The 61161-nt window shown below is 39.8% G+C and overlaps 1 protein-coding gene across 1 annotated transcript; it reads right to left on the bottom strand.

The window, feature by feature from the left end:
* Positions 1–3020: 3020 nt before the first annotated feature.
* Positions 3021–39719, bottom strand: ICE1 (interactor of little elongation complex ELL subunit 1). The gene is made up of 20 exons (XM_085309756.1): positions 39548–39719; positions 38614–38672; positions 36983–37017; positions 36513–36531; positions 35559–35670; positions 34494–34570; positions 31557–31594; positions 29445–29527; positions 29147–29186; positions 28998–29057; positions 27140–27229; positions 26999–27052; positions 20590–20960; positions 15179–19999; positions 13255–13423; positions 10154–10314; positions 7685–7875; positions 5239–5345; positions 4910–5008; positions 3021–3945 (listed from the first exon to the last, which is right to left on the bottom strand). Exons 1-20 carry the CDS (start codon positions 39629–39631, stop codon positions 3764–3766), a joined length of 6852 nt encoding a protein of 2283 aa, XP_085165882.1. The 5' UTR covers positions 39632–39719; the 3' UTR covers positions 3021–3763.
* Between the last annotated feature and the right edge of the window lie 21442 nt (positions 39720–61161).

Genomic DNA, 61161 nt, shown 5'->3' with positions numbered 1-61161 from the left:
ACATGCAAAAAGCTATAGATGTATGTATGTGTGTATGTAGTCATATATATAAGCACAGCAATTACATGTAAAGCATTTTCTCACTTTTAAGAAAACATACGACTTTAGTGCGCATCAAAAAAAAAATCTAGAAAAGGTGAGCCATTATCAAGTACTACCAAGTCTCTTCACAGGACACACTGTTAGTCTATAATGCACGCATGTTAAAAGGCAGACAAAATTATGAGTTTTGAAGCACTCCCCTAGCAACCTACATTACATTTGTCCTCTACTTGCATAAAAATTCTTGCACACTTAACCCATTTTCTGTTTGAAATACTAGTTCCTAGTGTACCAATATTTAAATATGAAATTCAGCTTTGAAACTAACGTGAAAGAGAAACTAAATGGTCAGATAAAAAAAAGAAGGGTAGGCACACKAAGTATTCTCAATTTGTTATTTCAGTTTTCATCAAAGAAGACATTTCATCATTCTTTTAAAAAATGGATCGGAGGAGGATCAATTATATAAAAGGTATAAAAAATAGTATTAAAGAAACTAACAACAGAATCTGGAATCAACTTCTGAGGGGATGAAATAAGCTTTTTGATATATGTAGAGCAATATTCTTGATACTCTAGGCAGGTTACTGAATCACACTTCAACATAGTAATGTTTGCTTGCTAAAATAATCCGCCTGGAATGACTTATACGTAATGAACATTCTTTAACATAGGAAAAAAAAAAAAAAAAAAAGTACGATGGATGAAACACTGCATGTGTCCAGGAGAAATCCAAAAGTACCACAAGAGGCAGACTTTCCAACAGGAACACCACAGTCTTCATGAAAAGTTTGGGAAGAAGACTCATCTTCAAAAAGTTTCATTTCAGAAAAAAAAAATCTTTCAAAGGAGTAAGATGATTGCATTGGTGGAGTCAGGCTCTGAAGCAGTGCAAAAATTATGATATACATCAAGACCATTTCTTTGCATCAAAGCTGACCATCTCAGCAGCACTGGGAGCAGAAAAGGAGCCAAAGATTAATGCCCCATACCTACTCGCATGAAGCTGAAAATGGCTCAGGGCCAAGATAGCATCAGAAAAAGTTGGCATTAATGTAATCAAAGCAATTGCATTATAAAGTGGTGCTGGCAGAAATTTATCTCTGGACTTTGCCTTTGATGTGGCTGGAAGGATCAGCCACCAGCAAAGATTTTCTTTGTGCTGAAGGATGGCTTGAAGAGCTGGGCATGGCATTAGAGCAATGACAGAGGCCTCTATTGCACTGGAATCCAGAAAAAGGTATAGAGAAGGAGGACATCCTCTCCAGCACTTCTCATTTGTTCTTTCTTAAACTACAAGTTTTAAAAAGTACCCAAAACAAGGCAGGATAAAATGGCCTCAGCCTCCTGGATCAGGAGGCTGCATCTTTCTGGCAGTTTCTGCCAATTCTGAAACTCCAAAACTTGGAGATACCATGCTTCATCTGTGATCTGGAAGAGCAGCAACAAACCTCAGACACGGTTGTAAGCTGTGACAATGTAAATGTGTCTGGAATGAGAGTCATATGCTGGAACACAATCATCACAAGAGGCAAAAGAAAGATGCTCTTGTAATCAAGATACATCAAAAGGACTGGGACACAAAACACAGCAATTCATTGAGGAAATGAGAAGAACTAAAAGCACAGCAGACATGTTATGCCTTACACACAGCAGAAAGAACATGCCAGACACACATACTGCAAAGAGAAAGACTTGTTCTACTCCGTCATCAGAGTCAATATGTGAATTAAGAACTTAATTCTGTAGATAAGCAAAAGAAAGCATGAGAGTAAAACAGACTGATCAGTAACCATTTTGTAATTTAAAAAAGATCTGACTTCGTTTTAAGTTTTATACCATCAATAGAGGGCATTCTAATCCTTTGTTTTGGATAAATTAAGCTAAAGAAAGTTGCTGGGATTTCGTATTTCTCATGAATGTTTAGAAACATTAGTGGATTGATTTTACTCCCTAAGTATTGATCTTACTTACTATCAAGAGTCTAGAATAGAAGGCATTAAGAAGCAGAATCTAACAGAAACTTCTTTTGTGTAAGTCATAAATAGTTATTAGGTTTGCAGGCATTCATCTGAAGTAGATCTAAGGCAAATTTATACAGCAAAATAAGCTAAAGCTTGTATCCAAGTCTGAAATATGATACTAGGTATTAAACAGCCAATACCAAAAGCAATGTGCTTCTCCTCCCTTGGGCACAGCAGTGCCTAGTTCACTAAAACTGCAACGAGGGGAAGACTGTTCTTTTTTTTGATGAGCAACTCAGCACGCTCCAGGACAGAACCTCTCAGGGATCACAAAAATGCATCAGATGGACTGACAGTCTGCAGTTCATGCAGAACAACTCAAACTGTTCAGAGAGAGGAGCAAAAAATAGACAACTTGGGTGCCCCAAAAGCACTCTACAAAGATTAAAACAGATTGTAAAGAGCTTGCTGCAAATCAAAGACACTAAATTAACTAAAGACAAGCCTGAAAGCATGGGCCTGCCTGCAAGGACATACAGGCAAGAGAAAAAATCGAGCGTAAACTGTATGTTGTCTGATTCACTTTGAGTTAAATACTTCATTATCCAATTGACAGCTGGTTTCAGGAGACAAGATTCTTCCCCAAAAGGGGCACAGAAAGGACTGATACATCTCAAAGTTCTGGCTCAGTCTAGGTCCAATTACAATGGGAATGTGTGTTAGCACTGCTCACACCTTCATATGGTTACAGTTTTGCTTTTTTTTTTTTTTTTTTTAATGTACCTCCTAACTTAATCCCACTCCTCCCCCTACCAGCAAAAAAATCTGAAGAGCTGCAACACATCCTCTTTCCAGTAGCCAAAACTGCAATGTTATACGCAAACCTCCTGTCATTTCCTCCTGCCCCCAAAACACTATGCACTTAAGCTATAAACAACTGCCCATTCTTAGTCGTGTACAACTGATGTTCAAAGTGTATTATTTAGAGATMAACAAAGACACAAATATGTTTGTTTCTTTTATTATGAAAGGTACAAAAATGTTGAGTATAGTGAAGCTATCATTAGAAATTTGAACTTTTTTGAACCAACTTTCTATATACATGCACAAGATTCCTCAAGTGGAACAATATCAAATGTGAAACACATTTTCAGAATATACCATATATACAAATTCAGAGATTTAATACCTCTGTTATTCTATACACGATTGTTACACAAAAAAACAATTCCTACTTGCTCTGGACAAGTATTTTAAATTAAATTGATGAGACTACTCAGGTAAAACAGAGCAGAACCTGGGCAAAGTTCTGCTATCTGAGCACTTACTTTATAAATAAAAATATAAAACAATAGAGCAGGTTTCCAGCCAGTCTCAATCTTCTACTGTGGCAAACAGCCAGTGCTCTAGATTGAGGGAAGACAAACAACAGAAACTATTGACATCAAACCATAAATCTCTCAGGAGAGAAAAAGGTCTACTGGCTTTCAGATCACTAGTGATTTAATCTGAAAAAGCAAGCCACTTTGCTTTTTTAAAATCTCTCCATCCTTAAACACAAAGGGGAAATAAAAATAATCGAGTTTGCATCATCTAATCAGATATTCAGTAAAACAAAAAAACCCAAACCCAAAAAACGAACACCACGTTACACCCCATTTCTTTCCTGATCATCATCTTCGTATTGTTTTTAACTGGAAATACTGCTTAGTAAAATAAGGCACTTCTTCCTTTAGGTCGGCCTATTTCCCTAGGTTTTAGCTTAAGTCCATTCTACACATAGAAGTGATTTCAGCTATGCCACTTGTAACAGCAGAAGGGATGCTGTTTAGAGCTGTTGTTTTCCAAGCATGGATGACCTCAACAATACCTACTGGATTGCTTGAACCCAAGTCACACAGTGAATATACAGCTGCCAGCTGCACGCCCCAGGGCACATCTGCAAAGAGTTAACACAAATCAGCTTACAGGAACTTTAAACTACCTGAATCAAAAATAAAGAAAACCCCAAAAAACAAACAACCCCCCCCAAAAAGACACACACACATGCAAAACTTCACTCGCTATTTCAGACATTAGAATAAAATAAAATAAAATAATAATAAAAAAAACCCCACATACACACATTAAGAATTAGGACATCTAAAACCAGATAGTAGCAGGTAAAAACCTGCACACACTTAAATTCCATAACATCTCATTTTATACTAGTACTCTCCAGTTTTCTGTATATAATAGGTCTTCAGTATTTTAAGAGGCAGACGAGACTTGAGCATCTAGGGATTTTACTCTGATTTAAGGTGGCTAGCCTTTAAGAAAAGGGTCAAGCTTGCACAAGAGTCTAATACAGAAACCCCAAGATATACACCACTTACCTAAATTAACTAAAAACTGGAAGAGAAAGAAGCCATAGAAGTTGTTCAAGACAGTTCCTAGCATGAACCAATGCTTCACTGCAAAATGAAGCTCAGCATATACTTAATATCCAGAATAACTGAGCAATATAGATCTCTGTTGCCCTTATTGGCTTGCTTCATCCTATAGCCAGGGATTTAGACCAGTAACAACACCCTTACTAGCAGCAATCAGGTAACAACTAGCAATTACCGCTCGTGTCAAGATCACTATTTAAGTTACCTGAAGCATTTGATATGCTGTTATGTGAAGCAGTATAATTCCAAGGCTGGCTACATCTGAGTCATATTACTACATTTTGGAAAGGGAGTAAGTGCTCCATTAACCTTGGCAGAGCCAGGGACTCAAACTGAAACCTGTTCTGCACTAACATAAAACTGTACAAACAGGCTGTTTTGGTATGTGCATCCTAATTGGTGTGTTTTGTTTACACTAACAACGCTTCATATTGTAGATTTTCCACTAGATTTCTTCTAAACGGACATTACCTTCTTCTTTTGCATGCTGTATGAACAGTCCAATTACAGAGCTAATATTCCTCACAGCAGAAAGATATCCTTCCTTCAAACCTATTTGGCCCAATCGACCTAAAAGAAAAAAAAAATGCTATCTTTCAAAATTCAGATACACACATGAAAAATTTTTGAAGAAAACTGGGGTAGACAATCCCCTCCACCTCCAAAAAAGAAGGAATAAAAGAGGAAAAAAAAATAAAAACAACCCACAAATATTTCAATTCACTTCTCAGGCACCCTGACACTTCCAGAGGTCATACTTATACAATGTAGAAATTCAACCAAGAATTTAGATTACTTACCAATTAGCCTGAGTGTTGAAGCTATCATAGTATCGGGAATGGACTGAATCACTTCATGACCTTTTCTGGTTTTTATCCATTTATCCATAGAAGGCCAAAGCACTTTACTGTGGAAGACAAAAGAATTTAAAAATATGGTACTGCATGAAGGGGTTGTGCACAATTTGTGCAATAGTTCTTCTATTTATTATCTATTTCCGTAATTTCTCCTGCATTTTAATTCACCTTCTCAGGAAAAACTTAATGTTCCAAACATCCACAAGCTGAGTAATGTAAAGAAGCTTTTAAACCGAAACCATCAAAACTGACCTGCTGGAGGAACCATTCCTCTTTAGAATATTATTCCTGATAAAAATGACATCTCCATCCCTTTCCCTGCAACATTCTCAACCTTTAGACCTCTTAATATTTATGAAATCATACTACTTTAAAGGTTTCATGTCAGGATGTTAGACAAGTTTCTTGTATCAATGGAAAACAACAATTTGTATGTTACAAATGGGATCTGATGCTTGCTTTCAAGCTAAAAGAACTTGAGATCTAAGATGTTTTTTAACTTTAAAATGATTAGTTTATCATCAGTTGTACTGATGACAAACGTAGCTTTACTAGCTAAGTTTATCATCAGTACAACTCCACGCACACAGTCAAACCTGTACGAGTTTAGTTAAAATGATATACCTTTCACTGAAGCCAATTTGTATCAAATCTGAAAGTATTCCATAAAAATGTGGAATACTGGTATCATTAGAAAGCTTGATTATCATCAGTTATGCATAGCAGGTTACATAGCAGTTTCACAAATGCATTATTTTTAGAGATTCTACTAATTTAATGTAATCCCTACATACAAAGCAAGTGCTCTCAGATAAAAGTAGATATCAGAATGAAGTCTTCCAAACTGAGTCAAGTATGGTAGCAGTCTATGCTCTGGATTATAGGGTTCTAAGAAAACGTAAAATATTAATTCTAAAACTATGACAACACCTAGACTCAATTAGTTGTAAAACAGCTTCATTAAAAAGGCTTATGGAGGCTGAAAGTAGGATAGTAAGATAGTAAACTGGTAAAAGTAACAATACTTTTATTTCTCAGCACTGAAGCACTGGGGTTCACAATTTCCACTTTTATTTTTCAGTTCCTGGAAAGATCATCAACTAAGTTCAGTGGAAGACAATCAAGCACTTTGCTTCCTTGACAAGTAATGCAACTCAAAAGCCTTCACACATACCCATAAAAAAAAAAAAAAAAAGAACACACAACTTTAAGACTGCTCTCTAATGAGGTTAGTTTACTGGAATAGTACTGTAAAAGCCCACATTTCTCATTGATCATCCACGCTATCTTAACAGAGGGCAGACTGTAGCTAGACTAGCTGTCATCTGATTACAAAGAAGTAACTAAGCTTTTAACATATGGAAATGTTGCAAAGTTACTGTCTTTCAAATATGAAAAAATACAGGAAAACTTAACATTTCCTGTTCCCTAGGGCTCAGTACTGGGCCCCATCGTGTTCTTCATCAACAACCTGGATGAGGGGACAGAGTGCCTCCTCAGCAAGTTTGCTGATGACACCAAGCTGGGAGGAGTGGCTGATACACCAGAGGGCTGTGCTGGCATTCAGAGAGACTTGGAGAGYTGGGCAGAGAGGAACCTCATGAGGTTCAACAAGGGCAAGTGCAGAGTCCTGCACCTAGGGAAAAATAACCCCATGCACCAGTACAAGCTGGGGGCTCCCCTTTTGGAGAGCAGCTCTGCAGAGAAGGATCTGGGAGTGCTGGTGGATGACAAATTGACCATGAGCCAGCAATGTRCCCTTGTGGCCAGGAAGGCCAATGGTCTCCTGGGGTGCATTAGGAAGAGTGTTGCCAGCAAGTCGAGGGAGGTGATCCTGCCCCTCTACTCAGCCCTGGGGAGGCCTCATCTCGAGTACTGTGTCCAGTTCTGGGCTCCCCAGCTGGAGCTGCTGCAGAGAGTCCAGTGTAGGGCTACAAAGATAATCAGAGGGCTGGAGCATTTCTCTTAGGAGGGAAGGCAGTGAGAACTAGGCCTCTTTAGCCTGAGGAAGAGAAGACTGAGGGGGGATCTTATCACCGTCTATAAATACCTGAAGGGAGGGAGGGGTCAAGAGGTTGGGGCCAGACTCTTTTCAGTGGTGCCAAGCAACAAGACAAGAGGCAACGGGCACAAACTGAAACACAGGAAGTTCCRCCTGAATATGAAGAGGAATTTCTTCACTGTGAGAGTGACAGAGCACTGCACCAGGTTGCCCAGACAGGTTGCGGAGTCTCCTTCTGTGGAGATATTCAAAACCCACCTGGATGCAACCCTGTCTAACATGCTCTGGGTGACCCTGCTTGAGCAGGGGGGTTGAACTAGATGACCTCCAAAGGTCCCTTCCAACCTCAATCATCCTATGATTTGAAGAAATTGCTTGCCACACTACCTTATGACATTTTCATGTGTCCAATTCCACTTCAGATGGGAGCAGAGTAGATCAATAGCAAATATGTACTGCCAAGCATCTTCATTCAGATCTTCTCCATACTGCTCACTCCATTGAAATTCTACTTTTGGACATGACTGCATTTCTAAAAGCAGTCTAGAGACCATAACACCGGGATCCAAAGATGAATTCTGGAATTTTAACAGATTATTATCTTAATGCATGAAAAATTACCAACACCAAAACACACTATTTTCTTTACAAATATTTGATTTCGACTGGCTACAGTAACTGCATTTCTTATCTGCCTTAGCTTACCTGACACCATAAATTCAACTTCAGATTTGTCTAAAACAGAACAACCCACCACACACAAAAAACCTCTCGCCACATACCCTCTTTCTCTCACAATTTGAGCATTTTTGTTTGTCTCAATGAAGTTGTAGGATCAGAAGAGTCACTTTCCCATGCAAGAAGAGGAGACTAGCCCTGCTTATTTTCTTACCATCTTTAAAGACTTCTAAAGCTGAGATTTGTTACTGTTATTGTTCACTAGCAGCTAGTTCCCAAGTAAGTATTTGAAATAAGTGAAATAATAAACAAATGTCATGTAAAATAATTCTACTAATTAAACAGCTAGGACAAGCAAGTAAATTCAAACAATCATTCTTTGAAAAACTAAAATTTTAATTAAAAAGTCTCTGCCTACCATGTAAATACAGCTAGGTGTTGCGCTTATTTTCCTCAGTATATAAGCTCATGTAATCAGCAAGTTCTGCAGTGGTATGAGCCACTAAAATGGCATACTTTGCCCAAGAATTAAATCCTAATTCTATATGAATTTCACTTTCTTAAGCAAAATAATTTCTCATTAAATCAGATGCATCTGAATATAAACACACCGTCAACTAAGATGACTGAAATTTAACTCTATTTCCACCTAAAAAAAAAAAACAACAACAACAACAACAAAAAATAACAACCAAGCAGTTATGTTATCAGCTCTCATCAATAAAAACTCCTGACAGCCTTGTCCACGGCTGCAGTGGTTCTCACATTTCATAGAGCTCCAAGACACAAAGAAAGTGGGTAACATGAGTGCAGAGAATTAACATTTTCAGGAACATCTACTGAGATGTACTTAGTACATCTCTGTCAGCTTGAGATTAAAAGCTGTACCCCAGTAAAATGGAGAGTACAAGCTCTTGGCTAAACAAGGACTGCAGTATTGCCTAACTCTGACAAAATACCACAGCTTAATGCTACATCCCAACACTGATTTTATCAAAAACGAAACAAATACAAATCCATGCCTCTCAACTCACTCTGCCATAAGCCTGCACCAGATCAAAAGGCTTAAGGGCTATAATTCCATTGATACAATATTGAATTCAGAGTTGGTTTTAGAGTCAAAAAAAGTTAATGCTTTTCCAGTGGTTACAACAGTTAAGAGGCTATGGCAACAGCAGTAAGCCCAGCTGCAGTCCTCAAGGCTGATGTAGAAAAACATGCTACAGGAACAGGAGAGATGTAAACCCACATGGTTTTTGTTCACTCGGTATTTACAGAATTACAGTGCTTCCACCTCGCAAGCCTGGCATTAATATGGAGTCTTTACAAGAATTGGAGAACTAGCTTTCAAGCAAATACACACGTTTTACACAATCTCCTTATGCAGAAGCAAAGCATCTCTAGCTTTCCATCTGCACAATATAAATTTGCTCCAACTGATAACAAGCGTCTCTGAATTTTTCTGCACTTTCTTTGCAATATCTCTGTTAGGTAGGAAATATGTGCCTGCCTCAAACTGACAAAAATTAAATGGCTTGCCCAAGATCATACAGAAAGTCCTGAGCTCAGAGACTTAAACCCAAATCACAGAAGTCCTTAGGTTCATAACACTGGTCATCCTTCCTCTACCACCACTTCAAAAAGCAGTTTTGCGCTGACCATACCAAACTGCTTATGAAATTGGGTTCACTGACATCTTTTGTCATAAACAGGTATTTACAGTCTCTGAAAGAGAAAGATCAAGGGTAACAGGACAGGCTTATCTTGAAAAAAAAAAAAGAGAGAGACAATTACCGATTACATGGTAAACAGTGGAAGACAGAAAAGCCTAACGCATATTTAACAAAAATATTCAAGGAATATCAGAATCCCAGTTACATCAAGAACACACCAGCTGAAGTTTAAAAAACAATGCTTACTTCAAGTTTTTAATAGAAAGATTATATTTAACACCGATAACAAGAGTGTTGTATTGTAATAGGGTTGTATTGTAATAGGGTTCAGATATCCACAGGAAAAAGCCTGAAGCAGCATTAGGTGTGTACTTGTACTGACTCTACGGGAGATTCACTTGGCGTATTCACACCCTTCATCTGTAGCAAGTTGTTYGATTTGACTTAGCTAGCAAGGGGACCACTGCAGACCAAACCTGATAACGACAGTGAAAGTAGAAATTACCTGTTCCCAGTTAAGATAAGCATTCAAACAGGCCAACACCTCATCCTTGACACGCTGCCTGATAACTAATTGCATAGCTTTGTTAATTACACCTTGGAAGGAAAATATGTCAGGCCACACGTTTGTGATAAATAAAATCAATTTCTCTGAGTCTGGAAAGTCTAAGAGAAAAAAAAGAATAAAGTAAGTTTTTAATATTTAAAATCTAAATATGCTCACACATTAAAAGTTAGTACATTCTACAGCAAGGTAACTAGCGGAGAAGGCCCAAAAGTCAAATGCCAACTACAGCCCAGGAAAGGGAAGGCATACTAGCACATATCTCAGTCACAAAAATAAACCAGCAAACAACAACAAAAACCACCATTCCCCAAACCACCTACTCCATTTTAATTATACTCCTTTTTGAAAAGAAAGATGTTTTAGCTAGAAGGTAGGAATGGCTTCACTGGACTTCTCTGTTGAAGGACAGCACCCTTGTTTCCCCTTTGGCTTCTGAGGTTGGTCTCACTTCACCATCCTTACCCCACTTTAGTTTAGTTAGGAAATGGATTCTTTTAGGAGTAAATTAAAGTAGAAGATACCATTCAGGAGCCTATATGTTACACTCCCACAAAAAATGAATACTGAGATCACTGAACAAAACTAAAGCTAGTTCAAAAGAAAAAAAAATCCTGGAGATGTGTAATAACAATAATACAAACATCAGATTCTCCGTATAGATTCCTACTACTTGCTAGTATCTTGTAAACATATACCTGTGGAATCTACAAACGTAAAAACTCTTTTTTCCAAAGAGCTTTCAGACAATGCATACATGAAATTTGACCTTGCTCAGCAATTTTCCCAAATCCTGTCAGAGAAATCATACACAAGTTACTTTATATGCAGGATGCATGTCAGAATTCCTATTTCTACAATATGTGCTACTGATACAACTGAAGGAATTTTACTCATGAAATTAATTCATAGCAAGTATCTGAATACAATCACATTCAATTCAAGCTAGAAGTCATTTAAGTTCAGTTCTTTCCTCCTAGGCACCTGCTTCTCCTCCCACCCATCAAAATCTGTGTTTCAGAGCACATCTGCAGTTTCTATACAGTCAAACACTTGCAATAAAGAAATAAATGCATGTTTTGCTGCTCTTCAGTAAAGGGTTGAATGTGCATAATTAGCTACTAAGAAAAGCTGAAATGAAAGGTGCAAACAGTACATTGTGCTATGAAAGATTGTATACAGAACTACAAAAATAAGAAAGGATAAAATTCCAGGCCATCTAAGGGAAGCTCATACATCCTTCTGAACACTRGAACACACATCTCCTAGGAAACAGAAGGTGCGTGTAGAGACAGCAAGGAGTTAGGAAGTGTATTGGAATAAGCAACAATAAAACATTACTTTCAAGTATGAAATGCTATACATACACTCAGACAAAGCTATCGTTATAATTAAGAGCTACAAAAGCAACAAAAATTAGCACACTAAATGTATGTTCCCTCTCCAGTTCAGCACAACTGTTACATTTTCAGAAATCACTTAAGAACTGGACAGCATACAAAAATACACTAAACCAAGAGACATTACTGTATCCACTAAACATACGGAGTTTTATAAATGATGAACTATGAAGCAGCAATCTAATTTAGTGTTATTAAGGTACAACATTTGAAAGGAAAACAGAACAAAAATGGATAGAAAGAAGTCACAAGTATAGATGACACAAATCTGAAGAGGTAGTACTGACTGCTCATAGTCAGTCTGGCAACTATCTGCAGTTGTGCTGCTAAGATTCTGAGAACAGTTAATATATGAAACCATATAAAAGAAAAATCTTAAAATGAACACACAGTAACCATATCAAAACAACAAACAATATTAACATATATAACTGTGCATCATCAAAAGATTAGCAATAAATAAAAAATAAAATTAAAAAAAAAAAATCACAGAACATCCTCAGCAGACATTTAAGGCAATTCAATAATGCATGCAGCACATGCATTTAGCTATTGAAGTCTGGGTCAAAAAAAAAAAAGACAAAAGTATCAAGCTACCACAAAATAAAAGGTTAAATTGTTAAGTTAAACTAAGAAAGGTATCTGTTAAATAATAGTTTTAATACTGCACCATGTTAGAGACTGTTAACAGGAAAAGAGTGAAAGGAGAATTATGATGGACTGTATGAAGGATAGAAAAGCAGCTAAGAAAACAAGACTTCCAAGAAAAAAAAGCGATACTTAAGAAATCATAATTCTTAATTCAAATAAAAGAAGGAGAAAAAAAAAAGACAGAGATGTCATATGGAAGATAAACACTAACTTTGCTTCCCCCCAAAAAAATCAAAAGTTATTGTATTTTTTCCTCTCTCAATTTTAATGTTCTCTTAATTTGGCACACAGACGTCAATATACTGTTTTTGAGATGACTATACTATTTTTGAGATGGCCTGGTATTTTCAAATTAATTTAAGTCCTTCCAGATTCAAGACAGACTCTTAAATTCGCACAGCAATAGCATGCATGCATTATTTGTGTTACTCCACCACCCAAGAGAATGGAAACCAAGAGAAACAACGTAACTCTCAATGAAGGAAACTTTAGATAACGGAAAATATTAAAACTTTAAAGGAGTACGTGTTGTATAAACGGACTGGTTTTGATCCAGGAATTGCCTGACTTCTGGCAATGTTTCAATCCAAGATGTGTTTTATCATACTTGTTTTATGACTCAAGGCATGCTTACTTAACAATTTTAAAAGACACTAATAAGCCGAAAGTAAAGATTCACAGTACTATTTTAGGGTTAAAAGGCAAAAAATGAAACCAGAGGATTCTAAATCAGATATTAAAAGAGTGAGGACTACTAAAAGCCTAAGTCATCACCACAAATATAAATGCAGATACAGATATAGATGAACTGGGAGAAGAGAAATTGTTTCTAGCGTTTTCTGTACTTTCTGCACTATGAACCAAAGGTCCAGGAAAAATGACCCTTTCACAAAAGGAAAAAAAAAAACTCCACAAATATAATCATTCTGGAACACCACAGCAAAGACRCACAGCATGTTTGAGACACAATATTACTAAGAAATACTATACCTTCTTTAAGTAAGCTATAGCAGAATAGGCGGGCTCTTTCCAAGTCTCCCAGCTGCCGACAAATACCTACATAAACTCTACAGAGAGCCTGAATAAAATTGCGATTTGAAGTGGTCTTCTGAGTTTTGAGTTTATTGAGAACAGTGTGCAGCAGTGACTCTGCTAGGTGCTGTAAGGTACAAAAAAATTGTTATACAATACTAGAGAATACAGTAAAGAGAACTACTGTTTTATTTGCAAAAATACTGTTTGCAAACATATTAAAAATGCATCTGATTAAATCAAAAAACTAGCAAAAGAAAAAAAAAATATAATCAAAGCAAGGAATGACTTCCAAGAGCAAAAATATCTTAAGCAGATGCAGAACAGGACTACTGTTCTTTAAATAAAGATTGCTAAGGTATATGACTCACTTTCAATAAATAAAAACAAAATAAAATAAAGCAGAGGAACAATGACAGGCAGAGGAACCCCAATAACTTAATCCAAGCTAATGGAGCACTCTGACTAGGCTGCTCATGGGGCTGTCACAGGAGGACAAACACCCCATTGCCTCACCAGGCCAGTCAGCAGCAGAAGGCTCCCCAAATCACCTTACAGACTGAGTAGGGGCATTACTGTTTACAGTATGGGACATGCAGGAGAGGAACAATTTGGGATTATGCAAGACTTACTAAGGATGTTAAAGGCAAAGACTAAAGGGAGAGAGTATGGCAGGCTTGGGGAGCAAGATGTTGGAGAAGTCTAGGCCAGATATCTGCAGACACCATGGGGTCCGAGTGTTGGCTGCTGAAGAAACCAGAAGGTCCAAACCAGGTACTGGAGAGATGTGTGGGGTATGCATGTGTCCATGTATAAAACAAGTAGGGAAGATCAAAAGTCAGTTACTGTATGGACTGAATGTCTAAGGCCATCTGCTAGAGGGATCCATACTGTATAGTAATGTATACATTTTCCACTACCAGGCTTTCATCTTGATGTTAAAGAGAAGAGAACAAGATCAGGCCCTTTGTGCTGTTCATATTTGTGTGAGTTCCGCTTTCTGCCTGTGCTTAGCTGTGCATATATGTATACAGGTTTTGCATGCACATGTGCCTATAGGGAGCACATGCTCAACCTGCTACTTCCTGAACCTGGGAACACAGAGCTGTGGCAGCCTCAATTCTACCAGGCTACCAGATTTGGCAGCTCTTAACACAGATGCCCTGATCACTCAGTAAGCAGCTTTTTGGGAGTGCTCAGAATACTAGTTTCTCTCTATTTGCTTAATTACTTTCAAGAACTGCAAACAGGGCAAAACATAGTCATGTGTCAGTTGGTAAATTGCTCTGCTGMAAACTTCTACCTTTGAGAATGATAGGGCAATTGAGGTGAATTTTTTCAACTCTGATGCAAAACAAGTTCTGAGAAACAAACTAATGAAAGCCTTCTCCAATTACATTTGTTTGAATATCTTAACATAACATGCCAACCAAGGTGAACATGGAATGAAAGAGTATGCCATTGTTATATACAAAATACATATATGTATATATCTTATATCTCTTATTTAAATGAAAAAAGATATATCAAATTTGACATTTTTAAGAAAACTCTTCAGTTTTCTTCTCAAAAGAAAATTCTACAGTTAATTGACTAGCTACAAAAATGCTACAGAGTTGAAACAAAAGGTCTTATGCAAATACCAGAGAAGAAAATTTATTTACAAGTGTAGTTTTGCATCTCGGACACCACTGAACCATAATTTCTTGTGCTATTTTAAGTTTTATATTTGTTAAGCTTACACAAATTTAGAATATGCTTGATAACCTCTCAAGACCACACTTTGACACAACAGGATGCCTGATTGAGAGTTTAACCACTGTACACTTACACTCCTTTCACCTGCACAGAAGTCATTATTCAAATACAAAATGCTACATACCTTGTTTGTGATACCAAATTCATAGACAACTTCTTTCTCTTCATCTGTCATTACTGGAACCTTTGAGATATTGCCCACATATACATGACTTCGAATAACAGGTAACAAGTCAAAACAGGATTCAGCAATTTTCTTCAGTGCTACTGTAACTATCTGGCAATCAGTATCAATAATCTTCTTTACTGGTAAAGACATTTCTGAAACGGAGCTGTGTGCTGAATCACTGGTTTCACAGCTCTTGATATGCAAAGGCCCCTGCACTTCAGACATTTTATTTTCAGTAGTTCTGACAGCAGCAATGTCACTGGGCTCCAGCTTTGGTGGTTCACTGTCCAACCTCAGCCTCTTTGCACTTCTTGGCATAGATACCGGCATTAATGTCCTTTTCCCAAGGTGATCTAATGAGCTGGAAAACAACTGCTGATTTTGCATGTCTTTGTGCTCTTCTTTGCCACTATCAGATTTCAAATTGCCTCCAGTTTTAACAAAAGCAGTCGAAGTAGATGCAATTGCTTTGAATCCACCGATTTGACTCACAGGTCCTGGCAAATTTTGGCCATCTGAAGGGGCACTTCGGTTAAGCTGAATATTGCCTTTCAAAATGTTTAGTGTTCTTGCCCTTGCAGATAGCTCTGGATACATAGTGTCCAGTATTTTCACAGAGTTCTCCTGAGCAAAAACTGGAGCAGCACTATCGGCTGCAAACAGAGGAAATCTTCCTGGGACAGGAAGTGCATGCTTTGGAATGGAAGTACAAAATTTCAAAGGTGAAGAGAGAATTCTTCTACCTACTGCCATTTCTGAAGGAGATGGAGGTGAAAACAAAAGGGCAGATTTGGTCGTTGGAGTATCTGTCAATGGAGACATGAGAGGAGGAACAGGAGTTTCACGCAGTGGGGATATCAGGTCATCAAGAGGAGAAAGCAAGGAGGATTGACCAGATGAAGTCATTACTGGGGATACAGAATATGGAGCTTTTGGAGGAGTAGCAAGTAAAGGCAGTAGCAAAGGGGGCAGAGGAGGACCCATCTCCTGCCTGATTTTATTTATAGTCTCGGATGAGCATTTTGTCGGCACAGATGTATCAGCACTTTCAAGAACTGGTTGAGTCGGTTTAACTTTGAGGGATTTTTTTCTTCCTTTACCTCGAAACAGCCTCTTCGATAGCCTGCCATGTGTTACTTGGACAGCTGGCTCAGTTGAAACACTCAAGACTTCAGATGGTTCTTGCACTTTGCTCTTCAATTTATTGCTCTTTTTGAGAGCACCATCCACACAAGATCCTAACTCCAACATGCATGGCTTTTCAAACATTGCTTTTTGCAACTCAGAAGGCTGGCTGGCTGCCTGAGAATTACATACTACATCAGACAGGGTTGGATTTGGAGGAGGCTTGACTGAAAAGTTTTCTCCACCACTATTCAGAAAGTCCTTCCGAGGACAAGAGGTACAACTGCAACAATGAGAAGGCTGAAAACCACCTAGCATAACATCAGTGTTGTTATCTCTCAAGTTGCAAATAGCAAGAGTTTGATTATGACTATATTCTTCAAACACTGATACCCCTATATCAACACTACGCAATAGACTTTGCTCCACATTAGACTGAATTTTTCCAGAATCATTTACTTCTAAGAAATTGCTAAGTGCTAACATTCTTGTATTTAATTTACTGTTTTTTACAGTCAGTCTGTATGTTTCCGAGAATGTCGCTAACATCTGGCATAGTGGTAACCTATTTTTTGGGGCACTCTGCATTGCAAGGCTTTCTTTTGAAGTTCCAGCTTTTATCAGACTTTCCTTACTGCTATGAACCCACTCAGCAGTATTAGAATCTCCTCTACATTCACAGGCACCCTCAGTATTTTCAGAGGTCTCTAATAAAAGCCCTCTTTTCACAGATGAGGTGTCTTTAGGATAACCCTCCCCAAACAAACATGACAATTCATTTACAGTACTTGAAGAGGTGTTACTTTCACAGTGCACATCCATATCTGCTACAATATCTGCTTTTAAACCACTAACTATCATAGTGTTTCCTGGGTGCGCTGCTGAATGAAATTCACATACTTGGTGGTAATCAGCATCAGCAACTGTACCACTTTCCACAGCATCCACCATAGTTGTCCTGGAAGCTCTTAGTTCCTCTCTGAACAATGGAACACAGTCAGACCATTTCACATACCTGACTTTTTGTACAGTACAGTCTTTCTCTTCAGATTCATTGCTCTGCTCTGGGATTTCAAAAGCACTTTCAGGCCTTTTACTATCACTTTTCTCAGGTGTCTCAACACTCTCCAATTCTTTGCTTTTTTCCTCAGCTGTTAGTTCATCAGTTCTAGACTGATCTGTACTAGTTTCCCACATAAAAGTCTTGCATCCTAATTCTTCACAAAAAAGCTTTTGGAAACAGAAATTATCAGAGGAATTTGCATCCAGGATCTGTGTTTCTACTGATGGTTGAGGTTCTTCTTCTACTGGCTGTTCCTTCTCATTTGGAATTTCCAGYTCATTTTCATGTGTGTATTCACACCCAGGGCAGTCCAGTTCTTTGCATGTTTTCTCTTTTTCAGTAGGTAAGATCCCAGAACCCTCTTCCAAGCTTGCAAAAGAACAGTTAAACACACCACACATAACATCTTTTTTATTTCCCCTGTTTTCCCATATATGGGCAGAAGCAGCATTTTCCATGAAATTAGTTTCAAATCTGCCAGCTTTCTGAAGACCGAAATCTAGATCAGCATGCACTGTGGATTCTATGTCAATTTTCATTTGAACAGGAGGATCTGTTTCTTCTGTACTTATACAGCCTGTCTCCAAGACCTCTTGAGTAGACAAAGCCAATTCACCGTCACAATCTTTCTCTGAAGTAGCCTGGCATGTGATCTCTGAGATGTTATTTCTCTTATTCACAACATTCTCTTCACAGTTAAGTGAACTGAGACAGTTCTCAGTCACCACTTCTCTGCTTTGCTTATTTAATTCCCCTTTTATTTCACTACATTTAAAATCTTCAGTTACTGAGAACTGATTTACACATTTTGCAAACTGTGCATAAGAAGTTAGTTTTCTTTCTGCTACGACAGACTGGATGGTATCCACTTTCTCTGTTTCTAATGGTATGCTACTTTTCCCACCAAAACCTTCTGGTTTAACTTGGAATTTAGTCTCCTGAGGCTCAATCATTTTTAAGTTCTGAGTTTTGGACAATCCACATTCTAATGTGCTACACAAATTTTCATCTTGTTTCATTTCACCATTTCTTTCTGTAAAATCTAACACAGGTGAAACACACTTGGCTACACTACTTTCTGCATCAGTAATGCATGCTGCCTTTGGCAGGGCCAGTGTACTTTTGAAGTCTGACTTTTTTTGCAATAAATTATAATCATTTTCTTCCTGCTGTAGTTTAACTTTTACAGATTCCCCCTCCTTTATATCTAATAACACTCCTTTTTCTGTTCTCTGGAGTAATTCTGATGATTGAATTATTTCTGGAACATTTTCTTTCTTCAGTTTCAAGGCTTGTTCAATGGTCTCAGGTTTGGTAGTATTCACCTCTTGAATTTTGAGCTGTTCATCATCTTTTGAAATGGGTGAACAAGGAATTCTGTCCACACCTACATTTTTGTCTGCATCATCTACATAAAATGAATTTCGGATTCCTTCAGCAGCTGATAAAAATAAGTAATGTCTAGAGACATTAGAAGTCTCCAGTTTGCACTCTTCATCCACTTGATATTTTTCTATATGCACACATTGTTTCTTCAGTATCTCTTCACTGTCATGTTTTACTTCAGAGCACTGAAAGAGAGCAGAGATCTCAGTAGCTCCAGTGTCTACGTCAATCTCCATACTTCTTTTCTTCCCATCACACTGTATCATGAGGTCCTCAGCATGCTCTCCTACACAGAATTCAGAATTACTGCAATTAGACTGTATCCTTTCAGAGAGCTTCCTCTCATTATTTGCTTCTGTATAGAGTCCTTTTATCTGTATTGCAGCTGTTACTTCCTCTCCAATTAACATTTGTTCTATGTTTTCTTCTGTATCACTTGCCATATTATTTAATTTGGTTACATCTTTGAATTCATTTTCAACTACTTCATTCCCTGTCAACACATTAGATTTCTCCTCAGAATCTTCATTTTGAAGCATAAAGATGCCTTGTTCAGGTGGCAGGTGAACAACGTTTTCAGCAATAGATACTGCACTGGGAGTCTCTCTCTCTCCTGATAAACCATCCCCTGCTTTTATTAATTCACCATGGTTTTCAAGCTTACCCTCATAATCAACAGCTCCAACTAAGACTACATTATCCTCTTTTTGCTCTACCTCACTACATTTTTCCATCAAATTCTGAGGCTGGAAATAGGGTAATATGCAATCAGTTGAAGAGGTTTCATATTCAGTGGGCATGTCCTCAATATCTCCTCTCTCTTCCTGAATAGCTTCTAATTTACGTGCTATTACTTCAGTTATTTCTCTCTTCTCAGTTTCCATACTCTCAGAATTCTCCTTCAAAAGCTCTTTTTTAGCTTCCATGTTCATAATTAAAATAGCCGCCTCAGGTTGCTTTGTTACAGCATCTCTCTCCTCCTTGCTTATCGTCTTTGGACCAGTATGTTCAATCCTTCCACTGTTTCTCAGGTTACCTGAGATTCCTGCATCAAGACCATGCAGAGACTCTTCACTCAGGCTGAACAGATTATAACAACTCTGAGGCTGAACTCTGCCTTCTTCTAAAATACCCTCCACAGCAGAAACACTGTGATCAACTTCTTCATCGCTGGAATCCGTGACCTCTCCAAACAATATATCCTTCAATTAAAAATAAGAAGTTAATTTTCCTGAAGTACCATATCAATTCTAAGACCCATATTTCTCTAACCAAATACACTGGCAGCCCTGACACACAGTGATTTTGATTTACTAAGGCTGATCAGTAGAAATAGATCCCTCTCCATCACTGCTTCTCATAGCAAATGGAAAGCACCTTTGTGAAACAGAAAGGTTTGAAACTTCTTTGCCTACCAACTTATATTCTAATACATATATATATATAAAAAAAAAAAAAAACTTGAGTAGTTTTCCCCAAGTTTGGTACAAGAGCCATGCTTATGCCTTTTCCCTGTCCCCATGCAATCAGAATTTTAAGTCTATAGCACTGGGAAAAGAAGTTCAGAAAACCATGTTTTGCACCTTTCCACAAGCAGTATACTATAGATATCAGAAAAATGTATACATTTAGATCTAAACACAGAAATTCCCTTTCCGGTGCACAAGAGTAAATAACACCTATTCTCAACAACTCTCTTCCCATTAAGAGAAAAACAGGCGTCCCAAATTGTTATTTTTACAGTAGTTGTAAGATCAAGTTACTGCCAATTCAGACACATCCTGATACTCACCTGTGTAGCTAGTGGTGAAAGCTGCATTGGAGAAAGCAGAGCAGGGAGAGGTCTGGCCCAATTTAATATATCCATCACATTTCCACCTGGGCTATTTTGCTCCTGATCAGAAAAGTCAGAACTGCCGTGTGTCCCTTCAGTCTGAACTATCACATTTACAGTTCCGTCCTCACAAAAAGCACTGTCGTTAGTACAACCTTGCAGATCTTCTTCAGTAGTCCTGTTTCCAAGATGGTCATCTCCAGAAGACTCCGTACCCACTGAAAGTTTCAGGTCTGTTACAGAATTTTGCTTTTCAACATTTTCTAGCACAGAATGCCAAGGTAGCGCTTTGTCAGACTTCTTCATCTTTTGGTGGGTTTGTACAGTTTCTAGGAAACAAAAATATTGTTAAGAAATTAACGTGTTTTCCCTCATTTTCTTAATATTTCAAAGTAATAAAACTGCATTACTACTTTTCACAACTAATGGTTCCATAGGCTGTAATAAGCACCTGACATCCTCTTCAGAAATATTTTCCACTCAGAGATCACAAATATTTCTTTTTCCACACAAAAGATATATGAATCTTTTCATAGGTGACCCAAGGACCACCTTCTGACTTGGGACCACCAAGACCATTCTTCACAACTCTTCTGGCCAGGAAGAGCCATACTGGGTCACACCAGAGGTTTATACAGCTCAATGTTTAGTTTCCGGTTTTAGCCTGGTAACCGACACTTAGTAAAAGCAAAGACATGCAGAGACATTCCCCATTCACTCTAATTCCCAGCTTAAAGCAATCTGAGGCTTTGAGCCTGCAGCTGCACTTCTATCTTTAAATCATAACATGCAGGCCAAACACAATTATACTCTGCCTTAAAGACAACAATACACCTAGTTTTATGATTTAATACATACAAGCTTTTAAACTGTTCAATCTTTAAAGTTCAATCTTTAAATTTCACTCTCCATCTTATTCATAAAAKATTCTCTTATGTGTGTTAAGAAAAGCGAAATCTTAAAAAAAGCTTTTTCAGAAGTTAAAAAAAAAATAGTTGTGCACAAAAGATAGAAGTTTGAACCACTTGGAGAAAGATGGATACTGAAAGGTTTACAACTCTTCCAAAGCAATGATATCTAGATCTGTTTTATACAGTCATTAAATAGTATTAAGAAAACATGTCCAAATGTTGTGGGAAATTCTGAAATTTGAATTCTGTGATTTTGGAAAGAAAAAAAAATCCTTCTAATAAAAGAACTATCAATTACTCCCATAGAAATCAACAATCCCCAAAACACCAATGTGCCATATGAATCGAGAACCTAACCTGTAGTATTTGCAATTTTTGTAAGACTACTTCGTGCATGATCCTGTTCATAGTGCACAGAAACACCACTGGACACAGTTTCAGCAGTATCTAAGGAAGTTATCAAACTTGTTCTTTGCATGCCCATGTACCATTCTATGATCTAAACAACAGCAAATGCGCAAAACTGTTTTGAACAGACAATGTATTATTTAATTGGCAGAACTGACGTATGAGGAGTAGGAGAAACATTTTTCTTCATTGCTGCTGCTGTGGCTGTTTCTCCTCTGCTTCAACCTGCAAAGACATGCCTGAAACAGCCCTTCAGTGGGAAATTAGATTCAAAAATATTAATTTCATTTCAGATATGAAAATGCTCCCTCAGAGATCTGTCTCCCAATGGCCTTATAGGAATATTCTGTATATGTTGGCTCCCAATAAAGGTTTAGGTAGGAAAAATTCATCAAAAAATCACATTTGAAATCCATGTCAGTCACTTCATGCAGCAGCTATATCACAAATGCTACAAAGGACACTAGAAAGAGGGAGAGACTGTTCAGACAAAAGACCTTACCACTTAATTTTCCCATAGAGTAAGCTCTAACAATCTCCTTTGATTAGAGCAACATCTTAGAAGTTTTAAGATCATACTTTATTGAATTCTTTCCCTAGAGTTACACAGAGCTTCCAGGAGGTTTTACATCTCTTGTCATAAGAAACCTAGATTCCTTTTACTAGTTAGGTCCCCCATGGGACCATCTAAGGGAAAAAGAGATCCTTCACAACTAGGAGCAAAGACGAAGATTAGAAGCAGAAGTAAGAAGATAGTTTTTTTCAARATTTTAGGAGATTCCTCTTATGCCCTTTTTTGACRACCAGTTCTAAAACCCAGAACTGAAGTAAGAAGATAGTTTTTTTCAARATTTTAGGAGATTCCTCTTATGCCCTTTTTTGACGACCAGTTCTAAAACCCAGAACTGAAGTAAGAAGATAGTTTTTTTCAAGATTTTAGGAGATTCCTCTTATGCCCTTTTTTGACGACCAGTTCTAAAACCCAGAACTTCCTCCACATTGAAGAGGGCAGATACACAGTTTAACATTTTGTTTCTAGAAGGACTTCAGGTAGAGAAGTTTACTTTGAACAGTGAACAAAATAATAGCACTGAGTTATCAGGCACCATCCATCCTATCCTCTCAAGAACTTTGGTCATGTGGCTATATGGAGCCCTAGAATATGCAAGCATCACAGCTATGAGGAAGAAAAGACCGTTTTACTACTTTATTTGCATTCAGTTCTAAAGTTCAGAACTTAAATACGTATCACCCACTGAGAAGTTTCCCCAAATAAATGGATGAAAGATCCATTATSACTTCAGAACAATTGAAGAGATTCTCCACTATTCTCTATTCCCCTCCCTATCCAGGCCCTGATGAATTTACCTGAATTTTTCAGGGATTAGATGTTTTTATCATGGTCACCCCTTTATCTGTAGACAGAGCTGTAACAGAAATCTCTGAAAGTTTAAGTTTATTCAGGATATAATAAGCATCCCTACAGAAACTAGACAACTCTCTGGCTCCTTAGAGATTCCAATTACCTACACTTGAGGCCAAGGAAAAGCCCTTCTGATACTGAATCAACTTCATCTAAAGTATCCCCTCAAAGATCATATTCCAAAGATAAAATTTATTATTTCCAGAGAATCCTGCTCTTCTTCCAGTATGTCACTTATCAAAATGATTTAAGTTCCATTTTCAAATCTACAATCAGAAATCTAGTCTATATATTTTCAATCTCTTATTACCACCTTCCCCCACTTCTGCGAGATGGCTAGGATCATTCTAAATCTGAAACATCACCCTAAGCTATTCCACATAACTATGGAATAGTTATGTCCTTGATGAAGGACGAAGAACAAAGAGCAGAGATTAAGTAATCCAATTCTAAAATCAGTTGTTCTGGAACTAAGCAAACTGATTTTTACAACTCAGATCTCTGTTTCTGATCATCCCCATTGCAGGGCAACTCACCACTACAAAAAAAAATATCCTCTTCTCTTGCCACCCAACCAAAAGAAAAAAAGAAACAAAGAAAAAAAGGCAACTTTCTGCAACAAGTCTTCAAAATGAAGACACTAGCTTCAAATTGCTTTTTTTCTTCTCAAGGATAAGGACCRGTTTTCATATTAACATCTTGGATATTTTATTGCAATAGTAATTCATTCTGCCATATATAGATCTCTGGTTCATTACAATCAGCACAGTGTAAAATGCCTGGCAGTGGCAATTGTCCACTTTTCAAGGACAAACATCCAACAATATTTCTCAAGAGGAAAAACTCTTCCACAGAAAGTTTCTCATATCCTATTGATATCCCTTTTTCCAATTAGGTCACTTACACTAGTTCTTTAGAGTTACAGGTAATATTCTAGATTCTAACACACCAAAGCTGCACACCCCATCACACAATACAAATAATCAGGGATTATTACCTATAAATCCTCCACCTGAAGCCAATTGTACAAGGCTATACTATCTAAAAAGACGTTTCTTGAAAGATCTTTGCATTGTCTTCATGAAAGAAATTAGGTCCACTTAGTAAATCACTAACATCATACTGACTTTCACCCCACGTTCATCCAACATACAGATTAAGTCCTTATGGATTCAGTCTTAGCTTTCTATTTTACAGGTAACACCACTGCATAGAAGCCTTATGCCTCCTTTTTGATTAGCACAGACACTAAGGTACCTCCACCATGTGCTCTTCTCCAACCCTGCTCTGAACATCTATACATGGTTTCTCCCTCTAGATCCCCAAATCAGTAGGAAGATCAGATGAGTATAGTTCTGTACTAGGCCAGTTTGGCTCAGAGGTTTCTTGCATATACCACATGGAGAGGCCCAGCTTCTCCCAGATTGCCAGATCTGGTCTTCCCATTTTCCATCACCTTCTCTCCCCCCATAAGCATGCATACAGGCAATGCATCTTGAAGAATTCCAATTACCAAAAACTCTCCAGTGCCGTCTTATATAAGATTCTTCAAACGTTTCTCTGTAAGTCTATTGACACTGTAGATGAATATGCCCAAATTACATGGGAAACAGGTTTCCAAATTCTAAGGAAACAGCCATGTATTATTAATTTTAGAGTAGTGATGATCAATGACAAGTCCACTCAACTTTATTACTGGTAGATTTGGAATAACACTACCAAAAACAAGTCAAAATATTTTTAAAATATATTTGGCAAAGTCTCATTGCCCTAGGAGGCTTTCACAATGACACACTGCTTGGTAAAAGCATGAATGTAAAGCTTGCTGAATCTTAGATTTCATATCTGAAAATATTCTTCAAGAAAGCCATTCAAAGTGGTCTCAATCCTGGTGGAACAGAGAAAGCACTAAGTATTATGTAAGTTCTGTAAGACTTAATATCTTGCAGCACACTTGAGTGCACTTAAAGAAAAAAAATCCAAAGAGATCTATTTCTGAAAGACTAGATATAGGTAGGCAGAAGAACTGAGATCATTCTCAAAAAACGATGCTTCAACAATACCACCAGTAAGTTGATTTGCTCCTGAGGATGAAACTGTCACCATCTTGTACAAGAACTTAAGACAAACTGCTAACTCTAATTAAATATTTTTTTCTCCTAGAAGACTCCATCTATAACCATTAGCATTTCGTTCTTATGAACCCTGCTCACCAACGYAATAGTCGCTTTCAAGAGCCAGAGCAACCAGGTGGCTGTCCTGGGCTTAAAGAAGGGGGGGGGGGAGGCAATTAAAAGTATGATGTACTTCTCCAATATCCAGCCATCCCAACAGAGGTAAGGGAGGGACTGACTAGAATGGATTGATGAACTGTTATGGACAATTGCTTCCTTCTGTGAAAGCACTATAGTCTCCACCTGAGGCAAGTAGGGAAAACAGGACAGATTAGTTCTGAAATCTAAAGCTCCCTTTGTGGCAGAAAGGGATGACACTGGAACCAGACACTCCTAAAGTCATCCATATGACAAGAACAAGCACAGAAATCTCTGAAGAGTTTGACCTTTGGTCAAGGAATCGAATTCTGAATCTAAGGGGACAACTGCCTAGCTCAGCTCTGGAGCTGCAGACATGAGGCTGCAGATCTGCTGATCGGAGGCTAACAGAGGTAAATAAAAGTGATAAACAGGCTTACAGATCTGTTCTTATATTTTGGCACCTATAAAGTGGATTCTACTATAATACAACCTAGCACTAGATTCACTAGTATCTATACTGGCAGCAAATTTTTGGACTTAACAAGGCAAAGGAATGGCATAGCTCATCTTCAAAGCTCTCAAAATATGGTACTTCTCCCAGGCAGTATCTGTACAGCCTAAACCACAGAAAACCAAAATAATATAGAAAATAAAAGAAGAACAAAAGATTAATTAGCACACACTGGGAGAGACAGCTACAGAAATGCTACTGTAGTTTCACAGCACTTGCTGCTTTTGAAGGCAGATCTGTCCTGTGAAGCTGAAGCAGTTTGTTTGGTGTCAGTATGTGCATGGATAACTACTGACAGATCTTTTGGAATTAGACAGATTATCACATTATAAAATTAAAGCAACGATCAAACTACACATTATGTTTCTCTGTCACACACACATGAAGTTTAACCCACCACTACATTTTAATATTCATGCAGGTATTCATGAAGAAAATAGTGGTAACATGTTCTTACACTTTACAAAGCAACTATTTTACCACATGTTCATTTCAGACTAAAAGAGAACTCCTACCCCATAGTTCACATTATATACACTGTGAAGTTTAAAATTATGCCTTAATTATTAAAAGAGAGGTAGAAGGGCACTTTCATTTTTTTTTATCATCATTCCTAAGAATTTGATATCACTGCAAAAGTATATTATAACCAGCTAATGTTTGAAGATCGTTCCAAATTACAATTTCAACAACCAAGTAGGTGGCAGTTATTTTCAGATAGTCTAGTATCTAATATACTTGATCAAGCATTCACCAAGGAAGGCATTTAAGACTGTCCAAAAAAGTGTTATGCTAACCATATTCAATCTAATGATTTATCCACTTGCATATTAGTATGTTTACATCCACTGGAACCCACCTCGTGTAACAAAGTGTTTTCTTTTTTCAGGCCGTGCCTTATCCTGACCAGAGGCTGAAGAAAAAAGTTGGCAGTATTTATTTTTGATCAGAAAAACTGGACAATATCAAGAGAATTTCAAAATTTTGCACGTCATCTCACCCAAGATGTAATCATTTTCCCAATTCTCTCTTTTTCCTGTTGTACCGTCAATGCACATCCAGAGCTCTTTCAATAAGAGTTTTATTTTTTCTGTTAAAAGAAATATTTTTATAAATTGAAGAAATCCTCAACTACACAGACAGCTAAAAATTTATGATTTTGTTCTCAGTCACACAGGACTGCAAACTAGAAATCACTAATTACAAACATTAAGACAAGTTGCCATTTTAGCCTGACAGGAAGAGATATTAGATGACATAAATGGAATGGATCCTGTACTGGACATACCTACACAGCAAACTGAAGGAACTGCTGCAGAATGCTTTAGTTTTTCCTTATAGCGAGAGTGGCAAAAAAGTTGCAGCAGCTATGAGAGTAACAGCCATGCAAAAGTAGATTTCAAGATAACATTAATGTAATTAAACAGCATCCGTAAGAATTCAGCTGATGTCAAGGCAAATGGAATCTTTTATGAAGACAGCATTTATATCACTTTACTTCTCTATGCCCACAGAGTAGTAACTTGTCTTAGTCTTATCAATGATTAACAGGACATATAAGTGTATCTGAATTGAGTATCAGGCTACAGCATTAGTAGATATTGTCTGGACTTCTAACAGTGTCATTGCTGAAGGATACCAAACACTCTCGTTCCTGAAGCAGAATGGGAGAGGTGGGCATCAAAAACCCAACAGCATCACAAGGACCTCACTTACTTATGCCAAGATTCAAGTTCAACAATCAGCAGCTCAAACAGTTCGAAACCAAGAATACTGGTTTGTGGTAATTCTGCAAGCCAAAGAGCACAAAAAATGGATGCTATCTATGAGCAGATATATTTTTTTTWAAAAAAAGCTTGCACTTAAGAAGAAAATATATCAATTTCTGCATGATGGCTATCAATAATGCTCAGATTAGAGCTCAGATCTTAATTTTCTTCTTTCAGCAAAACCAAATTAAAGGATGAAAGTAGGTTCCATTTTAGTACAATCTAAAGGTGGCAAAAATGCACCAAGACACAGGACCAGTGAGTGACAAGGTTTCTTTTTCAGAAGAGATCAGTTTTGGGTGACAAAATTCATACATACATATTGTAAAGTGCAAAGTAGAAAAGAGGTTTTTCTTTTGTCAAAAAATTGCTTTCAAATTTTCTAGCTAGTTGAAAAAGTAATATTCAAAAGCATTTCCAGTATTTTAAAAGAGAATACAAAAATGCAAAAAAATATGGACAGTTGCTTAAGTTTTGGCATCTACATGTCCTCAGCAGTTTAGATGAAGTTAAAGAATTTGTTCAGTTATGTAGTTGGGCTCAGATAATTTGTAGCAGACATTTCAAGTTGGTAAAAGAAAATTCAGTAGGATAAAAACAACTCTTTCTACTGGATTTCCATACTATTCAGACAAAAAGACTTTGTAACAGTAAACATTCCTATGTGAGGCTATCTTGTGTCCTTCACTTTACATGTTTCCTTATGATCTCAGTGCACTTCAAAGATGAAGACAATGGTATGGTTTATATTTTTCTCAGTGGTTGCATTCTGTTTTATAATTGTAAATCAATCTGCCTTTCACACGCATAAGGCAGACCATAGTCATTGCAATGACTCGAGCATCTTCCTTACTGCAAAACTGAGTACAGTCATTTAATACATCAGTGACTACGTTCCTTAACCCATGCAACATATTTGCATCAACTACATCTGCTCTTACAGTAATTTTGTCATCATCCTCCGTTTCCACAAACGTAACTCTAAGCACTCCAAAAATGCAATCTCAAGTAACAAAAACTAATTTCCAGAAAAGTGACAAACTCATAATGGTTTACATTGCAGAGAAAAAGGTCTTCTAGAAATCATACCTTTGTCTATATCTGTTGTAAGATCTTCACCAGAGCTCTGAGTCTCTGCATGTCTAACTACTGAAAAAAAAAGGAGGAGAGGAGAAAAAGTGTTCAAACTGAACATCACCATGCATAAATCTGAAGGTAAATCAAAGTCGAACACTTACTCTTTCTGCCCTTGTCCTTACAAACACCATCCAGCTTCCCCTGTTAAAATTAAATAATGTTAAGCTTTCATAAAAAAAACATTTTGTAGAGCATCTACGTTTAATTATCATGAGACTAAATCAACATTTCAAATGGCAAGCTCCATTTTAAGCAACAGAATATTTTCCAAATTTATTACGATATTTGTTCACTCAACATCCCCCAAAACAAAATTTCACTATTTCAGTACCTACTTTATTAATTTCCTTTTTTCCAGAAATTCTGAAAAAACCTCATCTGCAAACAGAAAAGTCTTACTTGTGCCTTCTTTAGCTCCTTTTCAAGCCCCTTCTTTTCAGTTTTCAGCTGTCTGAAATCTTGCGTATGCTTTGTTGCAGCCTCTTCAAGAGAGAGAACCAAAGTTCAAGTTAGAAACTACAGAGGAGACTAATAATTTAAATAATATGGGTCATTGGTTTGTAAATTAAATTACCAGAAAAAAAAAAGTAAATAACATGAAAAACAAATCCATTTATATTTTTGACTTATTAAGACTTCAAGCTTTATGCACAACTCATCCACGTAAGTATGTTTTCTTTCACTGCATATCTGGTGTTCTAAGCTACTACAGTACATGCATTACTTTTCTCTCTCACTCACACATGAGAATGAAGAGTGGGTCACACTGTAGCATACATAGTTCAGTAGCATACACTGTAGCACATAGTACAGCAGCGCTAGATTAAAAGGGGCTAAAAAGTAAGAGGGAAGTGGAATGTTTTCCATATGCCCCAGAGGGCCTATGAACCAAAGGTGAAATTGTTTTACATAGCTCTGCAGATAAAAAAAAAGAAACACCACAACCAACTGCATTAGCTGAATAAAGATAGCATTCAAAACTTAAAAGAGAACAGTACCATCTCTCTCAAAGCCTAACAGGCCACAGAAGGGGGCAACTGGGTGGAATTAAAAGAACATATGCAAGACATGGCAGGTAACTGGGAACTGAATGCAAGGCTCCTGGGGAAATTCACAATACAGAAGCTCAAGACAGCTTCTGAGAGGTCAGTTTGCTGACTTATGTGCAAAGGGCAAAGAAAAGACAGAGGAAACTTGTCTGCTGCATCAGGTCAGAGAAGAGAGGAAACAGTATCAACAGAAAGGGTAATGGAAAGGAAGCTCAGATGGTAGGCTAAAAAGTAATCAYAGAAAAATTTTAGGACTGACATGCTAAAACATAGGTTATAGGATATTTACTGAATACAGAGATAGGTTAGTCTCTCAAACTTGACTCAAGGGAAACTAACTTGCAGTATTTTCTCCTAGTTCTGCCAGAATTTATAAATTTGGATGTAAGAGGCTATAAAAATATTGCTGCTATGTACTGGAACTACAAAATTCTCATCAAAATAAACACTCTGTATTTTACAGTATAGTTTTAGGGGGTTCTAAAATTAAAATACAAGTCACTAAGTTCATTGTGGCCAGTCAACAGCAATTCATTGTTCTAATGTCTGTGGAAATACTTTAAATTGTGGTAAGCACAGCTGTACCCAAGTGTGCCATGCAGGAAAATGCTCACCTTGCCAACTAGCAGTACAGCAAGGTAAGTATCAGAACACTTTATGCACATCTATCTTCTGCTAGCAAGAAAGGAGGAAAAAAAAAACAGTGCCATGAGGCAAGTGCTTTATCTTTACTTAACAGGGAAAAAAAAATCCCTAGAATCTTTAAATAAATCAGGAAACATATGTCAGCATACTACATATTTAGAGATGAATATAAACATGATTAGAATAATCCTGTCAGGATGGTTAGGATGTTGGAGCACTTGCCCTGTGAGGTGAGGCTGGAAGAACTGGACTGGAGTAGCTTGAGAAGAGCTCTCCTCCCTTAAAAGAGACCTGATAGCTGCCTTTCAACACCTGACAGGAGGCAGTCAAGAAGACAGMGCCAGGCTCTGTGGTGGGAGGGTGAGAGACAATGAGTATAAACTGAAATGACAGGTTCTACCTGGCTATAAGGAAAATCTTTTTCCACCATAAGGACAGGCAAGCAGTAGACCAAGCTGGGAAGAGAGCTGGGAAGCCTCCATCTTTGGATGTTTTCAAGACCCAACTGGATAAAGCCTTGAGTCACCTTGCCTGATCTCATAATTGACCCTGCTTCTAGGGGAAAGTCAGACTAGATGACCTCCTGAGGACCCTTCCAATTTGATTTACACTAGACGCCCCAAACACGATATTTTGAAGAAGGGCTGATATAATTCAGACACTGCACAACGTATGGTAGTGGCTTGCCTTGCTCCCAGGAGACTCAGAGTTCCCAACTAAAATTAGACAAATTTTTTCACAACTACTTCCTTGGATAACAAAAGAACCAAGAGATGGACTAAGACAACAGTACTTTTAATATAGTGCAGAGAGTTACCTTCCAGTTTCTTCACTTTTGCTTCCAGTCTCTTTCTCCTGTTCAAAAAGACAACATTAATGCATCATTGTTCATATAAAGTTATGACATACAAAAAAACACCAGTAAACCAGTCCAACAATTTCAGAGTAAATAAATAGGTCCTGATTCTGTGAAGCATTACGTAATGCCAATGCAGCCCTTAAGTTGAAAACTTAACTCAGAAGCATGCTGCTGRCATTCTCACATCATCATCAGTATCCGCTACAGATGCGGAGTTTGCTCTTCAATTAAGAAATTCAGACCATAATCCGCGTACGTGAATATACCTTCAGTCACCTTACTTGCTGTGACAAGTACATCCTGTGAAAATTGTCTTCTGTTTTTTATGTGTCTATAAAGAAATGCAGAAAGGCTAGCCTCACTCCTTAAAAATAATTAAGTCTTGTTTATAGTCTTTAAGATTAAAGCAATAAGATAATCAGGAATAGCATTCAGGATCACTTATTCCCACTAGCCTCTAGTTTGGAATATACAAGTGTTTACTATGGATTAAAAAAAATTATGCAAACTAAACAAAAAATTTGACTTTGACATTTCCCATACCTCCTTCCATTCACAACATGTACACTGAAGAAAAAACAGACACTTCTGGTATTTTTCTCTACTAAACCCCAATATCCCAGAAAGCAGTCTTTAAACTTTTGTGCTAGGTAGAGGACTCTAGCCAGACAAATAAAAGCAAGCAGAAGCTAGAGATGCTCACTGATCACTTTCATTAAGAGGAACACATTTCATCCATTTCCCACATTACAGCTTGTACATTGAACAGAGATTTACATCCTAAGCCCTTTTGGATTTGGAAATTTTTATTGTCCCTTCAGACATGCACCAGAGTGTGTCTGAAGGAATTTTGTTTGTTTCTTAAAAAAAAAAAACAGGTAGTCAATCTGTTATGTTTCCCCCTACAAATATCTTCTGACCAAAGCACAAAAGCGCTACACTTATAAATAGCAAAGAACTTGAATAACTATGGGTAACAACTAAAATGCCTCCATTTATCATTGCAATATTTGCAAAACAGAGTTACTTTCACAGGCTGGCAAATTTCATCTACCTATGCAATTACATTAAGAAAGAGGCAAAATAGGAAGACATTACACTTAATTATTTGAAAAAGTAAGGCTTACAGACGATACATTTGGACACAAATCATGCTATGCAGCTCACTTTCCAAAGCAGCAAATTGAAGAACATACCTAAATTTTCTCACATACCCTTAGCTATGATTATCTATGAGTATTTAGATTGAGCAAACAAGCACCTATATGATCTTCCAGATGTATATAGGACTTCAGCTGATAGGGAGCTGAGTTAGGAGAAGTTGCATTCAGAAGCAGAATTAATACAGTGCTATAATCTAATCAAGCGATAAAAACCACTGYTCGTATTTTTCCCTCCAACTTTTGAATATTACAAATCACAAGCAACTATATTGTATTTACTTCATCCTTACAGAGGACATGACTTTTTAATTAAAATAAACAAACTTAATTCTGAAATAATCTTAAGTTTTGAGTACTCCACTCCTACAGAGGAGTTTTGAAAGATTTCACATCTAAAATCTTAACAGTGGACATGCTAGAGGATTTTTGTCAAGTATTACACTCCTTGTAAGCTCAGAGAGGTCAGGCAATTGGCAAAATCAACTAGACAATGCCCAGAGCCAATCTAACTCTAAAGCAGGCTCTGAGAGGCAGAGTGGATCAAATGGACTTCACAGGTCCTTCTACAATTTAATAACTGTAAATTAATATCCAGTTTATGAACTCACTAGAATTCTGCTTCTGAAGAGACTCAACTCTCAAATTGCTGAACGTGTGCGACCCACTGCTTAAGATGGCTTCAACAAAGGTATGTGAACTAGCTGTACCATAAGAAGGCCAAAGTTAAAATAATGATGAGTGTACAAGGAAAGAGGGAAGTAATCACTAGTGGAGTCCCACTGGGATTTGTACTGGAACACATCAGAACTAAAAGCTGACTACAAAATAAGTAAATAGAGAGAGAAAGGTCTTAGAATTCTCAGCAACTAGATAGCAAATGTTAGCATTGATAAATGCAGAGAGGAAAATAACCACAAATAGAAACTCACAGCACCTGACTGTACATTAGGTGGTTCTACTTGGAGATTTTAAATACTTTTCCACACAACACTAAGAAGTCACGATTCCCTGTCACAGGTGATTTAGAGGCTAGGAATACAACAAAGTTAAAAAGCAATTAGACAAAAATCATTAAGAGTTGATTAAGAGCTATAAAATAACAAAGCATTCCTACAGCTAAGGAAGCCAAATGGTTACTGGAAGAACACACTGTGGGAATTATTAAGGCACAATTTGACAACACTCTGAACAATGGCAGCAAAAATGGCTTCTGCATTCTTGATGCCAAATCCCTCCTGCTCATTTTCAAACATGATGGGCATGATGGGCAACCCAGCACCTGCTCAACTGCTTCTTTAAAAACATTTTTTTTTTAACTGAAGGCTTTTAACGCAGATCAAATTGGCAGTATCACTTACATATCAATCTCAAAGACTTAGCAGCACAACTGCAAAGGAGAGCAATAACTAAAAGCCAGGAATAAAAGCCAGTAACTAAAAACCGGTAAACGGAGAAACTGCAGCTTCTTCTCCAACCTCAACCTGTTCTTAAAACCCTTCATTAAACACTCTCCAACAGCCACTGCAAGACAGGATACTAGTTAATCTAATACAGTCTTTCAGAAAGCTTGTTACAAAATGCAAGACAATTCTCCCACAAATTCCATGCTCTAAAAAATCTCACAAGCATAAAAGTTTCAGCAAAATGGAAACTAGCAAGGTACAGGAACAAGTTCTGTAAGATAATTCAGGGAAAGAAAAAAGGTGATAAAAATAAAAAAGTTATCACTCACACAGCATCACTTTTTAYTATTTCTTCTTTAACCCTAACATACTCCAGTTGACTCTCTTGATAGATCTTGAGAGAACTCTACAAAGAAAGAAAACATAGTTAAAACATGTCCTTACAGAAGACAGAAAATAAATGGCAGACAGTTTACCTTGTCCTAATGGAAACAACTGGATAGTCAAAAGATACAGTTGAGAAAATAAGCGAGTTAAAAAGTCAGATTATATTTGCTCTTTAAAGGCATAAGTTCTGATGATAATAACTACAAATCTCCTGGAGTCTGTGCCTCCATTGCTTATTTGGACAGGAACTCAAAGCTGTAGTCAAGAGCACAACTAGTATACACAACTATACATACAATCCTGCTTTTTCTGAACAGGTGCCATCAGGATCTCCACTACAAATGCTTGCTGAGAGAAGATGGTTTAAAGATAAAACACAATGCTAACATAGAAGAGAATTCAGGAACAGTGACAGGACAAATGTTAATTCTCTATCTTACAGGGAGATTAAAAAAATTACAAGAGTGAGAGGTTGGGGTATTTTCTTCCCTTGCTATAAGTAACAGYGACTTTCTACTGAATACCTGCATTTGGGGGATTTGAAGCGGCAAAAGATTGTCTTCTATAGAAGACAATCTCAGCTAAGGGGTGGAGAAATTGGGGATAAACTCAAGGAGCTAAAAACAAAAGAATGCATTCAAAATGGTAACAGAAGCAGAATACTATTCTGGACAGACCCCCTTTGCCCCTTTTTATTAGAATATGTTACAGAAAATTCAACAACCTAATAACATTGGAATGGAAACCTAAAGGAATTTGAAAATACACTTCTCCTTCCTGCCTAAATAACAGAAAATAATTTTTAAAAAAGGATCACAAGTCACAGAAACTACAAATGGCTGAACTTTTTCCCTTTCTAGCTCTCACTATCATTTAATTAACTTGACCTAAAATCAGAGCTGCCTGTTCTAAAGAGCTGGAAATAATAACCAGGTTCATTAAGATGAGAATTAAGTACACATAGTTCAACAGAAAAAGTGCAAGTTATTTAAATTTTAAGAGCACACCTTTTTCTCTTCTAACTCTGCTTTCAAAGAACCCAACTCTTCCTGACACTTTTCCAGAGGCAGGATTTTCTGTAGCATCTGTTCCACTTGGCAACGAAGTGCAGAGATCTCTCTGAAATTAGAAATATAATTAAAAACAAAAACAAAACAAAACCATGGGTGTTTTAAAGCCTAAATTCAGCATTCTGATTCTTCAGGCTGAGCATTTTCCTTTCCCTGATGGGAAAAAAAGCTCTGCCAGATATCCAAAGGTTTTTATTATATGGGTGATCTGATTTTTCCAAATAATCTTTTATACACAGAGAAAATAAAGATCAGACTTAAAAACATCAAATGGAGCATAATTTGGATGCAGGCAGGCTTCACATGTCACACAGTAGTACCTCTAGCTGCCCACATTGAGATGCCATGAATAAGTGTGCCCACATAAGTAGTGCTGTGAAATGAGAGCAGAGCCCAACTGCGGGAATTTTCAACAGGCAGGATACAGCCTTTAAAGATGTTATGCTGCCTCTTACTGTGTACTCTGGTAGAGTAAGGCACTCTGCCACAAACTCTAAGTCAAAATGCATCAGAAAAACAGGGCTGCCACAAGCACCTTTACATTTGTAAAGCACCAAAAACATGAGCTCCACATCTCCATTCAGTCACTTTATATTCTTAAGCAACAAAGGCCAGGAAAAGATATTAATACAGGTACTGCAGAAGAAGGTTAGACAGGCTGACTCTGCCCCTCTCTGGGCTGCCCCCGTTCCCCCATTTATTTTCTCATAAAGGATACCTTTGCAAATTGTGGCCTAAAAATGCCTGAAGAAAAGGATCAGATGAAAAGCTTAACATAGACCCAGGGTACCTGCTATTACAGTGACAGGCTCCTAAAACTGTCTAAGACACAGAGAATACAGTAGATTTAAGTAAACAATTTGGTTTAAACAGGATTGTATTCTTTCTTACCTTTCAGCAAACTGAAGCTGTAATCTCTCGTTAAGGTAGAAAGCTACTGGTAAACCAGCTTACATATTTTCCTTAAATTTATTTGAATCCAATCCCCACTTGCAAATAAATACAAAATCATGAATTCCCTCCAACAGACAAAATATATTAGAGAATCATTTAAATATGTTTGAGGTGAATAAGTATAAGGTCTAAAATAACATTAGAGCTTCTTCCGAAGCAAGACAAAACTTGGATCATTCTCTCTCCATATTAAGTCATGTTAGACATAGCCAGATCTTACATGCATTAAACTTAATTCCAAAGCCCTATTTTCTGTAAACTCTTTACAAGGTCTATTCAGTCTGCTCATTACTACAGATAGGCATCCTCTCTTAACTGAAATAAAAAAAAATAGCTCAAGTCTTTTTATAGAGTTAGTGTATCAAAATCCCACATACAAACACTAACAGGAAAAAAATAAAGGATATCAGTGCATTTCTGTTGATACTCTGTCAGCAAACGACTGTAAGAAAAAAAATAAAGACATTATTCACAAAATCCAACTATACTATTCATTTTCTTAGTTGATTTGGTCAGTTATATCTTTAAGATACCTTTCCTTCTGCTTTTCAGATAAATGCAGAAGACAGATTGGTCTGCAATTGCTGATGCAACTCAATATTGCAAAATGATTATTTTTGGTTCAGTAAACCACTCTAGCCTCAAATTAGACCTTTTCAAAATAAGATTTAAAAAAATCTAGCAATTACATGAATTTGTAGCCGTTAACTATTTGTAGCCTTTTTAAGCAAACTATTCAGGTAAAGAGTGTACACACCCATGCACACACCCATATCATCACCACAGTACATCCAAGTTCCCAATGTTTCCTAGGAATGGCTAGACATTCCTTGGAATGTTTTCTTAGGAAAGGCTATACATTATTGGAAGAAAAATGGTTTAAAAATAAACACACACGCAACCACTGTGAGAAAGCTATTAAACACTATTCTCCTAGGAGCCATAACAAGAGTATAGCATTTATTCTTATGTAAGTTGTAGAGTGAGACAATGGACAACACCAAGGAAGGTGCTCTCCTCTGCTCAAATTTTGTTTTTGAAGAACACAGAAAAGAAAGGACAAGAAAGAAGGATCATGACAGTTACTGTAATACAAGAAGGACTGCATTACTTTCTCTTCTAAGACTTTAACTGCTACAAAAAGAGAAGGGCTGAGCTACAAGTCTCTAGAGAAGAGGCAATTCCCATAGGAAATACATGCATTGGCAGGGACAAGCGGGCACAAAGTTTGAAGGCATCAGAAGGAATCATCCATCCATGCATCCATGTGGATCCACGCATCCACAGAGCAAAGGAACTTGCAGGAAAAGGGTCTGATGCATTAGACAGTRAAGGCTCTTTCAAAGCCCTTCTGGAAATTGGAATACAGTACTAGAATTCCGACTAGCAAAAGCTAGACTGACATGTATCTGGGAAAGAGTACATGAGAAATAAACCATTACAATTGGGTTGTAATTACACTTGACATCAGGCCACAGTATGGAGGTAAACAAATAAACATTTCTCCACATAACCATATATTGATGGTGATTGAGAAAAGGAAGAACAAGCTATTACAGAAAAGAAAGCAAATTATCAGGAGCATTTTAAAAAAACGCTGTTCTGATCATCACTCAGCCTCATTTTGCATATTCTGATATTTAACATCAGCAGCATTTCATATATTAATGCTAAAACTATGTTTTCTTAAAAAGGTTTGTATATTCCTGTGGTCAACTTTTAGTTCTCATACTACATTCTTCATGAGAAATGAAACCAAGTCTCTTCAAAGAACGCATTCTGCTATTTACATAAGTAAATGATACAGCTATACAAAACATCTTCATTTTTACTACCGTTACACAAAGACATTTTAGGGCATAAATAAACAAGTCTTACAGTCTAGATTTAGGAACTAGTCCTGAAGAAGTTATACTATTTTGAAGAAGTGTTTTGCTTTTTTTTTTTTTGCATTAATGAATAGCTACTTTCCATAGAATCACATTTGCTATATTTCTTTAAAAAATGAAGATCAATCAACTTATGCAATTGTACTTACTCTCCATCAATCATTTTTTGCTTCAGCGCAATTAATGCAGCTACATATTCATTTAAACTCTGTAAGGAAGAGTCTGAAGTTGGTAAAGAAGTTCCACCCCAGAAACAGTAGCATATGCAATAAATACACTCTGAACTACATATTCATACATAGAACAGAGCAGTCATTAACTGCTCGTGTTCTACGTAATGCAATAATCTGCCTTTTTTCTAACTCGATCTTTCAGCGAAAGAGTTACTAATTGATTAAAAACAGATTCATATTTACATGTATATACAAACGCCTGTAAAGAGTGCAGGCTCCACAAGAAAGCTTGTATACCTAGATGAGGCTTTACTACAAGAGCTTTTAAAACTTTGCCTTTGCAACAAAATATACACTAAGTATTTTCCCATAACCTTCTCTTTCAGAATCACATTAAGCCTTTGTAGAATATTTCCAATAAACAGTCCTTATTTGTTGATTTCCCCACTTCATAATTCAAAATCATTCTAGGCATATCTGACGACCTTCCTCTCATACAAAAGGGAACTCAGATTACCCATACTGTTACACCGTCAAACCACAAGCGCTTCCAAGGGCGCTGAAGGAGCTGCATTTCCCCGGGAACGTACATGCCCCCCACCACTGTGAAGCAAACTCAAAAGGATACATCTACGGCACATGACAGAGCGGAAGGAGTTCACTAGCAGATCCCTCCAGCCACGCTGCAGAGCCTGGGCTGCGGGGAGACAAACTACTCTTCTGCCGGGCACGCACAGTCTTTCGCTCCGTTAAAGCTCGCCGCGGCCGCTCGCGTCGCAGACCCGCTTGCCGCACTCGCTACCCGATCTCCCGCGGCGCCCAGCTCCGCCTGCCCGTTAACGCCCCGCGGTCGCGCCCGTCACCAACAACCCCCCAGAAGCTCCGGCGCCCGGGCAACGCCCGCTGCTACCTGCTGCAGAACCCCGCAGTTGGCGCAGGTCGCGGCGGCGGCAGCCGTCCCCGCCGGCGGCAGCGGCGTCTCTCCAGGCATCATAGTCGCCGCCGCGCCCGGCCCCAACCTGGCCGCCGCCACACACCCGGCCCCGACAGCGGGGCAGGGACGGGGCGGGGGCTCGGCCCAGGCGTCGCGCATCGCGCCACCGACTCTGTGAGGACCCAGCTCGCCACCGCCCTCCCCCCGAGGGTGGCTCCGACAGTGCCTGACGAGCGATGGAGGAGAAGGCACCCGAAGGCGTCCTCTGCCGCGGCCAGTGCTGAAAGCGCTCTGTGAACACCGCCTCGTCACAGGATAAGAAGCAGCTTCCCCTGCATGTGCATCCACCCACTGCGAGCAACATTTTTCCCTGATACGGGCACTTCCTTCGGGTKCCGCCCCGGCCCGAATGCGGCGAGCGGCGATCGCGGGAGCACGTGATCCCACGGATTTTCCCGCCTCTCGCGAGAAGCCGGGCAGGACCCCGGGGAGCGATGCTTGCCGGGAGCTGGAGTCCGGGGGCACAGCCGCAGCCTGGGCGCTGGCCGGGCTGCAGCGTTGGCGACCTCGGCGCGTAGGCAGCGGACAGCAGGACGGTGCCGCCTTTCCTTCGTACCGCGTTGACAGTGGACGTGGGCAAAATTCGCTGCTGTTATTCTCTTACATTTACAGAGTCAGCTCTTGTAAGAGATTTTTAAGGCATGATTTAGCACCGCTGCGGTCGCAGCATGCTTAGGTTGTATAATTAGCAACGTAAACTGTGCTTTTGTTTCTTACAACGGGAGAAGGAGCCAGACCCTCACATACCAACAGAAGCTCCGTGAAAACGCCACCCCGTTGTCATTCACAACGCAAACTGTCACCTCTTGTGGCATGTGTCACCCTCAGCTTGCCATCAGCAACTGAGGCAATACTGACGACGGGTGCAACCAGAGGCTCTGCAGAGGAAACAGACACCTGAACATCTACACAGGAACCAGTGCAACAACACCAAACCTGCCCTGTGGCAGTCTCAGCTGTGTAGCAGAAAGGCCTAGTATGATAAAAATGAGAAAAATTTTGTATTAGTCCAGCACTACATTTCCTTTCCATGTACTCATCAGAAAGCTTTTGCATAAATGAAGGGTTAAAGGCCTGGATAATGAAAACTGTTTAGGATGTCATTGGCTTTAATGTTTGAAACATCATAGCACAAACAGGTGTTCAGGTGGGACAAACCTCAGGCTATTTTTTTCATCATCAGAGAAATAAATAAGTTTATTAACTTAAGAAATTGTTAGTGACTCTGGTTATTCATGAATAATGGCACTTCCTTTTTTCACATTAGTGAGAAGTCTGAATATAAACTTTTATTTCATAAAACTGAAGTCTTGTTTCATAAAACTCAGGAAGTTACCTCATGAGGTTCAACAAGGGCAAGTGCAGAGTCCTGCACGTAGGGAGGAATAATCCCATGCACTGGTACAGGCTGGGGGCTCACCTGCTGGAAAGGAGTTCTACAGAGAAGGACCTGGGAGCGCTGGTGGACAACAAGTTGACTATGAGCCAGCAATGTGCCCTTSTGGTCAGGAAGGCCAAAGATAACCCGGGGTGCATTAGGAAGAGGGTTGTCAGCAGGTCAGGGGAGGTGATCCTGCCCCTCTACTCAGCCCTGGTGAGGCCTCATCTCGAGTACTGCATCCAGTTCTGGGCTCCCCAGTACAAGAGAGATCTGGAGCTACTGGAGAGAGTCCAGCATAGAGCTACAAAGATGATCAGAGGGCTGGAGCACCTGCCCTGTGAGGAATGGCTGTGAGAGCTGGGCCTCTTCAGCCTGGAGAAGAGAAGACTGAGGGGGGATCTTATCAGTGTCTGCCACTACCTTAAGGGAGGGTGTCAAGAGGTTGGGGCCAGACTCTTCAGTAGTGCCAAGCAACGGGCACAAACTGAAACACAGGAAGTTTTATCTGAATGTGAGGAAAAACTGCTTCGCTGTGAGAGTGACAGAGCACTGGACCAGGCTGCCCAGAGAGGTTGTAGAGTGTGCTTCTCTGCAGATATTCAAAGCCCGCCTGGATGCAACCCTGTCTAACATGCTGTAGGTGACACTGCTTGAGCAGGGGGGGTTGGATTAGATKATCTCCAGAAGTCCCTTCCAACCTCAACCATTTTGTGATTCTGTGAAAACAAAAAATGTGTAAATACAGAAAGAAAGCAGGAGAAATAACTGACATTAACATAAAACAAGATGCGAACTACACAATGAAATTGCCAGAATTATCTCTTGCTAGCCAGAAATAGCAGCTGGAGGGTAGAACATCACATTATCAGCAAATCAAAAGCAAAAAATCTGCATGTTGGATTTGAAGCAAGCCCCTTTAACGAGAAGGTGCTCGAGTGATAGAAGGCAGGTGCTTGCAGACTAGGCCAGCAGTCTCCAACTGCTTCTCTCTTGGGCTCTGTGCAAGGAAGTAGAAACTGARTTTTGGTGGATTGTGACGCCCATCCATTCTTACAAATAATCCTAGGCAGTTTTAGGTTTTCATCAGACTAAGGTTAATGAGAAACACCTACTTATTTCAGTGGATTTTGATTCTTGTAACACTTCTGAATTACAGTTTTCCAAAGAAATAGCTCAGAAGTGGAACATTTCAACTATCTGGGGTATTTTCAGCTAGCAAATTTTGGTTTTATTAAGTCTAGTCAGTTCAAGTGCTCATGACAAACAGAAAATTTTCCCACAGTAAGGCTACAGTTACATATTATTCCTGAGTTAAATACTTTCATCCAAAGACAGGGAAGCACAGATTCTTTTATAAATCTTTTTAAGAGAAAAAATGTAAGAATAAAATATTTAAATAAAGTAGATTGAAACACGAAAACAAGAAAATCAGACCTGCAAAAGAGTAATGTGGAAATTTTACATAAGTGGTGAAGAACATGGATAACAGAACAAAAATCATATTTAAAATTTTGGAGGAGGGCATGGGAGTCAGAAAAACTGCTAAGGTTAGGTGATTTTCTTCCATTGGAAGCATCAGAGCAGTCAGAAGAAAAGGCAGCATTTAGACTGAATGTTGACCTCTAAAAATACTCTCAGCTTGGGGCAGAAACACTGAAGAGAGTTAGAAAGTTTGCTAATCTAATCTATTGGTTTAGAATATCTAATTTTTACAGACCAGTCATATGATTTCTGATATAATACATATGACACGAAAGTACTTTGAGGTTAGATCAGTCTTGCCTGCTAGATAATATAAAAGGAAATCATCTCTGTTCCTCAGTTTCCTGAAAAATTCTGTAGAGCTAATGCTGCTTACCACACATTCTGAGATACTCAAAAATGTGTTTTTGAAAAAATGAGAGGGCATTTCAAGTGTATGTTATTTTTGTGTGTCTAATGCAAAAGGCATTGTGCTGTGGTCCAGAGTGGGAGGGATCAAAGTCTATGGTTCACCAAAACATCCAATAAACAATAGGTACCTGAATCCAATTCGATTTTTTGTATCTCATTTAATGTTTTTGAATGTTAGATACAACTCTATTAAGCTGATTTTTCTTTGAATGTGTCAGGAGGCCAATACTCTCTGACCAGCTCCTTTTAGATATTCCACAAGCAGATAGTTTAGTGTTTAATACCAGATTTTCTCATTTTATATTATTTGACATTACACAGGATTTTGATTTAGCAGAGTGATATAGCAATGCACTTCAGTCACAATACAAGTACAACTTACTCTTAGCAGAGTAATTGCAATGTATAGTTGTCACACAAATGTGATTCTTATTACTGGTCTCTATAATATGCTCACCATCTATGGCTATTCTTGCTCAGATTTGGGCCTAACACACAGCTCATGCTAATACCTGATGTGTGCTGGGAGCTAACACAAGAGCAAGACATACACCAGATACTCAAGGACCCAAAGAACAAGGTCTCCTATCCTTGCAATTTTATATGTAACTGCTCATTAACACTTGATAAGACCAAAACTCTTCAGAATTAAGCAAATTCTTGCCCAAGAGCTGAAATGACCAATATGAATAATATAAACAAAACTTCTGACCAGGAAGGTAAAAATATTTCAGCTCACCCCAAACATCATTTGAAGCAGATCCATCATCATCCGGACTGCTGAGGCTCTCATGCGTCCTGGTGCAATTCAAGGAACACCTTCATCATGAAGGAGAAGGAAGGATGAGCACGATCACTGTTGGTTAGGTAACTATTTTGCTCGTAAGTATGCAAATCAGTGATTTCATAAAGTAATTAACTAGAGAATTTTCAATTTAGGATAGTCTATTGGAAAGGGATTGAGCCCTTGTTTGCCTTTTACCCACTAAGCTTGTGAAATAAAGTTTGACTCACACAGTACATTGTCCTGTAAATTTGAGAGGTCACAACAAACCATGACACTTATAACACTGTCTTCAAAGCTCCTTTCATCTGTTCAGTTTTTATAGTTTGTGTTGGGCTGAGCTTTGTATGCACATATTTTCTGTCCTTATTAAACAAGAGTCTAACTGATTTTTCATAGAAGAGCTGCTTTAAACAAAAAACAACAAACACTGGATTTCTTCTGAAGGACTAGCAGCTACAATTGCAATAAAATAACTCACTACTCTATTGCTACCCTGTTTTTAGAAACTGCAACTCCCAGTAATTCCTATGTTCATCATGACGTTGTGATTTGTCAGTCTGTATACTATGAGCTCAAAATATCTCTAGCTGTCATCTCAATTTTCCAGAACAAGAGGATAAGTCAGTTTTTATTTTTTCCAGCTATGTAAGAACTCCTTTGGTAAAAAGAGGCCTTCAAAACCTCTAGCAATCCAGAAAAACATACATTTCTGAGATTAAAAAATTGCTACCTGACAAGAACCCACAACGAAGCCTTCACAGTGATCACACTTTTGGATGCTTAATGCACTGTGCCCAGATTGTACATATATGATATTGTCACTAGCTCAAAAATCATAGGTCTAAAAAAACATGCTCTAAAAGCATGAAGTTGGCTTAAAAATCATAATGTTCTAAATCAATATATGAGCCTTTTATTTTCTAAAGCTATAGAGAAAACTATTCTAAAATGTAACTTCAAAGAGTAAAAATACATTTTTTAAGATGTCTGCTGCTCTGACCATCCATTTAAATGCTGTGAGAGTACTTCCCTTTTCTAGCAACAGAAGATTGCCTTGAATGCCCCAATAGCCCCAATCATTGAAGATTTCCCTCACACCTAACTTTTATAGGCTCTCTGTTGCTCCTCTTTTATGGCCTATCTACCCTTTGGAGCCATAGAACAGGAGCAATTTTGCCCATGAACCAGCCTTCAGTTTCATTAAAATCAATGATGGCAACTAACTATTGAAAACAACTGTACTGCTTTCTACAGACAGGGAAAATTTTAGATAAGTGGTAGTCACCTTGCTAGCTGCAGCCCTTTTAATAACTGTGACATACAGCGGCCATTTTTATAAAGGAAAATTCCCAAGATAGCAATTTTCACCTTTCAGGCAACAGGGATCCCTTGCCTCTCCTGGTTAGCAATAGCATTATAAGAATTGGCTGCAGGTGGGTAGGCCTTAGGATGTGGCCTTTTGTTGTATCAATCACTCAATCTCTTCCAAGTGTCTTTACAAACAGGCCAATAACCTCGTTTATGCCTTTTATCTGAAACTGTCACTGAGTAAAAAGTATTTGGAGCATGGATCAGAATGTTGCCTTCCTCAGTGGGTGCCTAGACAATTTATTTTTTACTCTTCCTTTCTTCTTCCTTCTCCTTTAAACTAAGGAATAACAAGATTACTTTTTGTGGTGTTTACCCAAAGAATTTTGCCTTCTTTTCTGAACAGCTAACTGTTTTTCATCTCCTTCCTTCCCAATCCAGAACAGCCTTTAGATCAGTGATCAGAATACTAAAAGCAGTTTGATCTTAAAAAGATTTACTGACATAATAACTATAAGATGAAACACAATAATTCTCACACTGCTATTTGTGCTGGACATGACTTTTAGTAGGATATTGAAAGAACAAGATCCTCTTGTGTCCCTTTATGATAATTTCAAGCACTATATTTAATCCTGTATAACTAGGACATATGTAAGTAATAATAAGCAGATGAATATGAAGTTTGGCAGACTTGATCGTAATCTCTTTCATAGGGAAATAAGTAATGATTTTACTTGGCTGGTTGTATGATTGATGTATGTATAAGATCAGAATCAAAATTATTATTTTTACTTTATATTAAATTTTATATTAAATCAATGTCAAGACTATTACCTCAGCTGAAATCATTGCCCTAAACTGTATTTTTCCCTGAATGCTTCAACTCCTCCTTTTTAGATTTATTTCCTTCTATTGCAAGGCTATTGCTGTGATCAACATATACCACTTAACTTCACAGTCAGTGAGTCTTCAAGTTGTAGTTTTTTGCAAGAATATCAGTATTTTGTTTCTCTGACTCCTTTCTCTCCTGCCCATATATCGTATTTTTTACTTGTGCAAAATCTATATTTAGTGAGTTTTTCAAATGGCTGTTGCCATATGTCATCAGAGGCAGTTCTACAGCATTGAACTATCTACATGTCTGCACTTTAAAGTTTTCATTCTTCTGTATTCAAACCCTTTTAAGTAAATAATCAGTCATCTGTTCAGACTGCTGAACGTTAATGTTTTGGAAGCAAATTGTTGCATTAAAAGGGAGTGGAAATGAAGGGAAACTTGTGAATTAGCAGACTGTAATGCAGTTTAATCTCTGTGTTTATTGTTTCTGTCAGAAATTACTTTTGAAACATTTTGGAAAATAAAATATTTGCTTTTTCAAATGAATATGTTTGGTTCTAAAAGGCAAGAATGCTAAAAAAATAGTCAGAATAGTCTCTGGCACATACAAAAACATACAGTGCATTTATTACATTTCCCCCATAGCAAACAACCTGAACCCTATGTGTTGCTACCTATGTGCTCAGAGAATTTTTTCCAAGAAAATGGTATCACTAAGTAAAAATGCATTAAATATAAGTTTGTTCATCAAGCGATATTGTCTATCTCCTTGGTAATGATTATGAGAAAGTTCTTTCTTATATAAGGAAACAAATAATACTTTCACAGTTTTTCACCCACTCCTTTCTGGAAGTAAATGCTATGAGATCATGCAGGTTTCATCCTTCTTTGGAAGAGAATATTTTACATATATAGGACAGATGGGAGCAGCAAAATAGATCTAGTGCTGCCAGCTGCTCAGTCAATTTTCCAGTAATTTTCTCCCAAGAAAATGCTTAAAATACTGAATTTCTCYCCAGAAAAATAGATTTTACTTCATAGATGCTAATTAATACTTCTTAAGCACCGTATCTCTTTCATGTACCATTTCTTTTTCTATAGCACTGTACTTGACAATGCTATACATAAAAGAATCATATGAAGAACAATTTAAAAGTTCAGTAAAAAAGGGGGCCTGAATAACTATTCCTGACAAAATATATAAAAAAAATACCTACACAGATGTGATGATAAGAGGTAACTTATAATCTAGGAGTTACACTGATCACTGAGAGTTCTGTTGTGAAGTCTGGATCAGATAGAGATTTGTTGTAGCACTTCAAAAAGTCAAAACCTCTGTGTATTTGTTTCTTATGTGCACAATAAGGAAAGAAAATATATATCATGCATGAGTACTGCAATGCTTTTGACAATGTGAAGTGTATAAGAGCTGGTATTCAAAAGCTACAGTGTTACTGACAAAGCACATGGAGAAATGCCATTAGTTTACAATAGGACATTAAGTCCAGGCACAGGACATTCTAGGGAAGGCAGAAAAATTAATGAAGTCACATTTAGAACCAGATTCTTGGAAAGCAGCAGGATTTATATCAGATTGTCATATCTCATTTTKTACTTTTCCCTTCTTTTTAGGTAACTGGAGTACAAAAAACTTGACAAGAGAGCAAAGTATGTTCTGAAGAACAATTTTATAAGCAGTCAGAAAATGGTGCTTATTTTTTTTTGTAACAAGGAAAAATGATACCATTTTTATTTATTTCTTCAGAATCCCATATATCTGTTTTTATGGCTTCCTAATATTCTTAAATACTGTGGCTACTCAGAGAGAAGCCATCCACATGCAGAATATGTTAGCAAGGCTCCTTTAATACTGATTAGAGTGGAGAGGCACATTGTAGAATGTGCTTCAACTGACCTATTTTAGAAATGTAAGAGAGAGAGAGGGTGAGATGAATCATACACCATAAAAATACCTTTTTCTGTCTGTTGGCTTATAGGAATCTAGAAGACAACTTCCAATGTAGATGCCTACACTACGAATATCTGCATGTGAACACATGAATTCCACTGTACTGTCTCAATTTTTTTTTTGTTCTGTTTTCTCTATTAGTACCTTTGACAATAGCATGAGCAATACCATTTGCAAATGCTCATTTATTTTTCCGGCATAAAATGTGACTGATAACTTTACGTTCATATATCAAAAGTATTCCCCCACATAGGAGCAACTAAAATGAATGAACCTGAAAAAAACATTTTTGTTCTAAACTTCATAGCCAGACTAAAAGGAACAAGCTGAATTCATATTCTATAATTAAATATGTGCTGCATGTATAGTTCCTAGCTAAAAATTATTTTCATTTTTTTGTGTAAATTCCTCCTGCTACTGCACAGAGTAACTGTACCTTCTCAGGGGAGAGCAGATTCCAGGGACTGCAGTGTATGGCAGGCAGAAAAGAATGAGAGCAAAACTGAGGTGAAAGACATAAAACTTCCCAGGGTATAGAGAAGAGTGTGCTATAACAAAAAGACATTAAGTTCACAAAACAAGTCTGGAAGCAACAAATCCACCTTCAGGGCCACAGTGCATGGGGAAAGCACCATTTATTTATTTTTTTATTTGTGTTTGGTCTAGTGTTGTAATTGATATTTCAATAAAACCCGGCTTTTTTGAATTTGAAGAAGTCTTTTCATTGTTTTGGGGAGTTTATTGTAAGGAGATGATCTAAATCTCCGAATTTTGGGCACCTCAGACACCTAAGTCATGTAGTTTCATCACTGAATGTGATTAGAATTACTGAAAATGCTGGAAATACATCGATCTCAGGAGATTATTCAGAAGGGGGCTCAATTGTTCTAGGATGTTTGGTCTGGAGCTTCATTGATCAACAATCACTTCCAATCTAGATCATATGTGACCACAGCATTAACAAGCAGAGGGGTTGGACTAGATGATCTCCAGAGGTCCCTTCCAACCATTCTGTGATTCTGTGAGCARTCCCTTGGGAGGGAACAACTTAGAACAACAGCAGTACACATTAAAAACGCAAGTGCAGGAACAGATGTGAGAGACCCAAAGTGGCCATCAGCTATAATAATTTTCCTAATGAAATCCTAAGAAAAAGTATATCTTAAGTTTCATCCATTTGAACTGTCAAGTGCCAAAATTTGGATTCATTGTATCTATGTAGTCCCCATGGACCAAGCATGAGAAAAGCTCTGGTGTGAAGATGACAGTTCCAAAGCAAATGTTAGGAAGTGGATCTCAAAGAGCTATCTAAGCAAGAGGAAGTAGCTCTACCATAAACCACACCATCCAGGACAGAGATGAATACTGCTGAAAAGACTGCTGTCAGCCGCATAAAATGTAGACCTATAATTTAATTTTATTTCTAGTAATCCTTAGTATATGCCATTATATTAGATAATGCAGGTTGCTCTCTGAGGTGATTTTTTAATTGCTATTTACATTATGAATGACAATTTCTTAACTGGAAAAGAATGTATCTAATGGGAGGAAATTTTACACTAGGTCTCAACTTAGCAGGTAGGGAGGGTCAGGCAAAAAGAAAAAAAAAGTAAAAATTGTAATTTATGCATGTTGTTTAAAAAAGTTTCACAAAACTGGAAAAAAAGAACAAAACCAGGTGAGAGGAAGGCTTTTTTAAAAAAATTAAAAGGCTAGCCACACTGATTTCATCATTGTATTTAAGTGCAGGAATTTACCASAAAAAATAATTCTCATAAAACTACTCATTTTTGTAAATACTATTCCCGTGACAGAAAGCAGAAAAAAAGAATTATTTGTGCATATTAGCAATATTGATCCTGAACAGCTTTTACTCACACAAAAAGATGAAATCTACTCAAGTACAGGAGCCCTCATTATGGATTCAGTGCTAGAAATAAGATGTTAATTTTGATGAGGCTGTTAGGGGAAAACTGAAAAACAAGGTACTTTCTTCCGAAGCTGTATACTGATCCATAATTTATTATCTTGTGTCATTCAGCAATTGCAAATTAATATTAGTGTAATCTACACAAAGTATTTCACTCTTGAGCATCACATAAGATGATTATCAGTCAGGCCTGACCATTGAAAAGAGACCAGTAAATTTGTTTCATGTACTACAATTTCTATAAAGCTGAGATGAGAGCATCAAACTTCCCTATTTTACGTAGAGCAATCASCAAAGAAAGCTAAATTGGAACTAGATAAAAACTTAATACAATATTCTTCTTWGAATCATAGAATCATASAATCAGTAAGGTTGGAAGGGACGTCTGGAGATCATCTAGTCCAAYCTCCCTGCTCAGCAGGGTCACCTAGAGCATGTTAGACAGGGCTGCATCCAGGCGGGCCTCGTATATTTCCAGAGAAGGAGACTCCATGACCCCTCTAGGCAACCTGGTCCAGTGCTCTGTCACTCTCACAGTGAAGAAATTCCCCCTCACGTTCAGCCAGAACTTCCTGTGCTTCAATTTCTGCCCATTGCCTCTTGTCCTGTCACACGGGACAACTGGAAAGAGTTTGTCCCCATCCCCTTGACACCCTCCCTTCAGGTACATATACACATTGCTAAGATCCCCCCTCAGTCTTCTCTTCCCCAGGCTAAAGAGGCCCAGCTCTCACAGWTGTTCCTCATAGGGCAGATGCTYCAGCCCTCTGATCATCTTTGTAGCTCTACGCTGGACTCTCTCCAGTAGCTCCATGTCTCCCTTGTACTGGGAAGCCCAGAACTGCACACAGTACTCGAGATGAGGCCTCACCTCTGAGCTCTGCCTTTCAGCCAGTTCTCAATCCACCTCACTGCCCACTCGTCTAACTAACACTTCCTGAGCTTATCTAGGAGGATGTTAGGGGAGACAGTGTAGAAAGCCTTGCTGAAGTCAAGGTACGCAACATCCACTGCTCTCCCCTCATCTACCCAGCCAGTCATTCCATCACAGAAGGCTATCTGATTGGTTAAGCAGGATTTCCCCTTGGTGAAGCCATGCTGGCTACTCCTCATCACCTTCTTTTCCTCCATATGTCTGGAGATGACATCTAGAATGAGTTGTTCCATCACCTTTCCAGGGCTGGAGGTGAGGCTGACTGGCCTATAGTTGCCTGGGTCCTCCTTCTTGCCCTTTTGAAGACTGGAGTGACATTGGCTTTCTTCTAGTCCTCAGGCACCTCTCCAGTTCCCYGTGACTTTTCAAAGATGATGGAGAGCAGCCTGGAAACAACATCTGCCAGCTCCCTCAGTACCTGTGGGTGCATCCCATCTGGGACCATGGATCTGTGGATGTCTAGGCTGCCCAGAAGGTCTCTAATCCTATCCTCCTCAACCGAAGGAAAGTTTTCCCTTCTCCAGACTTTCTCCCTCACGTCCAGGCTCTGGGATTCCTGGGGGCTGCCCTTAGCAGTGAAGACTGAAGCAAAGAAGGCATTCAGTAATTCTGCCTTCTCTGCATCCCTTGTCACCAGGGTCCCTGCCCCTTTCAGTAGCGGGCCCACATTTTCCCTGGTCCTCCTCTTGCTGCTGATATTTTTGAAGAAGTCTCTGTGATTGCAGAGACTTTTGAAGATGTCTCTGTGATTGCAATGAGATCATGGCCCTGCAATCGCACACAGATCTCCAGCTCCTCCTGTTTATTCCCCATGCTGTGTGCATTGGTGTACATGCATTTCAAAGAGGTGGTCATGCCTGCAGGTTTCCCAGGAAGGGTCGCCCATAGCCATGTCCAAAATGCACATCCCCAGCTGCATGCACCCGTTGGAGGCCCCCAACCCAACTTGTGTTTTGTTGTCTACCCTGTCCGTATTACACCCCCCTCCCCCTCCTACCTAGTTTAAAGCCCTCTTTACTAGGCTGGCCAACCTGTTTGCAAAGGCAAATGTGCCCCGCTTGGTGAGGTGAATCCCATCTCTCCCCACCAGCTGTTGGCCTTCAAAACATGTTCCATGGCCATAGAATCCAAAACTCTGTTGCCAACAGCAACGGCGTAGCCAGTTGTTGATTTGGGAAATCTTCGTATTCCTCCTCCCAAGCTTCCTCCTAAACGGCAAGACCAATGAGAAGATCACCTGGGCTCCCAGACCCTTGACCACCGCGCCCAAGGCCTTGAAGTCTTCCCTGATTCTCTCTACTTTGTCCTCTGTATCGTTAGCACCCACGTGAAAGAGCAGCAGAGAGTAGTAGTCTGATGAGCATACAATCCTTGGTAGCCTTTCAGACACATCTCATATCCTTGCCCCCAGCAGGCAGCAAACCTCTCTAGAGGAGGGGTSAGGTCGGCAGATATGCACCTCTGTCCCCGTCAGCATGGAATCACCCACTACAACCACTCATCACCTCTTCCGAGTGGTCACGCAAGGCACAGGGTCAGACAGCCCAGTTGCTTCCCTTGAGGCCAGGTCTGGGTCCTCCTCATCCTGGAGTGCACTAAACCTGTTCTTCAACTGTAACTCCAGGTCTACAGGAGGATTAAGGGCCTTTCTTCTTTTTGTTCGAGAAGCAGCTAGCTTCTAGCCTTCTTCAACAGTGCTGTGCTGTACTATTTCGCTCTTCACAGAGTCCTCCAGCAACTCCCCTGCTGCAGGGATTTGGGACTCCAGGAGCAGTACAGTCTCTGAGGATGCCCTGTCTATCTCCCGCTCACTTTCTCACATGTTTCACAATCTACCAACTTCATCCCACAACTCCCTGACACAAATCCTCAACAACAACACACCTCTTGCAGTAGAGCTGACCATCAGTCCAGGCCTTCCGGAGAGGCTCCAAGCACTCCCTGCAGCCTGGGACCTGTAAGGCAGCATCTGCTGTAAGAGGCTCTGTCTGGGTTGATGCTTCCGACACAGCTGATACAGCAATTCCCACAGCCACTGGCAAATAAGCTTTACGGCAAGTTACAACCATGTTAGCAAGAGTGGGCGCTACTGGCACTGGAAGGTGTCCTCTTGCACCTAACTGCGCTCCTCCTGCACAAACTGCTGCACAAACTGCTGCCTCTAGGAGCTGTGCTCCAGGCCTGGCTCTTAAATAGACCTCTTTTTACTACTGACCCACAGGGTACTTGATCCACCCTAAACAAGGGCTACCTGTGTCAAAAGCCCCAGCTCCCTCTATTCAGGGGCAACAAGACTGCTCTAGCAGTAGCTACACCCAGCTAGAGTGGGGGATAATTGCTGGGGCTTCTTCTGGGAGAGCCTAAGGCTACCTGCAGTTGCCCTTGCCCAGCTCCCCTTACCTGTTAGCAGTGTCACTCTCTAGTCCCCACGTCTCACAAGGGTCAGCAGACCACAATGTCCAACACAGGCYCCAGAAGTTCAAGGCAGAGCCAAGACAGTGCTGCGCAAACTGCTGCGTCTGTTTGCTGCCTTCTTGAGTTGCTTCTGCTCCATATTGAAACAAAATACTTAAAGACTTGCATGTTATGATGCTCTTGAATCTCTATTTTAGAATAAGCGCAAGATTTATATTAGCCTTAGAAATGCTATACAGAATTCTCAGCCCTTTGGAAGAAGGGGCTAGGATTTCTGGAAATTTTCCTTATGACCTTGCAGTCACAGGTTTCTAAATCTGGTGAGATTTCCAGTGTAATTGAGACTGTCTTTGTGGAACAGTAGTTACTTAAAGCTCCGCTTCTGCGTACAATACAAGAAAACAATTCTTTTTTTTAGGATGAGGAGGTGTAACTCTTACAAAAAGGCTGTCCTTTTTCCTAGCTAAAATTAGTGATATTAGTTGTGAGAAAAAAWTTAGAGTCTTTCTGCATTTTTAAAGCTAAGATAATGTATTCAAGCACATTCCAAAATTTAGTTGTGTGGGATGATAGCATTTGGACTGCGCAGCTGGATTTTGTATCTGTTCACAAGCTATGTAGAGAATATAGAGAAAGACAGTGTTCCTATCTGCGTCCTTCCAAAGAAAGGAAAAAGTCTTTCAAAAGCCCAAAAGAATACGATTTTGGAAACACAATGTCAGAGAGCAGTAAGGGCTAGTTGCTCCCTAAAGGACAGGGAGCCAGGAGACAAAGTAAGGAGCCAGGAGCCAAAGTAGGATGACACAGTTGGTAGTCATCCACTGTACCTGAATGAGGCAAACAGAGCAAACCCAGGGGCAGCAGCCAGGTTTAACCAAGAGTTCAGATCTTCAGGCAAGTCTGTGGTGATTAGGCAGGTCCAAGTTTCAAGCTGGATCAAGACTGGTGAATGTAATCAAAGTCAGACACAGTTCAGTGATTGCCATGCAAGTTCATAGTGACAAGGAAAGAAGAGAAAACGAATGTGATGACTGACAATGTTAGAGCCATCTATCTTAAGGAGATCTTACATATATTGGTACCAAGTCCAATCTGTGGTAGCAAATGGCTCCAATCCAGATCTGCTTCTTTTCCAGAACAGGAAGCACTGTTTTAAATGGTATGATCTGTGATTGTTCCATATCATGGAAAAGGAAGGGAAAGGGGCTTTAAACACATATATAAACTAACATAAAGCCCTGACTGCTTAATCAGAACTTGTATTTGACCAGTGTAAAGCTATATTTATTATTTTCACATTTAGATGATTATTATTACTACAATTCTACTATTTTTTGTTCATCTCCAGATAGCTCTACGTTCAGAGAGGCTGAGTAGCTACAGCTTCGTTGCCAGGCAGCTTCTTTTTAAAAGCCATGAGTTATTTAGGAGTCTCAGCTGACTTTGAAAGCACAGACATTAAGATCTAATTATGGACACACATAGGCAGTAAATCATAGAATCATAGAATCAGTAAGGTTGGAAGGGACGTCTGGAGATCATCTAGTCCAATCTCCCTGCTCAGCAGGGTCACCTAGAGCATGTTAGACAGAGTTGCATCCAGGCGGRCCTTGAAGATCTCCAGAGAAGGAGATTCCACAACCTCTCTGGACAACCTGGTCCAGTGCTCTGTCACTCTCACAGTGAAGGAATTCCTCCTCATCTTCAGGCAGAACATCCTATGGTTCAATTTCTGCCCATTGCCTCTTGTCCTGTCACACGGGACTATTGAAAAGAGTTTGTCCCTGTCCCCTTGACACCCTCCCTTCAGGTACATATACACATTGCTAAGATCCCCCCTCAGTCTTCTCTTCCCCAGGCTAAAGAGGCCCAGCTCTCACAGATGTTCCTCATAGGGCAGATGCTYCAGCCCTCTGATCATCTTTGTAGCTCTACACTGGACTCTCTCCAGTAGCTCCATGTCTCTCTTGTACTGGGGAGCCCAGAACTGGATGCAGTACTCGAGATGAGGCCTCACTAGGGCTGAGTAGAGGGGCAGGATCACCTCCCTCGACCTGCTGGCAACACTCTTCCTAATGCACCCCAGGAGACCATTGGCCTTCCTGGCCACAAGGGCACATTGCTGGCTCATGGTCAATTTGTCATCCACCAGCACTTCCACGTCTTTCTCTGCAGAGCTGCTCTCCAAAAGGTCAGCCCCCAGCTTGTACTGGTGCCTACGGTTATTTYTCCCTAGGTGCAGGACTCTGCACTTGCCCTTGTTGAACCTCATGAGGTTCCTCTCCGCCCAACTCTCCAGCCTCTCCAGGTCTCTCTGAATGGCAGCACAGCCCTCCGGTGTATCAGCCACTCCTCCCAGCTTGGTAGCATTGGCAAACTTGCTGAGGAGGCACTCTGTCCCCTCATCCAGGTTGTTGATGAAGAAGTTGAACACGATGGGGCCCAGTACTGAGCCCTGGGGAACGCCACTAGCCACAGGCCTCCAACTAGACTCCCCASCACTGATGACAGGCAGACCCTCTGAGCTCTGCCTTTCAGCCAGTTCTCAATCCACCTCACTGCCCACTCGTCTAACTAACACTTCCTGAGCTTATCTAGGAGGATGTTAGGGGAGACAGTGTAGAAAGCCTTGCTGAAGTCAAGGTACGCAACATCCACTGCTCTCCCCTCATCTACCCAGCCAGTCATTCCATCACAGAAGGCTATCTGATTGGYTAAGCAGGATTTCCCCTTGGTGAAGCCATGCTGGCTACTCCTCATCACCTTCTTTTCCTCCATATGTCTGGAGATGACATCTAGAATGAGTTGTTCCATCACCTTTCCAGGGCTGGAGGTGAGGCTGACTGGCCTATAGTTGCCTGGGTCCTCCTTCTTGCCCTTTTGAAGACTGGAGTGACATTGGCTTTCTTCTAGTCCTCAGGCACCTCTCCAGTTCCCTGTGACTTTTCAAAGATGATGGAGAGCAGCCTGGAAACAACATCTGCCAGCTCCCTCAGTACCTGTGGGTGCATCCCATCTGGGACCATGGATCTGTGGATGTCTAGGCTGCCCAGAAGGTCTCTAATCCTATCCTCCTCAACCGAAGGAAAGTTTTCCCTTCTCCAGACTTTCTCCCTCACGTCCAGGCTCTGGGATTCCTGGGGGCTGCCCTTAGCAGTGAAGACTGAAGCAAAGAAGGCATTCAGTAATTCTGCCTTCTCTGCATCCCTTGTCACCAGGGTCCCTGCCCCTTTCAGTAGCGGGCCCACATTTTCCCTGGTCCTCCTCTTGCTGCTGATATTTTTGAAGAAGCCCTTCCTGTTGTCCTTAAYGTCCCTTGCCAGACTCAATTCCAGCTGGGCCTTAGCCTTCCTTGCCGCATCTCTACACACTCTGACTGCATTCCTTTAATTCTCCCAAGTAGCCTGTCCCCTCTTCCACATTCTGTGTATTTTCTTCTTCTGTCGGAATTTGGCCAAGAGCTCCTTACTCACCCATGCAGGTCTCCTGCCCCTTTTGCTGCACTTCTTCCTCATAGGAATGCACYGCTCTTGAGCTTGGAGGAAGTGATGTTTGAATACTAGCCAGCTCTCCTGGACCCCCCCTTCCTTCTAGGGCCTTAACCCATGAGACTCCACCAATTAGGCCTCTGAAGAGCCCAAAGTCCGCTCTCCTGAAGTCCAGGGTTGCAATCCTGCTTGTTGCCTTACTTCTTTCCTGATGGATCCTGAACTCCCCCATCTCATGGTCACTTCAGCCAAGGCTGCCCCCAACCTTCACATCTCTAACCAGTCTCTCTCTGTTGGTAAGGACTAGGTCCAACAGGACACCCTTCCTCGTAGGCTCCTCCTCCAGTTGTGACAGGAAGTTATCATCAATGCACTRCAGGAGCCTCCTGGACTGTTTGTGCCTAGCTGTGTAGTCCCTCCAGCAGATGTCAGGGTGGTTGAAGTCTCCCATGAGAAACAGGGCCTGTGATTGTGAGGCTACCTCCAGCTGTCTATAGAAGGCCTCATCAACTTTCTCTTCCTGGTCAAGTGGCCTGTAGTAGACACCCACAACAGTGTCCCTCATCTTGGCCTGCCCTTTGATCTTTACCCATAAGCTCTCAACTGCCGCCTCCTCCTCCTCCCCGCCTAGGCAGAGCTCAATGCATTCCAGTTGCTCTCTCACATAAAGAGCAACTCCACCACCTCGGCTTCCTGGCCTGTCTTTCCTAAAAAGCACGTAGCCATCCATGGCAGCATTCCAGTCATGTGAGCTATCCCACTATGTCTCTGTGATTGCAATGAGATCATGGCCCTGCAATCGCACACAGATCTCCAGCTCCTCCTGTTTATTCCCCATGCTGTGTGCATTGGTGTACATGCATTTCAAAGAGGTGGTCRTGCCTGCAGGTTTCCCACGTTTCCCAGATAGCTCTACGAACATGTCATCTCTGTGCCCTGCAGTCTTAAAAAAAGCCAACAATCAACTATTAAGCATTGCTAGGACAGGAGTAAAGAATATAATACAAAAATATATTAAGACTGTATAAATTAATAATGAGAGAAATCTGGTCCCTTCATTTAAAAAAGAACACAGAAGAATTGGGAAAGGTTCAGAAAAGGGCGAGAAAAGATGAAAAGCATGAAACAGCTTCTGTATAAACAATGACTTACAGAAACCTGGAAAAGAGTAGGGGTGGACATGATAGAAGTCTGTTAAATCTAGAGTGCCGAGGGAGGGAGTGGATTGAGCTCTGACCCTATCACACTTTGACAACTGTTGTCAAATAAAAGATCGTTAGCAGTAGAGCTGGCCAGGCAGGAACAGCAGTGAATGAAGGTAAAACGTAAGAATAAGCTTAGCTTTACCTAACAAGTATGGGTGCCTTGAGAGCCCAGACAAATCAGGTGCTGAAACAAACCATGCTGGTGGGATTCTCACATGATACAAATATTAAAATGATTTCCCTTGTTTGCAAGACCTGAGTATGCATCCCAAGGCACCATACAGAGAATTTGTCAGGGCACTGTATACATCAGTAGGCTTTATTTGCTCCACTGAAGCTCAAACCTGGGTCCCTGGTTCTTGCCTGAGCTATGTTGCAGCTGTATCATAGGCATACCTGCATCCAGCTCTGTCCCTTACTGCTGATGATCCACTGACTGGATTTCTCAGACTGACCTCAGATCTAACTCATCACCCTGCCTTTGTCTGGTGATCGCTGGACCATYAATGGGACCTATTCTTGTCACTAACTGCACCTCATTTGGGAACTGTAGGACTGTATCCTGACTGGTAAGGTCAGTTCCCTGCCTGCTTTGTTATTGCTTCTGGTTTGTCTTCCTCTGTGGCACAGTCCCATTCTTGGTCATCCCTGACAGTTAGCTCAGGCCTTTTCCAGCTCTGGGCTGAGCATCATGGATTATGCCCCTCAGGCTATGCAGGAGCTTGCCCCAGTGCCTTCCCCACAGCTCTAAGCTAATCACCAAACCCTGGAGGAAGCAATGGTCAGCATGCAGAGATAGGTTACAGCCCTGCCAGCTTCTGTAGAAGCCCCCATACCCAGAGTAATTTCTATCCCCAACTCCCCCAAAACCCTTCAGTGGGAATCAGGTGAGGGTACAGGGCTTCAGTTAGTTACATGTGGCTATCTGGTCCTCTGAGGGTACAAATAGGCCTTGATAGCCCTGACCAACCTCAYTTGAAGTCTCCACATAGGCCCAGGAGCTCCATGTAAGCTCAGCCCTCGGCCTGAGCTCTGCTGGAGGAGTGCTGGTTTTCTATTCAACTATAGTCATATCTGTGCCTGGCTGTGGACTGTGTTGTTCTTGGTCTGACCTCAGACCTGTCTTGTCACTGTGGACCTGCCTGGTGATGATTAGGACTGGATTCTGATCCCGATCTGTGGTGTGATTTCCTGGTTTGACTTCAGACCTGCCTCATCACCACAAGCTTCTCTGATGATCTAGATTCTTGATTGCACCTGGCTGTAATCTCTGGGTCTGCCCTGCTTCACTTGGATACTGTGGGACTGGACTGTGGCTGGGAAGGCCCCTGCTGCTGGATGTGTTATCCTTCTTGGCTCCCTGATGCTTAACGAGCAGCTGGCCCTCACTGCTCCTCTTTATGACTAAGCCAATAGATGCTAATTGCTCAGTAGTAATGATCTCCTGGCTCTTAAGGAGGCCTTAGGTTGAGTCACCCCTATATGGAGTGCAGTGAGGCTGTTTTCTGCAACTCTGAAGCCTCTTTCACTGAATGGTCCACACACATGAAGCTGCAGCCATGGCTGTCCTGCTGCAGCTCCAGCAGGGAAGCCAAATGGTGGCTAACTACACAATCCAATTCATGAAGTTGGCAGTGGAAATCTGGCTGGGAAGGATGATACCTTAACAGCTGTTATAAATTAGAACCTACAACAACTCATTCCTCTGATGAGGTGATGGGTGGCACAGGAGGCTGGGGTTGTGTGTATAACTATTTTTCTGCTATTCCTTGCTTCTTATTTGTCTTCCTTTAGTGCTCTTTGCTTCTTACTCATCTTCCTCTGCTCCAATGTGGCTCACTCACAGGCTGTGATTTCCTTCAAGGTGTTCCTGCACCAGCATGGCTCACCCATGGGCTGCAGTCTCCTCAGGAGTGTATCTTCTCAGACATTCAACACTTCCTTTCAGGACTGTGTCCCTGTGTCTTCAATGTGCCTCCTCTTCTAAAAGGGCTTCTAAAGTCTGTGCTGTGGTTGCAGCTCTTAAATTTTGTGAGCTGGGGTTCTGTTTGCTCCTCTAACTGGCTGAAGTTTTGATGTGTGATGGTTTGTTTATATTGTTTTCAGAGCCAGCTGGAACCAGCCGTGACTTGCACAGGGCAGCTTATGGTCTCCTCCCACAGATGTCACCTCACCAGCCTCCTGCTACCCAAATTCTGCAATTTATGCCCAATCAACCAGGTTACAAAAGCACACCCTTATCATTGACTGGAAATTGGATGTCTTGTGTTTCCCTGAAGGAAGTTCCTGGATCCTGAGGGCAAGAGCCTGCCCTGGGATCTTTTCCAGGCTGTCTTCCCAACCTCAGCACCCCATGTGGGTTGATCCAGAGATTCCTATGTTTCTGGCTCTACAGTGCATGAAGCTGCATGACCTTCATGACCTGGTTTCCTGCTGATGGCCCTACAACCTCTCCCTGGAAGATATTGACCAAAGAGTGTAATTGTGCTGCAGCCACTCCAGGTTGACATCTCCAGATCATAGCTCTGCCCTCTTGACTGCACAGTCTTAGCCCCAATATGCCTGCATCACCACAGCTCTGTCTTGCCTGGTTCCAGGACTGTATCTCTGCCTTAGTCTCTGCTTCTCCCCTTTCCCCTCACTGTGCTCCCCGATGAATACAGTGAATCTAGATGTCTTTGAGATGAGGAGGTCGGAAACATTACTATCCTGTTGCTCATTTTATTGTGTGTCCATTGACATGACACCAGATCGCAGTAAGGCTGAATAACATCGTGATGAAGAACAGGCACCTGCTCCTGCTTACCCTGGAGCTCTGTGAACATCTGCAGGGGACTTGCTTGTTCACAGAGCTGGACCTGTAAGAGGTCTACAGTTTACACCAAATCTGGTAGGAGATGACTACCTTCTGCACCCCATATAGCCACTAAGCGTATCTTGTGATGCCATCTGATCTCTGCAACTAGTTCCAGCTAACTTCTAGCATTTTGTAAACGATGTCTTGAGGGACTGGTTTCATTACTAGGTCATGGCATATCTAAATGACATCTCTCATATTCTACACCACTTAAAAGGCACACATAGACCATATACGGGAGGCTTGAGTTACTTGTGGCAACACCAACTCTATCCCAGATTTGAGAAAGGCTCCTTTGACCATCAAAGGATAGAGTTCCTGTAATACCTAATGGGCTCAAGCATCTTGCATATGGACACCCAAAAAGCTGAAGCCATCAAATGTTGCCAATTCCCTTCTGGTGTGCAGGGGTTGAAAAGATCCTAAGATTCTTCTGGTGCTTTTGCTCTTATAAAGGCACTCACTTGGAAGGGAGCATGCTTTTGATGGATGCCTGAAGTGCAACTGGCTTTTGAGAAACTGA

This window comes from Rhea americana, unplaced genomic scaffold (assembly GCF_003343005.1).
Source record: "Rhea americana isolate MKP2758 unplaced genomic scaffold, rheAme1 scaffold_302, whole genome shotgun sequence".
Lineage (NCBI taxonomy): Eukaryota > Metazoa > Chordata > Aves > Rheiformes > Rheidae > Rhea > Rhea americana.
The sequence above is the reverse complement of the archived record's forward strand: the minus strand, read 5'-3'. Positions and strand labels throughout refer to the sequence as shown.